Source organism: Pan troglodytes, chromosome X (genome assembly GCF_028858775.2).
Source record: "Pan troglodytes isolate AG18354 chromosome X, NHGRI_mPanTro3-v2.0_pri, whole genome shotgun sequence".
Lineage (NCBI taxonomy): Eukaryota > Metazoa > Chordata > Mammalia > Primates > Hominidae > Pan > Pan troglodytes.
This window is the reverse complement of record NC_072421.2, coordinates 51,188,528-51,260,616: the sequence shown is the minus strand read 5'-3', so window position 1 is coordinate 51,260,616 and position 72,089 is coordinate 51,188,528.

Genomic DNA, 72,089 nt, shown 5'->3' with positions numbered 1-72,089 from the left:
ATACACATGCCTTGGTGGTTTGCTGCACCCATCAACCCGTCACCTACATTAGGTATTTCTCCTAATGTTATCCCTCCCCTAGCCCCCCACCCCAACAGGCCCGGGTGTGTGATGTTCCCCTCCCTGTGTCCATGTGTTCTCATTGTTCAACTCCCACTTATGAGTGAGAACATGCGGTGTTTGGTTTTCTTTTCCTGTGTTAGTTTGCTAAGAATGATAGTTTCCAGCTTCATCCATGTCCCTGCAAAGGGCATGAACTCATCCTTTTTTATGGCTGCATAGTATTTCATGGTGTATATGTGCCACATTTTCTTAATCTTTAGCTTTCATTGTATGGTTAGGGCAGAAGCACAGAGAAAGGGAGAGCATGGCTATTAGATGCCTTGCTTTTTCCTCAAGACCACCTCTAGGCTCAGCTGTTTTGCATTCACTGGAACAAAAAAAAAACCAGTGACCCTTCCAAACCTTAGGGACCACACCCTATCCTGCCTCCACAACTCCAATTTTGGGGAAGGGACTTCTCTGATGTCACATGAAAGGTCTTGTACAGACCCAGGAGTGGCCTAAATTTCTTCCTTTTATCTCATCTTCTTCACCTAGTGAAGGTCACTCTGAAACCAGACCTTTCACTTTTGTGTGCCCATGTCCCTACAAGTGCTCAAAGGCTCTGGCATTTACAAATGGTAGTGTGAATATGGTGCAGAATAAACCTGGTTTTATACAAACCTTAAATTATGTAGGAGAGATCTGATAACAAAGATGTAAATATATCAAGTCAGGTGAGGATAAGGGCTATAAAGAAAAAAATATCAAGCAAGGAAAAGGGAATGGGAAGTGACCAGATGTGGAGGGGCAGGTACTATTTTGTAGTTGGGAAGATAAGTTAAGATCTCTATAAGCAAGCGAAGTTTCAGCTGAGAGCCAGATTACTAGAGGCAATGAGAAGATATCTAGATTATCATGGGCAAAGAGCACTACAGGCAGGGGAAACATAATAAAAAGTCCTTGAAGACTAATAAAGAAGAAAACGGAGAAGAATAAAATAAACACAATTAGAAATGATGAAGGGAATATTACTACTGACCCCACAGAAATTAAAATAGCCATCAGAAACTACTACAAACACCACTGTGCATACAAACTAGAAAACCTAGAAGAGATAGATAAATTCCTTTCAAGACTGAACAAGAAAGAAATGGATTCCCTGAACAGACAAATAATGAGCTCTGAAATTGAATCAGTAATAAATAGACTACCAAAAAATAAAGCCCAGGACATGATAGATTCACAGCCAAATTCTATCAGATACAGAAAGAAAAGCTGGTACCATTTCTACTGAAACGCTTCCAAAAATTGAGGGGGAGAGACTCCTCCTGAACTCATTCTATGAGGCCAGCGTCATCCTGAATATCAAAACCTGGCAAAGACACAACAACAACAACAAAAACTTCAGGCCATTATCCTGATTAACATCTATGAAAAAATCCTCAACAAATTACTTGCAAACAGAATGCAGCAGCACATCAAAAAACTCATCCACTACAATCAAGTAGGCTTCATCCCTGGGATGCAAGGTGGTCCAACATATGCGAATCAATACATGTGATTCATCACATAAACAAAACTAAAGCCAAAAACCACATGATTACTAAATAGGTGCAGAAAAGGCTCTTGATAAAATTCAACACCTCTTCATGTTAAAAACTCTCAATAGACTAGGTATTGAAGGAACATACCTCAAAATAATAAGAGCCATCTATGACAAACCCACAGGCAATATCATACTGAATGGGCAAATGCTGAAAGCATTCCCCTTGAAAACTGGCATAAGAGAAGGATGGACTCTCTCACCACTCCTATGCAGCATAGTATTGGAAGTCCTAGACAGAGCGATCAGGCAAGAGAAAGAAATAAAGGGCATCCAAAAAGGAAGAGAGGAAGTCAAATTATCCTTGTTTGCAGACTACATGACCCTATATCTAGAAAACATTATAGTCTCAGCCCAAAAGCTCCTTCAGCTGATAAGCTCCTTCAACTTCAGCAAAGTTTCAGGATACAAAATCAATGTACAAAAATCACTAGCATTACTATACACCAACAGCAACCAAGCTGAGAGCCAAATAAGGAAGGCCATCACATTCACAATTGTCATACAAAGAATAAAATAACTAGGAATATAGCTAACAAGGGAGGTGAAAGATCTCTGCAGTGAGAATTACAAAACACTTCTCAAATAAATCAGAGAAGACAAACAAATGGAAAAGCATCCCATGCTCATAGGTAGGAAGAATCAATATCATTAAAATGGCCTTACTGCCTAAAGCAATTTATAGATTAAATGCAATTCCTATCAAACTACCAATGACATTCTTCACAGAACTAGAAAAAAACTATTTTAAAATTCGTATAGAACCAAAACAAAGCCCGAATAGCCAAGGCAATCCTAAGCAAAAAGAACAAAGCTGTGGGCATCATGTTACCCAACGTCAAACTATACTACAGGGGGCCAGGCACTGTGGCTTATGCCTGTAATCCCAGCACTTTGGGAGGCTGAGGAGGGCGGATCACCTGAGGTCAGGAGTTCAAGAACAGCCTGGCCAACATGGTGAAACCCCATTTCTACTAAAAGTACAAAATTAGCCGGAAGCAGCAGTGCTTGCCTGTAATCCCAGCTACTGAGGAGGCTGAGACATGAGAATTGCTTGAACCTGGGAGTTGGAAGTTGCAGTGAACCAAGGTCATGCCACTGCACTCCAGCCTGGGTGACAGAGCCAGACTCCATCTCTAAAAAACAAAACAAAACAACAAACAAACTATACTACAGGGCTACAGTGACCAAAACAGGATGGTGCTGGTGGGGGAAAAAAAAAAAAAAAACAGGCACATAGACCAATGAAACAGAATAGAGAGCCCAGAAATAAGGCTGCACACCTACGTCCATCTGATCTTCAACAAAACTGACACAAACAAGCAATGGGGAAAAGTTTCACTATTCAATAAATAGTGCCGTGATAACTGGCTAGCCATATGTAGAAAATTGAAGCTGGACACCTTCCTTACACCACATTAAACAATCACTTCAAGATGGATTAAAGACTTAAATGTAAACCCCAAAACTATAAAAACCCTGGAAGGCAACCAGGGCAATACCATACCGGACATAAGAATGGGCAAAAGTTTCATGAGAAACCAAAAACAAATGCAACAATAGCAAAAATTGATAAGTGGGGTCTAATTAATCTTAAGAGATTTTGCACAGCAAAATAAACTATCAACAGAGTAAACAGACAACCTACAGAATGGTAGAAAAATTTTGCAAACTGCTTCTGACAAAGGTCTAATATCCAGTGCCTATAAGAAACTTAAATTTACAAGAGAAAGACAACCTCATTAAAAAGTGGGCAAAGGACATGAACAGACACTTCCAAAAGAAGACAAGCATATGGAAAAAAAGCTCAATATCACTGATCATTCGAGAAATGCAAATCAAAACCACAATGAGATACCATCTCACACCAGTCAGAATGGCTATTAATAAAAAAAAAACAGATGCTGCCATGGTTGTGGAGAAAAGGGAACACTTATACACTATCAGTGGGAGTGTAAATTTCAACCATCGTAGAAAGCAGTATGGCAATTCCTCAATGAGCTGAAAACAGAACTATCATTCGACCCAGCAATACCATTATTGGGTATATACCCAGAGGAATATATATCATTCTACCATAAAGACATGGTGTATGTTCATTGCAGCATTATTCACAATAGCAAAGATGTGGAATCAGCCTAAATGCCCATCAGTGACAGATAGGATAAAGAAAATGTGTTACATATACACTATGGAATACTATGCAGCCATAGAAAATAACAAGATCATGTCTTTTGCAGAAACATGAATGGAGCTAGAGGCCATTATTTTTAGCAAACTAACACAGGAACAGAAAACCAAATACACACGTTCTCACTTATAAGTGTGAGCTAAGTGATGAGAACTCATGAACGCAAAGAAGGGAACAACAGACACTGGAGTCTACTTGAGAGTGGAGGGTGGGAGGAGGGAGAGGAGCAGAAAAGATAACTATTCGGTTCTGAGCTTAGTACCTGGTTGATGAAATAATTCATATAACCAACCCCTTTGACATGAGTTTACCTATGTAATAAACTTGCACGTGTAACACCGAACCTAAAAGTTTTTTTAAAAGCCCTTGAGGTGGGAGTGTGCTCTGTCAGTGTTTTGTTGTCATCAAAGTGGGAAGAGGGTGAGAGGTAGAAGTTGAAGTTAAATATATGGCAGGGTACCCAAGTGGGCTTTGGGGGCCATATTGAAAAATCTAATTATCTGGAATCCAGAGCTTAGGGAGGGCAGGGGGATTTAGGGTTCAGACATATAATGGGACTTCACTGTGTTCTTCTTGCATCACTTACATGAATCTACTTCCTTCTGTTTGGACTCCCAGAGGGCATAAGTCTCTCTCACCTCTTCACTGGCTTTTTGTTTCGCTGGGCCAGAGAAGGGAAAGACAGCTATTGAGTTAGCAAAGCACTCAACTCTCCACTCCCTCTCAAAATGTAACAGGCACCTCCAGATTCCACAGATGAAGATGAAAAGTCATCAAAGCCCAGGCCTTTCTCTCTGAGCTAAGCCAGCCAGCTTAGTCCCTAAGCTCACATTGAAAAAACCTGTTACTATAACTCAGTTAAGCAGATCCTCAATCTTCATATCCAGATTTTCTGCTGTAAGGAAAAGAGAGATTGAGCCAGATCTCTAAAGCAGGTGGAGATGGAGTGAGTGCTGGCACGGGGTCTATCCTGCTTTCATTCAACATGCATTATTGAGCGTCTGCTGTGTCACAAAACATGTGCAGAACCCTTGTGGGCTTCTGTTATGGGTGACGGAATAAAAACAGTAAACAGAGAAACAGATTGCAATATTTGACATCATGTTGGGAGGTGGTAACTATGTGGTAAAAAAATAAATGAAACAACACAAGGCATAGGGAGACAGAAGTGGAAGATGTTTCTTTAAGTACAGAAAGAGTTTCCTAAGCCACAAATAAGGGAGATGAGCAAACTCTATGGCTTTCAAGGAGGGAGGGTGTTGGGACCTTTCCAGGCGGAGGGAACAGCTAACGCAAGCACCCCTGAGCTAGGGATGTGGGAAGTACATGTTTCAGGGAACAAGGAGGATATACAGTGAGCTAGAGGAGAGTAGCAATATGTAAGGTAGAGTGAAAGGAGATCCTACAGGGCCTTGTGAACCGAGAGAGGGTTTCTGAAATTTTCTGTGGGTGTTGTTAGAAACCAATGGAGATCTTTCTGTAGCCCCACCGTATTAAAATCCCCTAGTGGATCCTGGGGAAAACATGACCAATCTGTGACTACAGGATTGGCTTCATTAGACAAAAGGAAAAAAAATTCTGCCACCTGCATGTCAAATGGCAGTTTGCAAGCCCTCCAGTGAAGGAAAGCACACTGCCCTTTAGAGGACTTTTGCTCCAGTCTTCTCTCAGTTTTCTCACAGGTTTCCTAGTTTCAATTACTTGGACTGAGAAGCATTTCTCATGCTGCCTCTCTGACTCCATGATCATCGGCACAAAGCCGGGAAACACAAACTTGAGGAAAATTATCCCAACTATTCCTACACCCTGCTGCCAACTCCTCCAATGACCTCCTGTTGTCAAGCACCCAGGTATTTCTGTAAGCCAGGGTTCTGCCTGTGGAATACAGACCTTATGATTTGCTTCTAGGATGGGATATTTTTAAGTATGGAAACTCTCTACCAATAACTTGGAGAAAAAAAAATTTAAAGCATGGAAATATAAGGAAAATTCTACTTTCCATCTATAAAAATTACTGAGGCCTTAAAATGCTTATTTCTTTTTTTTTATTCTTAAACACATTTATTGAACATTCATATGTGTACATATTTGTTAGGTACATATCTAGGAGTAGAATTGCTGAGTATTGGTGTATGCATCTGTCTGCTTTAATAGATACTGCCAAATAGTTTTCTAAAGTGGTTATATCAATTTATACTCCTGCAAGTAGCCTATAAGAATACCAATTATTTCATATCCAGTAGTTTCCATTTGTTGTCACCAAAATTGTTATCGTTTCTCTCTCTCTTTTTTTTTTTTTTTTTTTTTTTGTTGAGATGGAGTCTTCCTCTGTTGCCCAGACTGGAGTGCAGTGTGATCTCAGCTCACTGCAACCTCCACCTCCTGGGTTCAAGTGATTCTCCTGCCTCAGCCACCGGAGTATCTGGTACTACAGGCATGTGCCACCATGTCCAGCTAATTTTTTGTATTTTTGGTAGAGACAGAGTTTCACCGTGTTAGGCAGGATGGTCTCGATCTCCTGACCTGGTGATCCACCCGCCTCGGCCTCCCAAAGTGCTGGGATTACAGGCATGAGCCACCATGCCTGGCTTTTTTCTCTTTTTTATTTTAGTCATTTTGGCATGTACAGTGATATCACATTGTGGTTATAATTTGCATTTTCCTTATGTCTCATAGAGCTGAGAATCTTTTCATATGACTTTGACCATCAGGATACCCTTCTTTTGCAAAGTGCCAGCAGAACATTTTATCTTATTTGATGACCTTTGAATTAGAAGTAAAACATACTTGCTGTAACAAGTGAAACTATACACTGATATGTAAGGAAAGGGCTAATAATCTTTCTTTTTCTAATATTACTCTCGTTTTCTAATATTACTTCCCCTGGGGTTTCAAAGGAATTCTTTTTTTTAATTTTATTATTATTATACTATAAGTTTTAGGGTACATGTGCACAACGTGCAGGTTTGTTACATATGTATACATGTGCCATGTTGGTGTGCTGCACCCATTAACTCGTCATTTAGCATTAGGTATATCTCCTAATGCTATCCCTCCCACTTCCCCCCACCCCACAACAGTCCCCAGTGTGTGATGTTCCCCTTCCTGTGTCCATGTGTTCTCATTGTTCAGTTCCCACCTATGAGTGAGAACATGTGGTGTTTGGTTTTTTGTCCTTGCGATAGTTTGCTGAGAATGATGGTTTCCAGCTTCATCCATGTCCCTACAAAGGACATGAACTCATCGTTTTTTATGGCTGCATAGTATTCCATGGTGTATATGTGCCACATTTTCTTAATCCAGTCTATCATTGTTGGACATTTGGGTTGGTTCCAGGTCTTTGCTATTGTGAATAGTGCCACAATAAACATACGTGTGCATGTGTCTTTATAGCAGCATGATTTCTAATCTTTTGGATATATACCCAGTAATGGGATGGCTGGGTCAAATGGTATTTCTAGTTCTAGGTCCCTGAGGAACCGCCACACTGTCTTCCACAGTGGTTGAACTAGTTTCCAGTCCCACCAACAGTGTAAAAGTGTTCCTGTTTCTCCACATCCTCTCCAGCACCTGTTGTTTCCTGACTTTTCAATGATTGCCATTCTAACTGGTGTGAGATGGTATCTCATTGTGGTTTTGATTTGCATTTCTCTGATGGCCAGTGATGATGAGCATTTTTTCATGTGTTTTTTGACTGCATAAATGTCTTCTTTTGAGAAGTGTCTGTCCATATCCTTTGCCCACTTTTTGATGGGGTTGTTTGTTTTTTTCTTGTAAATTTGTTTGAGTTCATTGTAGATTCTGGATATTAGCCCTTTGTCAGATGAGTAGGTTGCAAAAATTTTCTCCCATTCTGTAGGTTGCCTGTTCACTCTGATGGTAGTTTCTTTTGCTGTGCAGAAGCTCTGTAGTTGAATTAGATCCCATTTGTCAATTTTGACGTTTGTTGCCATTGCTTTTGGTGTTTTAGACATGAAGTCCTTGTCCGTGCCTATGTCCTGAATGGTATTGCCTAGGTTTTCTTCTAGGGTTCTTATGGTTTTAGGTCTAACGTTTAAGTCTTTAATCCATCTTGAATTAATTTTTGTATAAGGTGTAAGGAAGGGATCCAGTTTCAGCTTTCTACATATGGCTAGCCAGTTTTCCCAGCACCATTTATTAAATAGGGAATTGTCTCCCCATTTCTTGTTTTTCTCAGGTTTGTCAAAGATCAGATAGTTGTAGATATGCGGCGTTCTTTCTGAGGGCTCTGTTCTGTTCCATTGGTCTATATCTCTGTTTTGGTACCAGTACCAAAATGCTTATTTCTTAGGCAGGATCCACAGTTACCTCTAAGGGAGGAACTAGGCATCTTCATCCCTACATCTGCCAAAGGCCAAGCTCACAGAACCCACAAACAGCCTGAGTTACAAGCTTAGGCTTTGGAGTTTTGAAGTCACTAACTAGATTATATTACCTTTGAGCCAGGGAGGACTCTCTAAGGTGCTAATAATAACTTTGAACACTACTACCCCGAGGCGTTTTGTTTCCCTGAGATGGTTGGGGTGGTTCCTGTGGTTGCTGTCCTGTGGTCTCTCTACCTAATTTTTGCCCAGGCAGCAGGCCTAATCTTTTTGATGGTCTTATCTTTTCTGGACATTAATTTTCTTAAAAAATGCACTACTCTCTAAAACAAAATGCACTACTCTTTAATTCCATAGAGAAAATATCATAATCTAAAAATAAAAGAAAAAAGGTTTATCAAGAATGTCAGGCTTGATTAAGAGATACTTAAAGGACCCTTGCAACATAAGGAAACTGTTTGAAAAAAGTTCCACTTCTAAAAGCTATTGTGAGGACAAAAGAGGAATATAGGTATGGGCTGAATGCGAGATGATGAAATTGGAGAATTTTTGTTAGTTTTTCAGGTATGGTAGTGGTATGATGATTTTTTTTGAGAAAAATGTCTTTTTATTTAAGACATACATGCTAAAATATTTCAGAGGAAATCGAAAGAATGTCTATGGTTATTTGCTTTTAAATACTTAAAATAGATGTAGCAAATATGGTAAAGTTAACAAGACTGAAATCTAGGTAATAGATAGGGATTACGAGAAAATGGTGGTGGCAGGAACATAGTTGGCTAGTCTCTATTAATCTCTACATAAAAACAGGCAGAGCAACTACATAACAAAACCAAAAACCCATCAACAATGTTTATAACAAAACATCATGATGAATTATTCTCGCAGATCTTAAAATCCAAGTAGATGAAGACAAAGCACCAACAGCCACAGAAACACACAGGTATCTGTGTGAGTAAAAGGATAAATTAATGGCATATAATCTGATGGACCTAAGACAGGAGAACAACAAAATAACCAGCATGTTTCATGACTCATCTTGGTGAAAGTTCCATTGAGCACTTGTAAAAATGTTAATACTGCTGTTGTTGATCAGAGTCTTCTATAAATCTCAATTACTTGTCTTTCATTTTCTTGATAATAGCCATCCTTGCAGGTATGAGATGATATCTCATTGTGGTCTTGATTGCACTTCCTTGCTGATTAGTGATATAGAGCAATTTTTTTATACTTACTGGCCATTTGTATGTCTTCTTAGGAGAAATGTCCATTCAAGTACTTAACTCATTTTTCAAATTATGTAATTCATTTTTTGTTATTGAGTTATATGAATTTCATATATATTTTGGAGATTAACACCTTTTCAGATATATGGTTTGCAGATATTTTCTCCCATTCTATAGGTTGCTTTTTCAATCTGTTGATTGTTTATTTTGCTGTGCAGAAGCTTTTTAGTTTGATGTAATCCCACTTGTTTATTTTTGTTTTGTTTTGTTTTTACCAATACAGCCACTATAAAAAACAGTATGGATGCTTCTCAAAAATTAAAAATAGTGCTACCATGTGACCCAGCAATCCCATTTCTGAGTATATATAAAAAATTGAAATTAGGATCTCAAAGAGCTACTATTTACATATTCATTGAAGCACTATTCATTTATAATAGCTAAGATGTGGAAAGAACTTAAATGTCCAATGACAGAAGAATGGATAGAGAACATGTTTTATATATATATATACACACACTATTCAACCTTATGCAAAAAGGAAATTCTGCAATATGCAACAACATGGGCTAACCTTGAGGACTTATGCTAAGTGAAATAAGCCAGTTACAAACAGACTAGTACTGCAGGATTTCACTAACATGAAGTATATATACAAAGCTAGAGGGAGGAGGTAATGGGGAGTTGTTGACCAATAGGCATAGAGTTTCAGTTAAATAAAATGAATAAACTTTAGAGATCTGCTTTACATCATTGTGCCTATAGTCAACAATAATATATTGTACACTTAAAACTTGTTAAGGGTATAGATCTCATGATAAGTGTTATTACCACAATAAAATAAAATAAAAATATTATGACTTGCAAAAAACACTAAGGAATAAAAAGATAAAATGAAATGAATATTTTAGCTCCTTAAAAGTAGTTTGGCTAACTGTAGAGCTATTGGATAACAATCATTTTCTCTCTAAATTCTTTAGACATTGTTCCATGGTCTTCTGGCATTCAGTTTGACCAAGACATCTGCTGCCATCTGATTTTTTTTTCATTTTAGATATATTGTAACTTCTGCTTGCGTGCATTTAAAATTTTTCTTTATTCTTTATATGTTAAAAAAAAAAAACCCATATCAGGCCGGGCACGGTGGCATAATCCCACCACGCCTGTAATCCCAATAGTTTGGGAGGCTGAGGCAGGTGGACAGCTTGAGCCCAGGAGTTCAAGACCAGCATGGGCAACATAATGAAACCTCATCTCTACAAAATGTTTAAAACTTAGCCACGTGTGGTGCTGACACGTGCCTTGTAGTCCCAGCTACTTGAGAGGTTGAAGTGGGAGGATCACCTGAGCCCAGGAGGTTGAAGCTGCAATGAGCTGTGATCCTGCCACTGCACTCCAGCCTGGATGACAGAGTGATACTCTGTCTCAAAAGAAAAAATATCCATATCAGAATATTTGTATATTTAGAGATTTTTTCCATAATTGCTGAAAGCTTCCAATCTAAAGACAGTCCTCTGTCTGGTTCAGGGAAATTTTCCTTTAATTTTTTTTTTTTTTTTAGTTGCCTACCCTCTGTTCTGCTTTCCTTTTCAGAGTTAATGCTATGCATAATTGTTTCCCTCCAGTGTACTCTCTGTGTCCCTTGCTGTTTTTCTAATCTCATTTCTTTCATTTTTGTTTTCTGATTTCTAAGTGAATTCTGAAGCATTTCAGATGAAATTTTAAGATTAAGAGATTATCGGCTCTTCATTGCTTCCATTGCATTTTAAATTTTATAATTATGTTTTTATTTGAAATCAGTATTTCCTGCCTTCTTCATAGATGCAACAGCCTCTCAAAGCTTGTGTTAAAAACAAATAAGAGATTATTTTAAATTTCCGCCTGTTTCTTGAATTAACATCTTTCACAAAGAAATGTTTACTTTTATTCCCATTGGTTCCCATGTTGGTCCTGCCAAATTACCAATCATTTTCTCTTTTTGCGCATCCTTACAAAATATGGTTCAGTATGGGGAATTAAGATGGACTTTGATTTATTGGAGTCCCTATTCAAATATTTCAATACCAGATAATGAGAGAAGGAGTAAATATGGGTTTGCTGTGTTTTTACTCTTCCCAGCTGATTACTCACTGTAGAGGGGGCAGCCTAGAGATACTTAAAGCCTGCCCTCTCCTTTAATCATTAGGGTTCATGCTCCAGCTTTTCAAGCCAATGAGAAGCTGCACTGACTCCTGAGGTGGCAATTTCTTACCCTAATGTACATCCCAAAGCTGACAGTAGACTCGAGGTTTAGCTTCACCCATTCTCTCATGCCTTTCCTCAGTTCTACCCTGCAGCCTTCCACGCTGGTGTAGGTTCCTTACACTTGTTTTCCTAAGTGGATTGGTCTTTCCCCAGCTGGCTAGATCCCCCCTTAGGTCTCAGCTGCTCATTAACCTGAAGAAATTTGCTCTGGCCAGTGGGTAACACCCTGCACTTGTTTCCAGAGCTGAAGTGGATTTTTACATTTCTTTGATAATTTCAGGGGCTAGTTCAAAGGGAAAAGGAATTAACTATATTTGGCTTAAGGTGGAATGTTGCATCCAAACTTTGAAAGAATTCCTTTTGTACTTTCCAACTGATAACATAGCAAAGTAATTAATTTTTATTAGCTTATCTTTTATCTAGCCAATCTACTTATTTTAATAGTGTTTAAACTGCTTTTTCTAGGAATATAATCATATCATATGTAAATAATAATTATATGTCCATTTTTCTAGGGGTTATAACTCTTATTTCTGCTTCATGCTGCATTATAATGACCAGAACTTTCACACTATTACATTCCAATGACTTTCTTAACTCTCTTATTTTTCTGAAACTGCCCCCAGTACTTTATAATTAAGTACATTTTTTGGTTATTTGTTTCACAATTAAGTGTAACATCAGAAGCTTTGTTGAGAAGATTGTTTTCCCCTATTCATACATTTTATTATTTTAAGAAGAATCCTTTGCTAAAGAGTTTTATCAAACTATATCAGCATCTGTTAAGAAAATTATTTTTAATATACCCCATGGACAGCAATTACTGTAATTCTATCTCTGTGTCTCTTGGATAAATCTCAGTTGGTCATGAGGAATTATACTTTTCATATAATCAGTAGTTACATTAAGAATTTCATATCAATATTCTAAAAATATCAGTTAGACACTCTTAGTTAATTATTGTCTTAGTCAGTTTTCTGCTGATATAACAGAATACCACAGACTAGGTAGTTAAAAAAAAAAAAAAAAAAAGAACTCTGTTTGGCTCACAGTTCCGGAAGCTATGGCACCAGCATCTAGTGAGGCTCATCTTATGGCAGAAGACAAGTCTTTTCTTACATTGCTAATAAAGACATACCTGAGATTGAGTAATTTATAAAGGAAAGAGGTTTAATTGACTCACAGTTCCGCATGGCTGGGGAGGCCTCACAATCATGGCAGAAGCTGAATGAGGTGGAAAGTCACACCTTATAGGGTGGCAGGCAAGAGCAAGTGTTTGCAGGGGAACTCCCCTTTATAAAACCATCAGATCTCATGAGACTTACTATCATGAGAACAGCAGGGAAAAAAACTCATGCCCATGATTCAGTTACCTCCCACTGGGTCCCTCCCATGACATGTGGGGATTATTACAATTCCAGGTGAGATTTGAATGGGGACAGAGAGCCAAACTGTATCATTTCATCCCTGGCCCCTCCCAAATCTCATGTCCTCACATTTCAAAACCAATCATGCCTTCCCAATATTTCCCCAAAGTCTTAACTCATTTCATCATTAAAAGTCCACCGTCCAAAGTCTCATCTGAGACAAGGCAAGTCCCTTCCACCTATGAGCCTGTAAAATCAAAAGCAAGTTAGATACTTCTTAAATAAAATGGGGTACAGACTTTAGGTAAATTCACCTGTTCCAAATGGGAGAAATTGGCCAGAATGAAGTGGCTACAGGCCCCATGCAAGTCCGAAATCCAATAGGACAGTCATTCAACCTTAAAGTTACAAAAGGATCTCCTTTGATTCCATATCTCACACCCAGGTCATGCTGATGCAAGAGGTGGGCTGCCACAGCCTTGGGCAGCTCCACCCCTGTGGCATTGCAGGGTATAGCTTCCCTCTTGGCTGCTTTCACAGGCTGGTGTTGAGTGTCTGTGGCTTTTCCAGTTGCATGGTACAAGCTGTCAGTGAATCTACCATTCTGGGGTCTGGATGATGGCAACTCTCTTTTCACAGCTCCACTAGGCAGTGGCCCAGTAGGGACTCTGTGTGGGGGCTGTGACCCCACATTTCCCTTCCACACTGCCCTAGCAGAGGTTCTCCATGAGGGCCCTGCCCCTACAGCATGCTTCTGCCTGGACATTCAGGTGTTTTCATACATCCTCTGAAATGTAGGTGGAGGTTCCCAAACCTCAATTCTTGACTTCTGTGCACTCACAGTCCCACCACCATGTGTAAGCTGCCAAGGCTTGGGGCTTGCATTCTCTGAAGCATTGGCCCCTTTTAGCCATGGCTGGAACTGAAACAGCTGGGATGCAGGGCACCATGTTCAGAGGCTGCATAGTGCAGGGGAGCCCTAGGCCTGGCTCATGAAACCGTTTTTCCCTCCTAGACCTCAGGCCTGTGATGAGAGGGGCTGCCACAAAGGTCTCCGACATGCCCTGGAGGCATTTTCCCCATTGTCTTGGTGACTAGCATTTGGCTCCTTGTTACATATGCAAATTTCTGCAGGTGGTTTGAATTTCTCCCCAGAAAATGGGTTTTTCTTTTCCATTGCATTGTTAGGCTGCATATTTTCCAAATGCTCTGCTTCCTCTTGAATGCTTTGCTGCTTAGAAATTTCTTTCCCCAGATACCCTAAATCATCTCTCTCAAGTTCAAAGTTCCACAGATCTCTAGGGCAGGGGCAAAATGCCGCCAGTCTCGTTGCATAGCAAGAGTGACCTTTACTCCAGTTCCCAACAAGTTCCCCATCTCCACCTGAGACCACCTCAGCCTGGACCTTATTGTCCATATCACTACCAGCATTTTGGTCAAAGTCATTCAACAAGTCTCTAGGAAGTTCCAAACTTTCTCACATCTTCCTGTCTTCTGAGCCCTCCAAGTCTCTAGGAAGTTCCAAACTTTCCCACATTTTCCTATCTTCTGAGTCCTCCAAACTGTTCCAACCTCAGCCTATTACCCAGTTCCAAAGTCGCTTCCACATTTTTGGATATCTTTACAGCAGCATCCCACTTTCCAGTACCAATTTACTGTATCAGTCTGTTCTCACTCTGGTAATAAAGACATACCCAAAACTGGGTAATTTATAGAGGAAAGAGGTTTCATTGACTCACAGTTCCACATAGCTGGGGAGGCCTCACAATCATGGCAGAAGGTGAATGAGGAGCAAAGTCACATCTTACATGGTGGCAGGCAAGAGCAAGTGTTTGCAGGGGAACTTCCCTTTATAAAACCATAAGATCTCATGAGACTTATTCAATATCATGAGAATAGCATGGGAAAATCCTGCCTCCATGATTCAATTACCTCCCACCAGGTCTGTCCCATGACACATAGGGATTATTACAATTCTACAATTCCAGGTGAGATCTGGGTGGGAACATAGAGCCAAACCATATCATGTAGTATCTCCAATTGTACCTCCAATTGTAGTCATTTCTTTACCCTAAGATTTACTTTGTCTGATTTTGATAAAGCCACACTTAACTTTTTTGATTAATGTTTGCATGAGATATATTTTCTTCCTTCTCCTTTTAATCTACCTAATTCATTACACTTGAAATCAGTGTGTTGTAGACAACATAGAGGTGTATTTTTAAAAATCTACTCTACCAATCTTTATATTGTATTTGTTGTACTTGACCTTTTTTTTTTTTTTTTTTTTTTTGAGATGGAATCTCGCTCTGTCGCCCAGGCTGGAGTGCAGTGGCGCAATCTCAGCTCACTACAACCTCCGCCTCCTGGGTTCACGCCATTCTCCTGCCTCAGCCTCCCAAGTAGCTGGGACTACAGGCGCCTGCCACAATGCCTGGCTAATTTTTTATATTTTTAGTAGAGACGGGGTTTCACCGTGTTAGCCAGGATGGTCTCGATCTCCTGACCTCGTGATCTGCCCGCCTCGGCCTCCCAAAGTGCTGGGATTACAGGTGTGAGCCACCGTGCCCGGCCGCTGTACTTGACTATTTATGTTTAATATAGTTATTAATACGTTAAGGCTTAAGTGTTCCATGTTATTATTTTTTTCTATTTAATTCCTTTGTTTCTAATTTTTTGGTTCCTTTGTGCTGTCTTCCTCTAGACTACATGAACAGTTTATAGACCTCTATTTTTATTTATAATATTTGAGTATATTGATTTCTATTTTCTTACTATTTACCTTATGTATTGCCTATGCACTTGAGTTACATGTGCATCATATCACAGCCTACTAGTATTGATATTTTACCACTTCTGGTAAAGTATAGAAACCTTACATCTTTTATGTCACATTAACCTCCCCACTTTCCAAATACAATTGTGATAAGTATTTGCAGTACATACACTGAGCACCACATTAGATGATGTTATAATTTTTGCTTCAACCATAAAATATTATTAAAGAAATTAATTAGAGGAAGTATAGTCCATTATTTTTACTTCTGTTTTTACCAATTCCACCATCATCCTTTTATTTATATATATACATTTCAATTTGGAATGGCTGCTTTAGCTACTCTTAAAGGATAGTTCTTATAAGTAACTAGAGTCTGTTAGTTTGCCTTTGAGAATTTCTTTCTTTTCTAGTTATTCCTGAAGGATAGTCACTGGGTAGACTATTCTTTTCTTTCAATACTTAAAAATGTTATTCTCCTTCATTCTGGCTGCCATAATTTCATATAAGAAACCCATTGTCTTTTGAATTATTGTTCCTTTATAGGTAATGCCATTTATCTCTAGCTGTTTTTAATTATTTTGTCTTAGCTTTCAGAAGGTTAATTAAGATGCATCATGGTGTGACTTTCTCTGAGTTTAGCTTATTTGGGTTTCACTCAATTTCTTTTATTTATTTATTTATTATTATTATACTTTAAGTTTTAGGGTACATGTGTGCAACGTGCAGGTTAGTTACATATGTATACATGTGCCATGCTGGTGCGCTGCACCCACTAACTCGTCATCTAGCATTAGGTATATCTCCCAATGCTATCCCTCCCCCCTCCCCCCACCCCACAACAGTCCCCAGAGTGTGATGTTCCCCTTCCTGTGTCCATGTGTTCTCATTGTTCAATTCCCACCTATGAGTGAGAATACGTGGTGTTTGGTTTTTTGTTCTTGAGAGAGTTTACTGAGAATGATGATTTCCAATTTCATCCATGTCCCTACAAAGGACATGAACTCATCATTTTTTATGGCTGCATAGTATTCCATGGTGTATATGTGCCACATTTTCTTAATCCAGTCTATCATTGTTGGACATTTGGGTTGGTTCCAAGTCTTTGCTATTGTGAATAATGCCGCAATAAACATATGTGTGCGTGTGTCTTTATAGCAGCATGATTTATAGTCCTTTGGGTATATACCCAGTAATGGGATGGCTGGGTCAAATGGTATTTCTAGTTCTAGATCCCTGAGGAATCACCACACTGACTTCCACAAGGGTTGAACTAGTTTACAGTCCCACCAACAGTGTAAAAGTGTTCCTATTTCTCCACATCCTCTCCAGCACCTGTTGTTTCCTGACTTTTTAATGATTGCCATTCTAACTGGTGTGAGATGGTATCTCATTGTGGTTTTGATTTGCATTTCTCTGATGGCCAGTGATGGTGAGCATTTTTTCATGTGTTTTTTGGCTGCATAAATGTCTTCTTTTGAGAAGTGTCTGTTCATGTCCTTCGCCCGCTTTTTGATGGGGTTGTTTGTTTTTTTCTTGTAAATTTGTTTGAGTTCATTGTAGATTCTGGATATTAGCCCTTTGTCAGATGAGTAGGTTGCGAAAATTTTCTCCCATTTTGTAGGTTGCCTGTTCACTCTGATGGTAGTTTCTTTTGCTGTGCAGAAGCTCTTTAGTTGAATTAGATCCCATTTGTCAATTTTGGCTTTTGTTGCCATTGCTTTTGGTGTTTTAGACATGAAGTCCTTGCCCATGCCTATGTCCTGAATGGTAATGCCTAGGTTTTCTTCTAGGGTTTTTATGGTATTAGGTCTAACGTTTAAGTCTTTAATCCATCTTGACAAACCCACAGCCAATATCATACTGAATGGGCAAAAACTGGAAGCATTCCCTTTGAAAACTGGCACAAGACAGGGATGCCCTCTCTCACCACTCCTATTCAACATAGTGTTGGAAGTTCTGGCCAGGGCAATCAGGCAGGAGAAGGAAATAAAGGGTATTCAATTAGGAAAAGAGGAAGTCAAATTGTCCCTGTTTGCAGATGACATGGTTGTACATCTAGAAAACCCCATTGTCTCAGCCCAAAATCTCCTTAAGCTGATAAGCAACTTCAGCAAAGTGTCAAGATACAAAATCAATTGTACAAAAATCACAAGCATTCTTATACACCAACAACAGACAAACAGAGAGCCAAATCATGAGTGAACTCCCATTCACAATTGCTTCAAAGAGAACAAAATACCTAGGAATCCACCTTACAAGGGATGTGAAGGACCTCTTCAAGGAGAACTACAAACCACTGCTCAATGAAATAAAAGAGGATACAAACAAATGGAAGAACATTCCATGCCCATGAGTAGGAAGAATCAATATCGTGAAAATGGCCATACTGCCCAAGGAAATTTACAGATTTAATGCCATCCCCATCAAGCTACCAATGACTTTCTTCACAAAATTGGAAAAAACTACTTTCAAGTTCATATGGAACGAAAAAAGAGCCCGCATCGCCAAGTCCATCCTAAGCCAAAAGAACAAAGCTGGAGGCATCACACTACCTGACTTCAAACTATACTACAAGGCTACAGTAACCAAAACAGCATGGTACTGGTACCAAAACAGAGATATAGATCAATGGAACAGAACAGAGCCCTCAGAAAGAATGCCGCATATCTGCAACTATCTGATCTTTGACAAACCTGAGAAAAACAAGCAATGGGGAAAGGATTCCCTATTTAATAAATGGTGCTGGGAAAACTGGCTAGCCATATGTAGAAAGCTGAAACTGGATCCCTTCCTTACACCTTATACACTCAATTTCTTTAGTTTTCTTTTTTTAAAAACTTCTATTTTAGGTTTGGGGGTACATGTGCAAATTTGTTACATAGGTAAACTCATGTCTGGGGGTGTGTTGTACAGATTATTTCATCACCCAGGTACTAGGCTTAGTACCTAATAGTTACTTTTCTGCTCCTCTATCTCCTCCCACCCTCAAGTAGACCCCAGTGTCTGTTGTTCCCTTCTTTGTGATCATGAGTTCTCATCATTTAGCTCACACTTATAAGTGAGAATATGCAGCACTTGGTTTTCTGTTCCTGTGTTAGTTTGCTAAGAATAATAGCCTCCAACTCCATCCATGTTCCTGCAAAGGACCTGATCTCATTTTTTTATGGCTGTATAGTATTCCATGGTGTATATGTACCACATTTTCTTTATCTTATCTGTCACTGTTGGGCACTTATGTTGATTCCATGTCTTTGCTATTGTGAATAATGCTGCAGTGGACATACACTTGCATGTGTCTTTATGGTGGAATGATTTGTATTTCTCTGGGTATATACCTAGTAATGGGATTGCTGGGTCGAATGATAGTTCTGTTTTTAGCTCTTTGAGGAATTGCCATACTGCTTTCCATAATAGTTGAAATTTACACTCCCATCAACAGTGTATAAGTATCCCTTTTTCTCCACAACCTTGCTACCATTACTTTTTGACTCTTTTTTTTTTTGAGACAGAGTCTTGCTCTGTTGCCCAGTCTGGAGTGCAGTGGCGCAATCTCTGCTCACTGCAAGCTCTGCCCCCCTGATTCATGCCATTCTTCTGCCTCAGTCTCCCGAGTAGCTGGGACTACAGGTGCCTGCCACCACGCCTGGCTAATTTTTTTGTATTTTTAATAGAGATGGGGTTTCACAGTGTTCACCAGGATGGTCTCGATCTCCTGACCTTGTGATCTGCCCACCTCAGCCTCCCAAAGTGCTGGGATTATAGGCGTGAGTCACCACACCCGACCTACTTTTTGACTTTTTAATAATAGCCATTCTGACTGGTGTGAGATGGTATCTCACTGTGGTTTTGATTTGCATTTCTCTAATGATCAATGACATTGAGCTTTTTTTCATATGCTTGTTGGCTGCATGTATGTCTTCTTTTGAGAAATGTCTATTCATGTCCTTTGCCCATTTTTAATTTTTTTTTTGTTTTTCCCTTGTAAATTTCTTTAAGTTCCTTATAGATTCTGGATATTAGACCTTTGTCAGATGCATAGTTTGCAAAAATTTTCTTCCATTCTGTAGGTTGTCTGTTTACTCTGTTGATAATTTCTTTTGCTATGTAGTAGCTCTTAAGTTTAATTAGATCCCATTTGTCAATTAAAACCAATAACTATAAAAACCCTGCGAGACAACCTAGGCAACCATTCTGAACATAGGAATGGGCAAAGATTTCATGACAAAGATCCCAAGAGCATTTTTTCATATACGTATTGTCCATTTGTGTATATGCTTTTGAGAAATGTCTATTGAGATCTTTTACGCATTTTAAAACTTTTTTTTTTTTTTTTTTGCTACAGAGTTCTTTGAAATCCTTGTCTATTCTGGTTATAAATCCATGTAAGATGGAAAGCTTGAAAATATTTTCAATTCCATGATTTATCTCTTTGTTTCCTTTGCTGTGCAGAAGCTTTTTAGCTTGATAATATTCCATTTGTCTATTTTTACTTCAGTTGCCTGTGCTTTTGAGGTCTTACACAAAATATCATTGCCCAGACCAATGTTCTGAAGGATTTTTCCAAAGTTTTTTTTATTAGTTTCATATTTTCAGGTCTTAGATTTAAATATTTAATTTATTTTGAGTTGATTTTTTATGTAATAAGAGACAGGAGGCCTAGTTTCATTCTTCTGCCTATGGTCATCTAGTTTTCCTCACATCACTTATTGAAGAGACTGTCCTATCTCTCAATGTATGCACTTGGTGCCTTTGTTGAAAATGAGTTGGCTGTAAATGTGTGGATTTATTTCTGGATTCTCTATTCTGTTCCATTGGTCTGTGTCTCTGTTGTTGTTGTTGTTGTTGTTGTTGTTGTTGTTGTTGTTTTGTGTTTTTTGTTTGTTTTTTGCCAGTACCATGCTAATTTGGTTATTACAGCTTTGTAGTATATTATGAAGTCAGGTAGTGTGATGCCTCCAGCTTTGTTCTTTTTGTTCAGGATTGCTTTGGCTATTCGAGGTCTCTTGCAATTCCATGTGTATTTTAGTATCTTTTTCTATTTATGAAGAATGTCATTGGTATTTTTATAGTGATTGCACTGAGTATGTAAATTGCTTTTAGTACTATCGTCATTTTAATAACCTTAATTCTTCCAAGCCATGAGTATGGAATATCTTTCCAGTTTGTAGTGTGCTCTCCAATTTTTTCATCAGTGTTTTATACCTTTACTTGTATAAATCTTCCACTTCTTTGGTTAAATTGATAACTAGGTATTTTGTATTCTTTGTGGCTACTGTATGTGAGTTTCCTTTCTTAATTCTTTTTCAGATGTTTCCTGTTGGTGTATATAAATGCCATGGAGTGTGTGTGTTGATTTTGAGAATACAATTATTAACCAATTATTTCTGTATATTGACCTTGTATCTGATAACCTTTCTAAAGGCAATACTTAGAAAAATTCTATGGCAGCACAAACCTTGCAGGCCAGGAGGAGGGAATGGAATGATATTTTTAAAATATCTAAAGAAAAAAACTGCCAATGAAGAATACTTTACCTGGCAACACTGTCCTTCAGAAATGAAGAAGATATAAAGACTTTCCCAAACAAACAAAAGGTAAGGGAGCTCATCACCACTAGTCCTGCCTTAGAAGAAATGCTAAAGTAGTTCTTTACTGAAATGAATGGATGCTAATTAACAACATACAAACATGTAAATGCATAAAACTCACTTATATAGGTAAATATATAGTCAAAGTCAGAATTCTCTATTATTTTAATGATGATGAGTAAATCACTTTCAGTTCTAGTATAATAGTTAATAAACAAGCATTAAGTCCAGGCGCAGTGGCTCATATCTGTAATACCAGCACTTCGAGAGGCACAAGTGGATGGATCACTTGATGCCAGGAGTTCGAGACCAGCCTGGCCAACAAGGTGAAACCCCATCTTTACCAAAAATACAAAAATTAGCCAGGGGTGGTGGCACACGCCTGTATTCCCAGTTACTCAGGAGGCTGAGACATGAGAATTGTTTGAACCTGGGAGGCAGAAGTTGTAGTGAGCTGAGTTCCACCACTGTACTCCAGCCTGGGTGATAGAGTGAGACTCTGTCTCAAAAAAAAAAAAAAACACCCAAACATGAACGTTAAAAATAATAACTATGATAATTTGTTATTGGGTATATAATATAGAAAAGACATAAATTGTAACATCAATAACCTAAAATGTGATAAAGAAGAAGTAAAAATATAGAGATTTTGTATGTGATATAAATTAAGTTGTTAACCACTTAAAATGGGATGTTATAGCTGTAAGATATTTAATATAAACCTGATAGCAATCACATAAAAAAACCTGTAGTGGATACGAAAAAAGATAAAGAGAAAGGAATCAAACCATACTACCACAAAGTCATCAAATCACAAAGGAAGAAAGAAAGAAAGTAACAAAGGAACTACAAAACAGTCAGAAAACAATGAATAAAATGTCAATAGTAAGTTGTTTACGTCTAATAGCTATTTAAATGTCAATGGATTAAGTTATTCAATCAAAAGACACTGAATGATGAATGGATAAAAAACAGGATACAAAAATATACTATGTACAAGATACTCAATTTAGCTTTAGAGACACACATAGGCTGAAAGAGAAGGGATAGAAAAACATACTCCATGCAATTGGTACCTAAAAGAGATCAGAGGTGGGTATAATTATGCCAGAAAAAAATAGCCTTTTTATTCAAAAAGTGTCACAAGAGACAAGGTAGTTATATAATAATAAAGGGAAAATTCATCAAATGATATAAAAATTTAAAATACTTATGCACCTAACATTAGAGCATCTACATTTATAAAGCAAATATTGGCATAATTGAAATGAGAAGTAAATAGAAATATAATAATAGCAGGGGACTTTAATACTGCACTCTCCACAATGACTAGGCAGTTCAGACAAAAAATCAAGAAGGAAATAATGCTATAGATCGAATGAACCAGAGATATACACAAAACATTTCATCTAACAGCAGCAAAATATACATTTTTCTAAAGCAAACATGAAATGTTCTCAGGATACATCATACAACAGGCCACAAAGCAACTCATATTAAATTCAAGAAGATTAAAATCATATCAGGTATCTTTTCTGACCGCAATGCCATAAAACTATAAATCAATAACAGGAGGAATTTGGAAAAATCCCAAATACATGAAAATTAAACACCTTTGAACAGCCAGTGGGCCAAATAAGAATTCAAAGAGAAAATCAAACAATATCTTAAGACAATTGAAAATAGAAACACAACATACAAAAACTTATGGGATACATCAATAGCAATTCTAAGAGGAAAATCTGTAGCTATAAACCATTACAATAAGAAAAAAGATCTCCAGTGAACAAATTAATGTTATACCTCAAAGAACTATAAAAAAAGAATAAACTAACCTCAACATCTACAAAGTGAATAAAATAATGTCAATTCGAGCAAAAATAAATAGAGTAGGCACTAAAAAACAATAGACAAGATGAATGAAATTAAGAGTTGGTTTTTGGAAAATATTTTTATTTTGTAATGATTTCTGCTTTTCTTTTTTCCTTTTCTGAGACAGGGCCTCATCATGTTTCCCAAGCTGACCTTGAACTCCTGGCTTCAAGTTGTCCTCCTGCCTAGGCCTTCCAAAGTGCTAGGATTATGGGTGTGAGCCACCATGCCCAGCCAAAGATTTTTTAGAATGGCAAACCTTTAGTGATAAAAAAATAATTTAGTAAAGTTGCAAGATACAAAATCAACATATAAAAACTCTTACTCTTGTAAGAGTGATGTGATAAAAACATTAAGATAAAAATTCATACTACCCAAAGCAATATACGGATTCAAGAAGAATAAACTGGAGGCATGACACTGATTTCAAACTTTATTTCAAATTCATAACATTCAAAATGTATGGTCCTGGCATAAAAACAGACACATAGATAATTGGAACAGAACTGAGAGCCTGGAAATAAACCCACATATATGTGATCAACTAATATTTGACAAGCATGCCAAAAATACACATTGGAGAAAGGACAGTCTCTTCAATAAATGGTGTTGGGAAAACTGCATATCCACATGTAAAAGAATGAAATTGGTCTCCTATTACAAAAATTAACTTGAAATGAATTAAAGACCTTAACGTAGGACCTGAAACCATAAAACTTTTGAAAGATAACATAGTGGTAAAGCTCCTTGACATTGGTCTTGACAATGATTTTTTGAATATGACACCAAAAGCACAGGCAACAAAAGCAAAACTAAACTACATAGCGAAGAAACCAAGTAACAAAATGAAAAGTCTACAGAATGTGAGAAAATATTTGTCAATCACATGTATAATAAGTTAATTTCCAAAATACATAAGGAATACATACAACTCAATACCAAAAAGGAACAAATAATCCAAATAAAAATGGGCAAAGTACCTGATATGGTTTGGCTGTGTCCCCACCCAAATCTCATCTTGAGATTGTAAGTCTATTAAACTTCTTTCTTGTGTAAATTGCCCAGTCTCGGGTATGTCTTTATCAGCAGCATGAAAATGGACTAATACAGTAAATTGGTACCAGTAGAGTGGAGCACTGCTGAAAAAATGCCCCAAATGTGGAAGCAACTTTGGAATTGGGTAATAGGCAGAGGTTGGAACCGTTTGAAGGGCTCAGAAGAAGACAGGAAAATGTGGGAACGGTTGGAACTCCCTAGAGACTTGTAGAATGGCTTTGACCAAAATGCTTTTAATGATATGGACAATGAAATCCAAGCTGAGGTGGTCTCAGATGGAGATGAGGAACTTGTTGGGAATGGGAGCAAAGGTGACTCTTGTTATGTCTTAGCAAAGAGCCCTACAGATTAGTGGAACTTTGAACTTGAGAGAGATTAACTTGAGAGAGATGAACTTGAGAGAGGTGGAAGAAATTTCTAAGCAGCAAAGCATTCAAGAGGTGACTTGGGTGCTGTTGAAGGCATTCAGTTTTATAAAGGAAGCAGTGCATAAAAGTTTGAAAAATTTGTACCCAGACAATGTAATAGAAAAGAAAATCCCATTTTCTAGGGAGAAATTCAAGCCCTCTGCAGAAATTTGCATAAGTAATGAGCTGAATATTAATTCCCAAGACAATGGGGAAAATGTCTCCAAGACATGTCAGAGGTCTTCATGGCAGCCCCTCCCGTCACAGGCTTGGAGGCCTACGAGGAAAAAGTGGTTTAGTGGGCTGGGGCCAGGGTCCCCATGCTGTGTGCAGCCTGGGAACTTGGTGCCCTGCGTCCCAGCTGCTCCGGCCATGGATGAAAGGGGCCAACATAGAGCTTGGGCCATGGCTTCAGAGGGTGCAAGCCCAAAGCCTTGGCCGCTTCCATGTGGTGTTAAGCCTGCGAGTTAACAGAAGTCAAGAATTAGTATTTGGGAACCTCCACCTAGATTTCAGAAGATGTATGGAAACTCCTGGATGTCCAGGCAGAAGTTTGCTGCAGGGGCAGGGCCCTCATGGAGAACATCTGCTATGGCAGTGGGGAAGAGATATGTGGGGTTGGAGCCCCCACACAGAGTCCCTACTGGGGCACTGCCTAGTGGAGCTGTGAGAAGAGGGCCACCATTCTCCAGCCCCCAGAATGGTAGATCCACTGACAACTTGCAATGTGTACCTAGAAAAGCCGCAGACACTCAACACTAGCACATGAAAGCAGCTGGGAGGGAGGCTGTACCCTGCAGAGCCACAGGGGCAGAGCTGCCCAAGACCATGGGAACCCACATCTTCCATCAGCGTGACCTGGATGCAAGACATGAAGTCAAAGGAAATCATTCAGGAGCTTTAAGATTTGACTGCCCTGCTGGATTTTGGACTTGCATGGGGCCTGTAGTCCCTTTGTTTTGGCCAGTGTCTCATATTTGGAATGGCTGTATTTATCCAATGCCTGTACCCCCAATGTATCTAGGAAGTAACTAACTTGCTTTTGATTTTACAGGCTCATAGGCATAAGGGACTTGCCTTGTCTCAGATGAGACTTTGGGCTGTGGATTTTTGAGTTAATGCTGAAATAAATTAAGACTTTGGGGGACGGTTGGGAAGGCATGATTGGTTTTGAAATGTGAGGACATGAGATTTGGGAGGGGCCGGGGTGGAGTGATATGGTGTGGCTATGTCCCCACTCAATCCTCATCTTGAATTCCCATGTGTTGTGGGAGGGACCCAGTGGGAGGTAATTGAATCATTGGAGCAGCTCCTTCCTGTGTTGTTCTCATGATAGTCAATAAGTCTCATGAGAGCTGATGGTTTTTACAAAGGGGAGTTTCTTTGCACAAGCCCTCTTCTCTTACCTGCCACCATGTGAGACATGCCTTTCACCTTCTGCTGCAGTTGTGTGGCCTCCCCAGCCAAGTGGAACTGTAAGTCAATTAAACCTCTTTCTTTTGTATATTGCCCAGTCTTGGGGATGTCTTTATCAGCAGCATGAAAATGGACTAATAAAGTAGTCCATAATAATAATTTGGGAATAATCATTTTCCCAAAGAAGACATACAAACAGGGACATGGCTAATAGGTACATGAAAAATGCTCAACATCACTAATCATCAGGGAAATGCAAATCAAAACCACAATGAGATATCACCTCTCACTTCTTAAGATGATTATTGAAAAGACAATACATAACAAATGCTGGTGAGGATGTGGAAAAAAGTGAAACTTTGTGCAATATTGGTGGAAATGTAAATTGATACAGCTATTATGGAAAACAGTATGAAAGTTTCAAAAAAATTAAAAATAGAACTACCAGTTGACCCAGCAATCCTACTTCTGGATATATGAGGAAATGAAATCACTATCTTGAAGTGATTTCTGCACCCTTATGTTCATTGCAGCATTATTCACAGTAGCTAGGACATGAAAACATGTATATATAGTAGTCCCTTGGTATCCGTAAGGGATTGGTTCCAGGACCACCTATGGATACCCAAATCCATGGATGCTCAAGTCTCTCATATAAAACAGCATAATATTTGCATATAACCTATCCATATCTACCTATATATCAATAGTTTAAATCATCTCTAAATTATTTATAAAACCTGTAATACCTAATACAATGCAAATGCTGTGTAAATGGCTGTTATACTATATTGTTTAGGGAATGACAAGAAAAATAGTGTACACGTTAAGTACACATATAATTTTTTCATATATTTTAAATCCCTACTCGGTTGAATAAATGAAAGTGAAGCACATGGTTATGGGTGGCCAACAGTACACACACAAGAACACACACACGCACACTCACACACATACTGGAATATTATTCAGCCATTAAAATAAGGAAATCCTTTCACCTGAGAAGACATGAATGAACCTTGCAGGCATTATGCTGAGTGAAATGAGTCACACAGAGAAAGAGAAGTACAGTATGATCTCACATATATATGGAATCTAAAATAGTCAAACTCATGCAAACAGAGAGTAGAATGGTAGTTGCCAGGGGTTGGAGGGGTAGAGAAAATGGAGAGATATTGGTCAACAAGTACAAACTTTAGGTTATAAGATTAATAAGTTTTAGAGTTCTAATGTACAGAATGGTGACTATAGTTGATAACAATGTATTGTATACTTGAAATTTGCTGAAAGGGTATATCTTAAGTGTTCTCACTAGACACACACACATACACACACACAAAGGTGACTACGTGAGGTGGTGGATGTGTTAACTCGCTTGACTGTTGATATGGTTTGGATGTTTGTTCCCATCAAATCTCATGTTGAAATGTCACCCCCAGTGTTGGAGGTGGGGCCTGGTGGAAGGTGTTTTGATCATGGGTGCAGATTCCTCACAAATGGCATAGCACCATTCCCCTGGTGATGATTGAGTTCTTACTCTGGTGGTTCACATGAGATCTGATTGTTTAAAAGAGTGTGGCACTTACACCTCCCACTCCTGCTATTGCCATGTGACACATGTCCTTCTTCACCTTCCACCATGATTGGAAGCTTCTTGAAACCCTCACCAGAAGCAGATGCCAGCAACATGTTTTCTGTATCACCTGCAGAACCATGAGCCAAGAAAAACCACTTTTCTTGATAAATTGCCTAGTCTCAGGTATTTTTTAATAGCAACGCAAAAAGGACTAACACAGAAAATTGGTACTGTGTTATCAATAGGAGTGGGGTATGGCTATAAAGATACCTGAAAATGTGGAAGTGGCTTTGGAGTTGCATAACAGGCAGAGGCTGGAAGAGTTTGAAGGTCTCAGAAGAAGGCAAGAAGAAGAGGGAAAGTTTGGAACTTCTTAGAGACTTAAGTGGTTGTGACCAAAATGCTGATGGAAATATGGACAGTTAAGGCCAGGCTGATGAGCTCTCAGATGGAAAAGAGGAAGGTATTGGCAACTGGAGCAAAGGTCACCCTGTTATATCATAGCAAAGGACTTGGCTGCATTGTGTCCATGCTGTAGGAATTTGTGGAAGTTTGAACTTGATGATGAAGCATATCTGGTGGAAGAAATTTCTAAGTAGCAAAGAATTCAAAATGTGACCTGGCTGCTTTGAGCAGCCTATGCTCAGATGTGGGAACAAAGAAAGGACTTAAAGTTGGAACTCATATTTAAAAGGTAAGCAGAATGTAAAAGTTTGGAAAATTTGCAGTCTGGCCCAGTGGTAGAGAAAGAATCCATCAGGCTGTGGTGCAACCACTTGCTAAAGAGATTAGCATGACTAAAAGGGAGCCAAGTGCTAATATCCAAGATAATGGGAAAAAGGCCTCAAAGGCACTTCAGAAATCTTTGATGCAGCCCCTCCCATCACAAACCCAGAGGCCTAGGAGAAGGAATGGTTTCAGGAGCCAGGCACAGGGAACCGCTGAATTGCTTAGCCTCAGGACACTGTTTCCCACATCCCAGCCTCTCTGGCTTGACTTGTGGTTCAAAGGGCTGGAGGTACAGCTCAGGCTACTGCTCCAGATGGCATAAGCCATAAGCTTTGGTGGCTTCCATGTTGTGTTAAGTCTTCAGGTGCACAGAGTGCCAGAGTGAAGGAGGCTTGGCAGCTCCCACCTAGATTAGAGAGGATTATGAGGAAGCCTGGGTGCCCAGGCAGAAGCCTGCTGCAAGAGCGGGCCCCCTACAGAGGGTAGTGCCAAGGGGAAATGTGGGTTTGGAGCCCTCACACAGACTCCCCACCAGGGCACTGCCTAGTGGAGCTGTGGGAAGAGGGCTGCTACCCTCCAGACCCAAGAATGGTAGAACTATCAGCAGCTTGCAACCTCAGCATGGAAAAGCTGAAGACACTCATCTCCTACTAGTGAGAGCAGCCATGAGGGCTACACCCTTCAAAGCCACAGGAGCAGAGCTGCCCAAGGCCTCAGGAGTCTACTCCTTACACCAGTGTGCCTTAGTTATGGGACATGGAGTCAAGGGAGATTGTTTTGGAGCTGTAAGATTAAGTGACTGTCCTGCTGGGTTTCAGACTTATGTGATGCCTATTGCCTCTTTCTTTTGGCCAATTTCTCCCTTTTGAAATGGGAATGTATACCCAATGCCTATATTACTATTGTATCTTGCGAGTAAATAACTTGTTTTTTATCTCACAGGCTCATACGTGAAAGGAACTCATCTCCAGATGAGACTTTGGACGTGGAACTTGGGACTTGGGACTTTTGAAGTAATGCTGGAATGGGTTAAGTCTTTGAGGGACTATTATGAAGGCATGATTGTATTTTGCAATGTGAGAAAGACTTAAAATTTGGGGGTCTAGGAATGTAATAATATGGTTTGGTTGTTTGTCCCCTTCAAATCTCATGTTGAAATATCATCCCGTGTTGGAGGTGGGGCCTGGTGGAAGGTGTTTGGATCATGGGGATAGATCCCTCATGAAAGGTTTAGTGCCATCCCCTTGGTGATGAGTGAGTTCTCATTATTGCAGTTCGTGTGACATCTGGTTGTTTAAAAGAGTGTGGCGCCTCCCCCAGCCCCCTCTCCTGCTCTCACCCTGGGCCATGCCTACTCCTTCATTTTCTACCGTGATTGGAAGCTTCCTAAGGTCCTCACAAGCAGCAGATACTGCCACCACACTTCCTGTACAGCCTGCAGAACCATCAGCCCAAATAAACCATTTTCTTTATAAATTACCCAGTCTCAGGTATTCCTTTAGAGCAACACAAAACAGACTAACACAATTGTGATAATCATTTCACAATATATTCATATATCGAATCATCACATTACATACCTTAAATATATATAATTTTGTCAATTATACCTCAATACAGCTGAAAAAAGTCTAACAATTTGCAGATTCTTTTCTATTTTTTATGTACACAATCGTATCATTTGCAAATACTGATGTTAGTTTTGTCTTTTCAACACTTTCCCCTTGTATTTATTTTTAATGTATTATTTCTTTTCCTTGGATCTCCAATACAATGCTAAATATGAACAATGACAGAATCCTTGTGTTGTTCCTGACCTCAAGAGGAAATATTTAAATATTTATCCAAAAGTGTTATGTGTGTTGTATTGTTGTGTGTGTATTTTGCATTTTAACAAATATACTTTAAATTTTTTATATGCTAAAGGATTTTATTATTAAAGTGTATTTTGAGTCCATAAGGATCTGGGCCTATTCCACAGGGGTACGAATAATGGTGGTGATCCAAGAATCCTCGGAATTATTTCACTTACAGATTATATTGTTTGGTGTTTTGCAAATTTGAGATATTCATTACACAAAATTCCAGCAGTATAGAAAGTAAAAAAAAAAAAAAATGAAGGAATGCAGCGATTATTCCAAAGCCCCCTCTCACCTGGAAGTAACCAGTAATAACACCTTGTAATTTCCATTTTTATTTCCCAAATCTCTGTCTACATATATACCTACAGAGGAATGGAGCAGAAAAGAAGAGGGAGAGAAAAGTTATAATATTAGGAGCAAAGTATAAATGTTATTTTTGAAATATTATTCACGTTAAATGTTTGCAACATGCACATGGCAAAAAATCAAAATGTAAAAAGAATAGTGAGTGAATACAAGACTTCTTTTACTATCTTGTCCCCCAACTTATTCCTTCTTGTAGGCATCTATGGCTCATCCATTTTTACACATCCTTCTCTTGAAATTACCAGCATTTGCAAGGATTTGCAAACACAAATTCTCCATTTTTCTGCTTTTATTAGACAGAGATGATAACATACTTACACACAATTCTGCACGTTTTCCTTTCTCTTAGTAATATATCCATCTAGCCCTCTCATATTAATAACACCTTGTCAGCTGTAGAGTGATTTCTGAATTTTCTCTTGCCTTCCCATTTTCCCTGAAACAATAGACTCTCATTCAAAAATATTCTCTTTCAATTAACATCATAGTTTTGAGATTTAACTATGAAGATACTTGTAAATATGCTCAATTCTGTTTAATCGCTGAATAAGTTTTCATTTAAAATATCCATAGAATAATTTTTATCTGTATTTCTACTGATGAGATTTTTAGCTTGTCTTAGCCTATGTTACCACTAAAAACAGACCATGAAACAATGTGTTTGTAGGTAGTTTGTTTCAAAGTCAGTAATGAGGAAAAAGAATGAGGGTCTAGGGAGCATTAAAAAGGGCAGTATACAGAAGTAGCATCCCAACATCAATGAATATTTGAACATTTTATTTAATTTGCATGTTTTGCTCCACTCAATACTGCCTAATCTCCAATGTGCCTGTTCTATTGTGCATTACCTCCAACTGAAAGTATTCTCATTGCTCACCATGTTCAAGATGACACAGGTTGTCAAATTTTTAATAATTTTTAGTCACTTGGTATTAAATATGAAATCCCAGATGGAGAATATGAGGAGCCAGAATTAGAACCTCAAAATCCACACATTCTCCTTTAAAATCTACACATTGATGAGCAGCTGCATGCCACAATGTGGCTCCCCTACTCCTCTTTCATAGACCTCCATGTCTTCACCTGTGCTTTTTTCTCTATTGGAAGCATCTTTGCAGGTTTTAAAAACATTTTTAATAAACAAATAGTAACAGTATATATTACGTATTTGTGGGGTATAATTTGGTGTTTTGATATATGTTTACATTGTTGAATAATTAAGATAATTAACAAACCCATTACCTCAAGTATTATTTTTGTGGTAAAAACATTTAAAATATGATCTTTTAGCAATTTTATAATATGCAATGCATTATTATTTATTATAGTCACCATTCTGTGCTAGATTACTAGAGCTTATTCCTCCTTTCTAACTGAAATTTTGTACCCTTTGATCAACAACTCCCCTTTCCTTCTCTACCCTCTCCCCTAGCCTTTTTAACCACATTCTATTCTCTATTCCTATAAAATCGACTTGTTTAGATTCCACAGATGAGTGACATTATGTGGTGTTTGTTTTTCTGTGCCTGGCTTATTTTACTTAGAATAATGTTCTACAATTCCATTCATGTTGTCCTCTAGATTGACCCATTTGCCACAAATGACAGGATTTCATTCTGTTTTATGGCTAAATAGTATTCCACTGTGTTTGTGTGTGTGTATATATATATCTCCCATGTTTTCTTTATTCATTCAATAACAGACACCTAGATTGCTTCCATATCTTATCTATTGTGAATAATCCTGCAATGAACATGGGAGTGCACATATCTCTTTGACATGCTAATTTCATTTCCTTTGGATATATACCCAGAAATCAGATTGATGGATCACATGGTAGCTCTACTTTTAATTTTTTTGAGGAACCGTCGTACTGTTTTTCATAATGGCTGTACAAATTTACATTTCCACCAACAATGTTTAAGAGTTCCCTTTTCTCTGCATCTTCACCAGCATTTTTTTTTTGTCTTTTTAAAAGTGGCCATTTTAAAAATAGCCGTTCTAACTGGGCTGAGGTGATATTTCATTGTGGTTTTGATTTGCATTTCTCTGATGATTAGTGATGTTGAGCATTTTTTCAACATATTTTTGGCCATTTATATGTCTTTTTTGAGAAATGGTCTTTTGCCCTTTTTTAATTGGGTTTGTTCTTTTCATGCTATTGATTTGTATGAGATTCTTACCTGTTGTATGTATTAGCCCTTTATTAGATGTATGGTTTGCAAATATTTTCTCCCAACTCATGGGTTGTCTTTTTACTCTATTAATTGTTTTCTTTGCTGTGCAGAAGCTTTTTATTGATGCCATCCCATTTGTTTATTTTTGGTTTTGTTGCTTGTGCTTTTGGAGTCATATCTAAGAAATCTTTCCCAGACCAATGTTGTGCAGCTTTTCTTCTATGTTTTCTTACTAGTAATTGTTTTATAGTTTTCAGTACAGAAATCTTTAACTTTCCTGGTTAAATTTACTCCTAACTACTTTATTTTTTACTTTTTGATTCTATTGTGAATGAGATTGACTTCTTAGTTTTTTCCCATAGTTAATTGTTAGTGTAAAGAAATACTACTGAGTTTGTCTATTGATTTTGTATCCTGCCTGTTTTACTGAATTCCTGATCACTTCTAACAGTTTTTTGGTGGAGCCTTTAAAGTTTTCTCTACATAAGATTATGTCATCAGCAAACAGAGACAGTTTCACTTCTTCCTTTCTTATTTGGATGCCTTTTATTTCTTTTTCTTAATTGTTCTGGCTAGAACTGCCAGTACTATGTTAAGTAGAAATGGTGAGCGTGGGCACTTTTGTCCTCTTTCTGGTCTTACAGGGAAAACTTTCAACTTTTCACAATTAAATATGACATTAGCAGTGGGCTTTTTATATATATGACCTTTATTGTGTGAAGGTACGTTCCTTCTATGCATAATTTCTTGAGAGTATTTCTCATGAAAGGGTGTTGAATCTTGTTCAAATGCTTTATCTGCATCTATTGAGATGATTATATAGATTTTTTCCTTTATCTTGTTAATATGGTGTATCACAATTATTGATTTGCATATGTTGAACCATCCTTGCATCACAGATGTTAAGTCCCACTTGATAATGGTGAATGACAACTTAAAGCCTATTTTGTATCATATAAGCACATAACCACTCCTGCTCTCTTTTGCTTAAAATTTGCCTGAAATATCTTTTTTCATTCCTTCACTTTCAGTCTATGTGTATTCTCAAGGCTAAAGTGAGTCTCTTGTAGGCAGCATCTTGTTTTTTTTAAAAAATTATTCAGCTACTCTTTGTCTTTTCATTGGATAATTTAATCCACTTACATTTAAAGTAATTATTGATAGGTATCTTCAAGTTCACTAGTTCTTTCTTCTGCATGATTGAGTCTGCTGCTGAAACTATTGCATCTTTTCAGTCCTGTCATTGTATGCTTCAGCTCCAGGATTTCTGTTTTATTTTTTTTATGGCTTTTTATTTCTTTATGACACTTCTCATTTTGTTGATGAATTGTTTTCCTGATTCCATTTAGTTGTCTATCTGGGTTTTCACACATCTCATTGAGATTCTTTAGGGTAATTATTTTGAATTCTTTTTCAGATAATTTGCGTATATTTATTAATTTGGGGTTGATTATTGGAACTTCATAAGTTTCCTTTGGTGGTGTCAAGTTTGCCTTATTCTTTGTTACCATATAGCTTTGTGTTAGTATCTGCACATTTGAAGGCCTAAACCCCTCCTTCAGTCTTTACAGACTGGTTTTGGCAAGGTAAAATCTTCTGTTACGTCTCTGGGCTGATGGGATAGCCTCCAGGATTGCACTGAGAGGGGTAGAATCCAAGTCCCATGGCTAATGCTATGTTCACAGTAAACACCACAGTTGGTAGGTCTCTTACCAGGGGCTGTAGCAGGTGTGGGTTTTGTCTGGCCCCTGAGTGGACTGAACTGTGTCTAAGACTTTGATCTATGAAGCTGGTGCTGGGATAAATGTTGGCTTCAGGGTTGGCAAATGTTGGGCCTATTTCCAAATGTGCTGACTGGTGTGGCTTTCTCCAGGTCTCTGAGAGGTTTCTGTTGGATCACTGAATGGGTCACTGGACTAACCATACTGCCCCGGTCTGTGGCTAAGATGGGCTGAAACTGAGACCCAGATTGGATCAGGATCCACAGCCAAAACTGAGATCTATAGGCCTGTCTTCAGGGTCATGGATAGGTGTGTGTCCTGGTGATATCCTGGGTAAGCAAACTTGCTGTCAAGCTGCAGATGAGAAAGCCTGGACCCAATTTATTGGGCCATTTTAAGATCCACAAAATGGGACAAAGGTCAGACCATCTGCCTACAGAGGCACTGTTGGAGAAGCCTCCCCTCGGGTCCCCAGGTGGGCAGAACTGCTCTTAGTCCAGAGATGAGAAATGCTGGGACTGAGATCCAGGGTAATTTGAGGATCTGCTGTGAGACAGAAGTTGGCAATCCTGCCACAGAGAATCAGACAGGTATGTCTCCTGGGGGTACCATAGCTGGACAGAACTGCTTCTGAACTACAGCTGGGAGGGGCTGGAAAGAAGCTTCAGGGCTACTTCAGAATCTTCCATGGGACCAATATTGGCAAGCCTGACCCAGTGGCACTAGTGGATGAGACTCCCAGCAGATCCCTCTCCAGCTAGGATTGTTCACAAACCACAGCTGAAAGGAGCTATAGCTGAGATTCAGGGTTTTCAGGCTTTGCTGTGAGGTGAAGGCTTGCAAGCTTTTCATAGTGGCACAGATGGGCTAGTCTCCCAGCAGTTTTCAGCATGAGCGGGATAACTCTGAGGCTGTGGCAGAGAGGGGCTGGAGTCCCACAGGACCCCTTCAGAATCTGCTGTGGGACAGAGGCTGGCAAGCCCAAACTGGTGGCACCAATGGGAAAGTGTCCCGCTGGATCCTTGTTATAGCATACCAAGCTGGAACCACATCTGAGGAGGACTAGAATTAAGCTACAGGATAACTTTCAGGTCCACTGTCGAGACCAGTGTTTGGGGAAGATGGGTTTGTCTGCCAGGGCACTAGTGTGCATGATTTCTCCTGGACCCCTTGTTGGATGGTTTTGGTACCAGGCTCAAGGCCACATGGGGCTGTAACCAAGCTCCTTGGGAAACAAGATTGTTTTGGGGTCTGAAGTTGGGATCACAGTCATGGTGATCTTCCACCTGGGTGCAGGTCTGCACTTGCCAAATGACCTTCCTAGGTCTTGGACACCACTGAGGAGTTACACCTTCTACCTGAATCCCAAGGTTCCCACAAAGAGACTTTTGTCCATGGATGGGTGCAGAATTTGTGTTGTGAGAGGATACAAAGGGGTGACTACCTACTCTGCCATCTGCGTGACATCACTCCATCTGCACAGGTTTTATCTTTCCATTCTCAGATCCAGTATTTCCTTATCCAGTAATCTCTCCCTCACACAGCTATCCCACCTCCACTCACCCCACTGTCCACCAGGTTCTGGACCTCAGACCTTTCTTCTGCCACTTAAAATAATAAAACATTTGCATAACTAATAAAAATAAAATCATCTTTCACTAGAAAACAATAGAATGTTATGGAGAGTAAAAATGGGACAAATAAGTGAAGAGATAGTTCAAGTTAATAGGCTAAAATGTTATATATTTTAAAGATGCCTATTCTGAAATTTTTATAGTAAAAACAATCCCATAACAAATTCTGTATTCTTGGTGTGTGGAAATTGATAAACCACTTCTAAAATTTACATAAAATTTAATGTCCAAGCAAATGAAGCCTCATTTGAGAAAGGACAAGGTGTGAAGTCAGACTCATTTGTATGTGAAACACTTGGTTAATGATCATTGTAGCACTGCAGACCATGGGAAATTGTCTTTTTCATAATTATTCTTGGAAAAACTGGGCCTCTCTGTCCCATCATAAAAACACTCCTTCTGCATGGACCTAAATTTGAAAGAGAAAGCATACACTGTTTGAAATATAGGACTGTATATGCATATTTTATATGCATATTTATATATTATTCACATTTTGTATATGCATAATGTGTCTCAGTGATAAAGATGATGAGAAAATATGTGATACGTTGTGGTAATATTTTTGAAAGTGTAGATGAATTAGCAAATGCTTGAAAAATATAACAAACTTGGCTCAAGACAATATGAAAATCAAGAATAGACCTATAGTTGTTAAAAGAAACAAATGGGTCATTTAAAAAAGTTTCCCCAAAGAATTAAAACCAAAAATGAAATCCTCTAGGCTTATCAAATATTAAATAAGAAAATGATCCCAATCTTATACAAAGTCTTCTAAGGAATATATGAGAAAAAAAGAACATTTTCCTATTTATATCATGTAGTAAAATTTTGAAAGTGAATATGATGATGGACACAAAAATAAACGACAATAAGAGATCAATCACACTCATGGAAATAGATGGAAAATCCTCAAGAAAATATTAGCAAAGTAAATTCAACAATGTATGAACAAAGTAACATATCAAGACCAAGATGGTCTATCATTAAGAAATAAATTAGTGTCCTCCACCATATTAATCCAAAGCATGGAAATCATATCATTATTTCAGTACATGTAGTAAAAAAGTGTCCAATAAACTCAAACTGCATTCATAATAAAACTTTTCAGATATCTATGAAGAGAAAGAAAGTTTCTTAACTGAAGGACATCTTTAATAACTTTAATAAATGTCCACTAAATTTTGAAATATTGAAAGCTTTCTTTTTTGAGATTGAGAAATAGTTTCCCTTGATTCTATTGGAGATCTTAATTTACTCAGTAAGGCAAGAATAATAAAAGTGTAAGAATTACAAATGAAGAAGCAAATCTGTCATTATTGATAGGTGATTTGATTATGGACTAGAAAACCCAAAATAACTTATACATAAATTGTTAGACAAAAGTATCACTACTAGATGATATATGTATATGCATATACATACATCAACACACACATATAAGATTTACAAACCAATATATTGGCAAAAGAGTGACAGAGAATGAGTAAGTTAAAATATACTAATAATAATGCCATCAGAAATCAGCATGGGTCTAATCAAAAGATAGAAACTACATAGGTTAAACAGGATAAGTTTAATACAAATAATTCAACTATGATCAACTCTGAGATTTATGGAACCTTGATATGACACCATAGGGCTAGGGGAAAGTACGCAAGGAAGGAAACAGTTGGAAGGATCTCTCACGGCATAAGTTGTAGTTCAGTCCACTGGTTTGGTAGAGAAGTTGTCTGGTTAGCCAGGCTGGTGCTGGTTTACAGTCCCTGGACAAGCAGAAGGCAACCTTCCAGAGTGCAGGCAGGGAGGTGATGATCAGCAGCTGGGTGGCTTGGGTGTATGTGGGTGGGTAGATAGGGTGGGACCCCTCCAGGCAGCAGGTGCCCTGTACTGCACACGAGATGTGTGGAAGGTTTGCAGAGGGCTTGCAGCTCAGTGTGGACCCTTCAGGCCACAAGGGGGCCGTGTGCTAGGGCCTGCACAGGGAATCAGAGCTCTGGACCAGGAGAGAAGCCTTCACGTGCACAGGCCCAGGTGAGAGGTCTTGGAGTGTGGGAGTGTTGAGAGGAATTTGCGCTGTTGCTCCTGTGGGTAGGAAGCCTCCGGGGCCCTGGTTTCTGTATTAAGACGACTGTGGACAGATCATTGCCAGATGGAGGCTGCATGGTCACAGAGGGACCTTGAGTTCTGGGCCAGTGGTTGTGGCATAGCTCCAACTGATCGTCTTGCCCACACCACTCACTCACCCTGCCTCTGCTGGAAATGGAAGGAATGCCTCTTTTCCCTTCAGTGTTCCTCCACCATCCTCTACTGAAAAAGCTCACTTTCATCATGCTCACTTGAAAGGAGAAATGCTTAATGGAATTACGTTGTTTATCAAACAGCATATATGGAAGGATTCAGTCTAAGCAGAGAGGCAATAAATTGATAATGGATGAAAGTACATAGAATAAATCTTACACAGCAAAGACCTACATGGAAAAGAAACCTGTAACATTTTTTAAGAGATACTCCTGTTATAGTTTGAATTGTGCCCCTCCCAACCACCTTTCATACGTTGAAGTTGTAACACCTAGTACCTCAGAATATGGCCTTATTTGGAGATGGAGTCATTGAAGGTATAATTAGCAAGATGAGGTCATTAAGATGGATCCTACTCCAGTACGACCAGTGTCCTCATTAAAAGGTAAAATTTGGTCACAGAGACAGACACACATAGAGGAAAGGCCCCATGAAGAGACACGCGAAGAAAATAGCCAACTACAAGCCAAAGAGAGAGGTCTCAGACAGATCCTTCCCTCATAGCCCTTAGAAGGAACCAAGTCTGCTGGCACCTTGATTTTGGACTTCTAGCCTCCAGAACTGTGAGACAATATATTTGTGTTGTTTAAGCCAACCAACTGTGGTACTTTGTTACGGCAGCCATAGCAAATGAATGGATTCTGGTACTGAGAAGTGGGGTGCTGCTGTGACAAATACCTAGAAATATGCACATGACGTTGGGTTGCAAACTAATACAGATAGTAATAAATGATAACTTCAATTAATAGAGAAATGTACTTTGTTCACTGACTGTGAAACTTCATGTTGTAATAGTGTCAGTTCTCTCTGAATCATTTTAAAGATTCGATGTGACCACAAACAAAATCCCAAGCAATCGTTTTCGTGTGGCATTTGACAAGGTGATTCCAACTATGATACAGTGATGTGCAGGTCAAGAATTCCAAAGATTAAGAAAAAGGTAGGAGGAGTTTTACTAGTACAGGCAGTCCTCGCTTTGCACCTACTGGAGGACCATGAAATGACCATGCAAATGGAAACCATACCATGTGATCTCAATAACCATAGGAAAAGTTATGCTTGTTCTTTGATCTTTAAATATTTTTGTCAAAATGTTAAAACTCTCTTACTTTCGGTTATACACGTATAATAAAATTTAAAAAGTTATAAAGCTAAGTGTCATTTAAAACATCAGACAGAGAATTAAAGTCTCAAATATCTATGGAGATCCTTTAATATGAAGGTTTTTTGCTATGTTCATAGCATCACTTCAAAATACTCTGAAGCTGGAAACAATAGAAATATTCCTCATCGTTAGAACTAGTTAAGATATTTTGGAATGTTCATAGAATGAAATATATGCAGCAATAAAGTAAAGAAATTATAGCTACTAGCATCAAGATAAATGACCCTCATTAGAGTGAGCAAAAGTTGCAAATCAAAAGAAGTAAACAGTATAATTGCATGTTAAAAAGTTTAATAATAGGCAAAATGATAGTGTTTAGGGGTGCAAATGAAGACTGTAGAAAGTATCAATGAAAGCAAAGTAGAGAGTTTTACAAAAGTCAGGAAAGAGGTACATTTAGATTTGATTGAATGGGATGTGTTCAGGAAGGGACATACTAGCAGTTTGTAAATTACAGGAAGTATTCTGTTCTTTAGGTAGTGGTGTGTGCCCCATAGTTACTGTTTTAAGTGTGCATATAATTTATATGTTATGTTACTGATGCATATTTAATAATATGTTTAAAATAAAAATGAAGACAGACTTAGAAGGAGCAGCCAGTGTGAAGAGACCTCAGGAAGCACCTGGGAGGCTGTAATGTTCTATTTCTTGACACACACACCCTTGTGTATATATATTAACATATACATGTGTAATACACCCCTTTATATTTCATGATAAAAATCTCCTGATACCCATATGCTTGTTTCTTGTATGTTTTCTTCTACAAATCATGAGAGAGCCTGTGAAATGTTCGAAAAACAATGTAGGCTTTAGCACAACAAAATGAATTGGAAGAATTTTCAATATCCTTTCTTCAGTTTGGGCTTTTGTTGCTGTCCCTGTTCTGCTCAGCAAACTAAAACATGGTGTTGAGTCTGAAACTTCCAGATAAGGCTGGGAGAACCAGCAAAAGGAAAAACTAGAGCTAGAAAGATGGGGATAAAGTCAGAGAAATGAACACAGACATGGTACATGCCAGCAATGCATCACCTTTTGATCAAGGTCCCTTATGCAGACTAAGGGTGGCAAAGGCACCTTATAGAAAAGCCTGGACTGCTCATTACATTGCAGCCTGCACGGCAAGAAGTTCAACTGGTGATTGCCAGGGATTCCTTTCTGGAACTACTAGCTCATCACATCTTCCTGGAAGCATGACCTACATGACCTGGTGAGGTCGCTGCTGCTTCCCATGTAGTAAACCTGATTGCCCAGACACTCCCAAAGAAGGATCAGTGGGAGGAGTCTGTGTTCTCTTGTTTGTGGGACGAAGCAATCTCACCTAATCACTCGGTTCTCGGTTGGTGTGGTGGGCTCCATGGAAAATTTACTGTTTCAGGGAGTTTTGTTGAATGAGTCTTTGCCCATCTACCATCCTTGTGTGTCTTGAACGACTGCTGTTCTAGAGATTATTGTCATGTTTCGCCACTTTCATGAGGTGAGAGTGTTACCCCAAGCCTCAGCCTCACTGCCAACCCACCTCTCCTTCTTGCTAAGGTGGGAGCACACCCAAGGTTCCTGAAATGGTTAATATTAGTGTCACCTTGACTGGGTTGAGGGATGCCTCCGTGCCTGGTGATGCATTGTCTCTGGGTGTGCCTGTGAGGGTGTAGCCAGAGGCGATTGATGTGAATCAGTGGACTGGGAGGGGAAGAGCCCCCTTAATGTGGGTGGTTATCATCCAATCAGCTGCTGGTGCAGTTAGAACAAATCAAGCAGAAGAAGGGGACTTCCTATCTCTCAATCTCTCTCTCTCTCTCTCCCCACCACATTTAGGAATGGGATACCATTTTCTCCTCCTTTCCTTGGACAGCCATCTCCAGGATCCTTGGCCTTTGGACTCTGGGACTTGCACTAGCAGCCTCCCGGGAGATCTCAAGCCTTTAGCCTCAGACTGGGGACTGCATATTAGCTTCCCTGGGTTTGAAGTGTTTGGGCTTGGACTGAGCTATGCTGTTGGCTTTTCCTATTCCCCAGATTGGGACTTCATCTCTGTAATCGTGTGAGCCCATTCTCCCTAATAAACTCCCTGCTACATATATACATATATACCTTATTGGTCCTGTCTTTGTCCCTCTGGAGAACCCTGACTACTGCATTTCTCTAGGGTGCAGCTCACCCTCAGCTTTGGGATATGGCCCTCTGGAATCCTTCAAATTTTGAGACTGGGGCAGCTCCAGCTTCCCTTTTAAATATTGGAAGTAAATACTTATATGATTCTTTTAGCTCCACATATTTTATTGCTTCTTTCCAGAAGGACATGTGCTTGCTTGAGATGCGGTAGATGTGGCCTGGGTGATCTGGAGGTGTAGAGGTTGTGGGTGGATGAGCATAAGAACATACTTGTCCCTGTTACTCTGTGATCCTGTGCCCTAGGGCTGTACTTTTTCCTTCTGCTTAGCTTTTTGGGCAGTGCTGATTAGAATGCAGGATGAATTTACATAGTGGGCTGCTCTGACTGGAATGGTTTAATACAGAAATGAGTGGGGAGTGTGGATGTGGGGGTGGAAAGAGACATGAATCTAATTTTCCAGATGAATCTGCATCCTTTATGCAATAGAGCTCTGCTTGCGTCTGAATAGTTGTCTTGACAACGCCACAATGAGTGTAAATCGATTTAAGAAAAAGACTGCTATGACAGTGGGGTCAACTTAGGAGCAGAGAAGGAACACACACAGTGTTTTAATAGCTGGAGAGTGCAGAAACTAAGGGACTGTGGCTCCAGGAAACACACACTCAATTGCAACCTCATGCTTTCCACCCAGAGCCTCAGTGTCATGTGTGTTATTCCACTGACCTTCCCACTCACCTTCAGTGTCATATTTCACAATGAAAATGCCTTTCACCTGCTTGGCTGGTTCCACTCATTTCTCATCATTCCCAGATCCTCTGGGGAAAAGAAGCCAGGGATTTTGAAGAAGACTTCTATGTGAATTCATGTGGGTGAAGGATTACCCAGGTGCCGAGGCAAGAGACTGAAGGCACAAACTGTTTCAGTATAATAAAGAAAATAGTTAGAATAAGAATAGTTATAATACAAATTAGATATAGAGATGACCATGGACATTATCAATCATTAGTATAGACATTATTAATCCTTAGCTTTTAATATTATTCTTTGTCGTATTACTAATATAATCAAGGCATAACCGGTGGGTATAGGGTCAGGTGCTGAAGGGACATTGTGAGAAGTGACCAAGAAGGCAAGAGGTGAGCCCTCTGTCATGCCCGCATAAGGGCCTCTTGAGGGCTTCTTGGTCAAGCTGTAATGCCAGTGTCTAGGAAGGCACCAGTTACTTAGCAGACCGCGAAAGGGAGTCTCCCTTTCCTTGGAGGAGTCAGGGAATGCTCTGCTCCACAAGCTTCTTGTGGCAGGCTGGATATTATCCAGGCCTGCCCGCAGTCGTCTGGAGGCCTTAAACCCCTCCCTGTGGTGCTGTGCTTCAGTGGTTACACTCCTTGTCCACTTTCATGTTCCTCCCATACTCCTGGTTCCTCTTTGAAGTTCTTAGAAGATAGCGGTAGAAGAAATAGTGAAAGTCTTAAACTCTTTGATCTTTCTGATAAGTGCATAGAAGAAAACGCTGACGTATGCTGCCTTCCCTCTCTGCTTTGGCTACCTAAAAGGGAAGGGCCCCCTGTCCCATGATCATGTGACTTGCTTGACCTTATCAATCACTTGGACGACTCACCCTCCTTACCCTGCCCTCTTGTCTTGTATGCAATAAATATCAGCGTGCCCAGCCATTTGGGGCCACTACCGGTCTCCATGTCTTGGTGGTAGTGGTCCCCCAGGCCCAGCTGTTTTCTCTTTATCTCTTTTGTCTCGTTTCTTTATTTCTTATGATCTCTCATCTCCGCACATGGGGAGAACACCTGCTAAGCCCCATAGGGCTGGACCCTACAAATTCAAAATCCCAGTGGCCTCACATTCCCATGGAATACAGCTGAGGGTCAAAGTCAGGTGGAGAGGAGCCTCATGACCCCCTCATGGCCCTTTGCTCTTTCCTCTGGGGTGCAGCAAACAATATGTTTAGAACAGCAGAGGCTGCTGAGCCTAAGACTGAGAGGACGGCCAAAGGCTGGGAGACTGCTAAGCCTGTGTTCATGGCCAGAGACCAGGGAAGAGACAAAACTGAAAGATAGGATGCTAGGCCCTGACATTCATGCCATGGTCATTATCTGCCATAATATAAGCTCTTGCTGAAAAATATTCAGATGGCAAAATGGGTGTAGAATGATGTATATCTCCTCATATTCTTCTGACCCTACACACCCCTGCAAGAGCTGTGACTGCTATGCACACTCCAGCCTATGCTCCCTGTAGAGATAGATATTTAGATGAGGAAGTATAGACACACGAGAACATATTTTGCTTTTCATTTTCCTTGTATAAATTTATGTTCTACCCTACACGTAAGGACGGTCCTGTAGCAGGCTCCTTCCATATCAGGAACATTGACAGTATCTCTGCAAAGTCTCACCCAAACAGAGGCCTCTGCTCTGTGTGGCCCCTGCTCAGTGGTGGCCAGGCATAGCCCTGGCTGCTCTGCTCATCCCTGCACAGAACTGAACTTCAAGGGACACTCCCCCCTGTCAACCCTAGGGAGCTCCTGATAGAATATAGACTACCCTTTCCTTCACAAAGTATATTCAAGTCAGTCACTTCACTGGTCACTGAAAAGGATGTGGAGGACTCCTGCCATCCCTCACATGCCTGATTTACAACGATCTCTTATGGGAAAGGAGGAATCCCTTTGACCTGGAAGACTGGATTCTAGGAAACACTAACCTGTAGCCCAGAAAAACCTGCAGACCAGTAGGCTTGTTCTTCTCTCCCTCTAGCTGGGCCTGAGAGTGGCCAGGAGAGGAAGTTTACCAGCCTGTTAACCAGGCACATGATGCCTGGGAGCTAGTCCTCCTGACATCGCCCATGATGTCTGAACTACGGGGTTCAGAATGCTTCCAGGTTGGTGAATACACCTATGAGCCAGGAGGGTGGCACACCCCAACTCTATGGGGACAGAAGCTCCTTCACTCAGGATCCTTCCAGACCTCACCCTATGTATCCCTTCAAGGGCCGTTCATCTATATCCTTCATTATATAATAAGTTGGTAAATGTAACAAGTTTTTCCTGAGTTCTTTCCTGAGTTCTGTGAGTTCTTCTAGCAAATTATCAAAGCCAAGAGTCATAGGAACCCTGAATGAGAGCCAGTTAGAAGTACAGGTGAAAACCTGGGGCTTAAGATTGGCATCTGGGGTGGGAGGCAGTCTTGTGGGACTGCACCCTTAAAGTGCGGGATCTATGCTAACTCCAGTTAGTGATAGAATTGAACTGAATTGTAGGACATCCAGCCGGTGTCTGCAGATAATAGGAAAACTTGTTAATGTGGGAAAAATCCCCTCATTTGGTGACCAGAACTGTTCTGTGTTGAGTGTGTGTAGTATAAGGCTGGTTTTGACCATCTTTGACCAGGCTTGACCAGTCTGACCTGGCCATGACCAGCAGTGACCAGCCTTGACTGGCCGTTTCTGGCATGAGCCTGTTGCCTTCTGCCTGACTGAGTGCCAAGGACTCGGGGGCTGTGCAGCGCTGGGGTGTAGATGGAGGGGAGCAGAGTAGGAGAGAGAAAAGCCCTATGGGAATACTCGAGGAGCGGGTGTCCCCAGGAGATCTCACTGGTGGGTTTATACCAGAAGGGCCTTGGGAATCATTTTCTCTTGCAGATGGGGAAATAGGTCCTGGGAGTGTGTACGCAACTGTCAGAGCAGGTGACAGAGGAGAGGGGGTAGGAATGCCTGCCTGTCAGCCAAAAAGTCAGTCTCAAGGCACTGTTTTGTGCTTTGTTGTCCAGCTATGAAAGCCATCTCTCAAGACCTTGGGCTTGGTCCCCAAGAGTTAGTGTGGTAGCCAGGGCTCAGGAAGGCTACAACTTGGCACCGTGTCCTTTGAGGAACAAATCCTATGCACAGTGAAATAAATATAACAGATGAGTATTTTGGAGGCAAATTCACTTGATATGAATTTTACCACTTTTACCATTTTTTTTCTACTTTAAGTTCTGGGATATATGTGCAGAACGTGCAGGTTTGTTACATAGGTATACATGTGCCATGGTGGTTTGCTGCACCTATCAACCCATCTTCTAGGTTTTAAGCCCCACATGCATTAGGTATTTGTCCTAATGCTCTCCCTCCCCTTGCCCCCCACCCCTGGCAGGCTCCAGTGTGTGTTGTTTCCCTCCCTGTGTCCATGTGTTCTCATTGTTCAGCTTCCACTTATGAGTGAAAACATGCACTGTTTGATTTTCTGTTCCTGTGTTAGTTTGCTGAGAATGATGGCTTCTATTTTTAAGTATACAATTTGGTGAAATTTAACACCTTGACAGTGTTGTACAGCCACCTATCTAGTTCCAGAGCTTTTTTATCACCTCCAAAGGGAACTCAGTACCCATTAGGATGTCCCTTCCCATTTCCCCCTCTTCAGTCCCTGGAAGCTACTAATCTACTTCCTGAACTCTATGGATTTGCCCTTCTGGACATTCCATATAAATGGGGTTATACAGTATGTGCCTTTCGTGTCTTGTTCCTTTTACTTTAGATGTTTTCAAGGTTCATCCATGTTATAACATACATCAGTACTTCATTCCTGTGTTCCTTCTGATTGAATACACTTAATATTTACCATTTAAACCATCTTAATTATACAGTTCTATGGCATTAACCACATTTACAGTGGTTGTGTAACCATCACCACCATCCATCTCCAGAACTTTTTTCATCATCCCCAACAGGAACTCTGTATTCACTAAACACTACTTCCTATTCCTCTCTCCTCCAGTCCCTGGAAACTACCTCTCTACTTGAGGTTCCAGTGAATTGATTACTCCAGGTAGCTCAGATAAGTGGAAGAGTACAGCATTCGTCCTTCTGTGCCTAGGTTATTTCTCTTTGCATAATGACTCACGTTTCATCCATATTGCAGTATGTATCAGAATTCCTTTTGTTTTTAAGGCAGAATAATATTATATACCACATTTTGTTTATCTACTTGTCCATTGGTGGACACTCGTGTTGCCTCCAATTTTTGGCTATTGTGAATACTGCTGCTGTGCATATGGGTGCTTTTAGTTCTTTTGAGTCTATACCCATATATACCCATCCCTGCTTTTAGTTCTTTGGAGTGTATGCCCATATAACTGACAGGTTTGCATAATTCATCTCACTGAATCCTGGACAACCTGGGAAAGTTTTCTTCTATGCTGGTGTTAAAGACAAAGAATGTAATGCTAAGAGAGACCATGACCCAAGTCTGTGACCCAGGATCATAGGGTGACTGCAGGAGTTAGCTGGGTTCCAAACTAAAATATTGCTGAGTTTTTGTGTTTGTCCATTTTGTGTTGCTGTAAAAGAATACCTGGGGCTGGGTAATTTATCAAGGAAAAAGGTTCATTTAGCTCATGGTTTTGCAGATTACACAAAAAGCATGGCGCCAGCATCTCTGTCTGGTGAGGCCTACGGAAGCTTTTACTCATTGTGGAAGGCAAGGGGAGCCAGCGTGTCACATGAGGAGAAAGACAGCAAGAGAGTAGGGGACGATCTCAGACTCTTTTTAACAACTAGATCTCTTGTGAACTCATTACCACGCAGAGGGCACCAACCCATTCAGGAGGGATCTGCCCCCATGACCCAAACCCTCCTGCCAGGGGCCACCTCCAACATTGGGGATCACATTTCAACATGAGATTTGGTGGGGGCAAATAGCCAAACCATATTAGTTCTCATCATTTTCATAGTATATTATTAGGCCCTCTTGATTTCAAGTTCCAATGTGTGGTCAGCATTTCAATTGATATTTACATATATTTAGATATTAATTAGCATATTTAATACATAAAGTTTTATTTACCAAGTGTTCCATATTTTATCTTTTATGATATTCACAAAGTTTCATGTTGTACTGATATTCCTGTTTTCTGTAGTTCCACTCCTACCTGAGGAACAGCCATTTTAACAATGCTACTTTGGAGGTTTTCTCGGATGAGAAAAGAAAATATCTGGCCTGATATTGCAGGGGTGAAGGGAAGAGTCAGACTCTCAGTTAATCAGGGGTGAAGGGAAGAGTCAGACTCTCAGTTGATCTTGCCTAGATCTGGCCAATGTTTGTGGTAAAACATTTTTATTTCCTTCAATATGATATTATGAACTATGAGAACTTTCTTGCTGGACTAGTCTCTGATGAAGGTGAGACAGTTTGTTCCACAGTCTCCATGGCATCTGAACCCTAACCCATCATTTAATTTAGTTTAGGAAAACTCTAAGTGTGTGATTACCAAAAAGCATTGAGAAACCTAAGTAAACATATCATAAAACATTCTTGTGGGAAGTTCATTTATAAACCTTTATCTCATTTACATCTGTTTTATTCATTTAATTTTAACAATTATGTTTAGGCAATTTTAGGAGACATTAGAAAAACCTAGTCATCATCACAAGTTAAATTTTTTATTAACTGTTTTTTATATTACTGTACATTAGGCAAGTATCATAAAAGCAAGAACCTTGCCATTAAGTACATGTATATTTTTTTGTTAGCCCAGAAGACAGTTATTTTTATTAAACCAACAATAACAACATAGTTTTATTTACCAAAAGATTTATTCAAGTCACATAAATTTGAAAAAATATTTGGTCTTATTTAATTAATTTATGAGTACTCATTCAAGTTAATGTGGTACCATGTGTAAATAATATGCAAATATACATATGACCATATACATATATGTAGACACAACATATAACATTCACATGTACACATGTATGTACCTAATAGCCAAAGAGATCAAGGAGTTTAGTGCAAAAGAGAGTAGTAGAGCTTCAGACTTGAATCTGTCCACTTAAAACTCTTGGAGTTCCATGAGGAAAATCAAAGCTTCCTCCCCTAAAGAGAAACTCATGTTGCCTTTTCTGTTTTAATTAAAGGATCCCAGGCAGTTAGAATTGTTTTTAGGTCCTCTCCTGTGGCATTGAAAGTTGCAAGGGGAAGGAGGGACACACGGAATAGAAGGAGAAGCAGACAGAGGGAGCAAATATGGTTAGCAGAGGTTTAAAAAGACAGGAATTCAGTTGACTGAGAAGGTTTTACAGAGCGAATAGAAGCCTTAAACTATATATAATATATATATATATATATATATATATATATATGTACATACATAACCTAAATATCAGTTTGAATTAAGTCAGCTTTTGACTATAGAGCTCTTAAAAAAAAAACTTTTAAAATCTCTTGTTAAAAGATTTTAGCTGGGATAAACAGCTGACGTTTCTGTTTTTTTTTTTTTCTAGAGATACCTTCCCAAGTGAAAGCAATAAGCCTTAACCAAAGCTGTGACTTAACCAAGGATTCACAAGGCATCTCCAAACATGTAAGTGGGTACCCGCAAAATTAAAAGTCACACAAATATAAAACGAACAGGGACTGGTTTCCTGAGGAGAAATCAAACCCAAGCGAAGGCTGTGAAAGTGTGGAATTGGAACTACTGTGCAACAAGGTTGAGCAGCGTTCATTATTAATCCTGCAGGGAATCCAAAGCAGGCAGTTTGAGCTCACAAAGATTTTAAATTTGTTTAGGTTAGATTTTTGCTCTTAATTGTGTCAAGATAATTTCTAGGGCTGGCCATGACACTATTGCATGTCTTTCTTTGAATTTGATCTTCCCATCAATTGTTTAGAATGAGAGATCTCAAAAGTCTTTTTATTTATTTATTTATTTTATTATACTTTAAGTTCTAGGATATGTGTGCAGAACGTGCAGGTCCGTTACATAGGTATACATGTGCCATGGTGGTTTGCTGAACCCATCAACCCATCATCTTCAAAGCTATTTCTCGTAATGCTATCCCTCCCCTTGACCCCCACCCCCTGACTGGCCCTGTTTTGTGATGTTCCCCTCCCTGTGTCCATGTGTTCTTATTGTTCAACTCCCACTTATGAGTGAGAACATGCAGTGTTTGGTTTTCTGTTCCTGTGTTAGTTTGCTGAGAATGATGGTTTCCAGCTTCATCCATGTCCCTGCAAAGGGCATGAACTCATCCTTTTTTATGGCCGCATAGTATTCCATGGTGTATATGTGCCACATTTTCTTTATCCAGTCTATCATTGACGGGCATTTGGGTTGGTTCCAAGCCTTTGCTCTTGTAAATAGTGTTGCAATAAACATACATGTGCGTGGGTCTTTAAGGTAGAATGATTTATAATCCTTTGGGTATATACCCAGTAATGGGATTGCTGGGTCAAGAAAAAATTTCAGGAATCTAATTTAAAAGATTCACCTTCTGGTCATTGAATTTCCAATGCTGTACTCATTCCAATAGTGACTCAATCCAATAGCTTCTTCATGGAAAGCCCAGCATGTAATATTCCAGGTTTAAAAAAAGATGTTCCCTGGAGAGAAGCAAACCCAAAGACCCCCTCCCCAAAAAATTCTCCCTGGAATAGGTTTAATTTTATGAGTACTCATTCGAGTTAATGTGGTACCATGTGTAGGTAATATGCAAATATATGTATGACCATATACATATATGTAGACAACATATAATATTCACATGTACACATGTGTGTACTTAATAGCCAAAGAGATCAAGGAGATAGCAGAGGACTCTTGTTACCACAGATTGTCGAGGATGGTGTTTGCCTTTGGCAACCCAAAATTTGTAGGGGAGGGTGCCACTCACAGACCTTTTAATCTGTGACACTGCATAGGCCTGCCTGGGATTGGGCTTTCCCAGCACTAACTAGGCAACAAGGGTTAGGATGACAAAAGTCGTGTAGGAATGGAACTTTTTAAGACAAACTCTCCTGAGGGCTGAGAGCTTGACATATTCGAAGCAAAATGTCTTGGTTTTGCAGCCTTTTTGAGACTGGCCACCCAATGGGACTCGAAAATTATGCTGCCTGGATGGCACAGACCAAGAGAGTCCTTCCACTTGGTCACAAGTCAAGCTTTCAAGGACATCAAACAAGATGAGAGAGAACCTAAAATGATACTCCTCTTCATGACAGAAGGACACCCAAAGACAAAGGAAAAGACTATTTCTGGTAGAAAAGGGACCAAACACTATGAATATTCAAACCACAAAGTACCAAAAAGTATACCAGAGTCACTAGAACAAGACGAGTTAAACAAATCCTTTCCTCCCATTAATCAAGACTTTGGAGAAGAAAAAGAAACAAATAACAATATTTACCATCCACTTGACCAGATTCCACAGAAAGACAGAGACCTGGAGCCTGACTGGTAAGAAATCCTTACCCTTTTGACGGCTCATCAGGACCTGGATTCACTTGGCTGTGGGTCAGGAGAGCAGAGCCTGCTCACAGCCTCAAACTGTAGGAACCAAGGGAAAGTGTCCCCTTTGCCCTCGGAAGGTTCGCTAAAAAATCAACTCACAAATGACAGATTAATTGCAGCAAAGGCATAGAAACTTTACCGATGTGTACACAGGGAACATCACAGCATGATGACCCAACCACCCAATGACCTGAGGAAGCTTATATACCATCCTGAGATTACAGCAAAAACGTTGGCTTAGGGAATGGCCACAAGCAGGTGATAGTGGTAAAACAGGTTATAGTGGCAAGACAGGTTATGGGAGGGAGGGAAGAGGAGGCTGGCTAGCAAGGGTGGTCTTGTTAGGTAGAAGAACTCTCACAGGTAGGTAGCAGCCCTCAGAGTAAATAAATGGTAAATGTTGCTTTCCAGTCATTAAGGCATCAGAATCTTAGTTCCTATCTCCTAGGTCCAGACAAGGGAAGGCTTGGCTGAGTTCATGCAAATTTTCTACACATGCAAGTTTCCCCCACAAAAGACAGCTTTGCAGGGCTACTTCTTCTTGCTGGCTGTCTTTATATAATCTCCAATTATATCAAAGAAATATATTTTGGGGGCTGGGCGCGGTGGCTCACACCTGTAATCCCAGCACTTTGGGAGGCCGAGGCAGGTGAATCATGAGGTCAGGAGATCGAGACCATACTGGCTAACACAGTGAAACCCCATCTCTACTAAAAATACAAAAAATTAGCCAAGCGTGGTGGCATGTGCCTGTAGTCCCAGCTACTCAGGAGGCTGAGGCAGGATAATTGCTTGAACCTGGGAGGAGGAGGTTGCAGTGAGCTGAGATCGTGCCACTGCACTCCAGCCTGGGTGACAGAGCAAGACTCTGTCTCAAAAAAAAAAAGAAATATATTTTGGGGCAAAATTTTTTTCCTTCCTTATGATATTCTGAATTATGGGAACTTTCCTGCTGAACTAATGTTTTTCAGTGAAGGTCCATGGGGCCAAGAATTTGCCATCCATCAGGGGGCGACAGAGGCAGTCATTTGGTTCATTGAGATGCATTGCAATTTTAGTGTTGGATGTGTACTTGCCCTAAGTCCCATAACAAAGCTTTGATATAATAATCACACCTTTTTACTGCATTTCAATATCCATAAATATTAATAAGTCATCTGAACAATTATCTGTTTCCTGTACTAATTGTTAATTGTATAAACAAAGTTGTTTTAAATATTTATATAGATTGTCAGGATGCGGACTGTGACATTTTATCAGTTAACTGTATTGACTGATCATGTACACATCAGTGTCTAAACCTAAAATATCTTGCAACGGGTCTATATATATATACACGTAAACATACACACACACACTCACATATATACACAGACACGGGTAAGAATACAACAAGGTAATATACTCTCCATTCAATTCTTATGAAATTTTAATGATCAATTTTCTTTCAATTTGGCTTTCACTCAGCATTTCTCTACTAATTATCCCAAATATGGACTCGGTATTCAGCTACTATTTTCTTGCTTTATAAATTGAGGGTTATTCTCACAGATGATTTGCCAAGTAACTTTTTTTTTTGTCTTTTGAATAATGACATTATGAAATTTTCATAATATGAAATTTCATGATCCTTTAAGGATTTAGCTGCACAAAGTCTTAGAAAATGTGGTAAGAGTGGGCTTTGGGTGAATGGGTTGAAAGAATGTGTATGCAATCCCCCAGATACCCTAGAGTCTGCTGTGTCCCCAAGAGAGCAGACTAGATGGCAGGCAACTGGGGTGGACTGGAAGGGAGAGGGCAGCAGGCAGGAGCACTCAGTGTCAGGGGGCTATGGTCAGCACTGTGGTCCTTGTTCTAAGGCCAGTGGGAAACCATTGGCAAAGTTAAGTCAGGAGAGAGACATGACAAAATTTGTGTTTGTAAAGGAGTATTTAATCACTATCGGGTTGAAATCACCAGAGGTGGGTGGGTGGGTCTGTGCTGCTCCTGGTGGGCTACACTGAGGAGAAGCACAGCATCAGCCCGGGGTGTTCCTGTGGTGAATGATGGGTCTGCATCTGCTCAGGAGAAGACGGTGGGAAGCTCCAGCTTGGGGTCACCTCTGCTCTTTAGATCTGCCAAGGTTGTGAAATGAAGGGATGATCTGAAGAACAGTTTCAGAAAAAGAAAACTGGATCTGAATAGAAAGAGACATTTGTCTCAGTCCAGGCAGTGAGTGAAGTGGGTCTGAAGATTGGATTATGTAACTGAGATAGGCCCCAAGAAGATTTTCATCTTACTGGTGAAAGGGCCTTCAAGACAGTGGGAAAAATTCCCGCTAAATTGATTAAATCCATTCCAATGCTCCTTCCAGAAAAAAAGTAACCGGAAGGCTATTCTGTGATGCGTTCAGAAAGAAAACCTGTTTGTGACTATTTTGACTGATTTTTAAAAACTTGCCAACAGAACTGTGGTGTCAAAGATCTAACTGATGATACAGTAAATTTTTAAAATTCACTTTTCCTTTCAGGTCTCAATGAAGCCCTTAGTACTTTAGCTAAACAATATAATCCCTACTAAGCTTCAAGAGACCCCAGGAAATAGCTTCCCTGGCTGAATGCCTCTCAAAAACCATGCAAAAAGAAAAAGAGGCTAAAGCAGAAATGAGGAAAAGACTACTAAACTTGTGGCCTTACATATTCAACAACTCAAAGCCTCAAATCAGCAAGCCCCACAAAATAGACAGAAAGCAGTAGCCTTGTCTACTTTAAAGGGCATGATTTGCTTTTCCTGTAAGGGTCCTGAATATATAAAATGAGATTGGGAAAAATACAAACAATGGCTTCAGAAATACCCAAGTAAGGCAAGGAACCCCTCCTACTCGCGAGAAATTGTAAGAAGTTTTTGTTGGGTAAAACTGAGGACTCTCTGGGGGAAATGAGGGGGATTTTTTCCTTTCCTAACTAAGTAGGAGAAGGTGGTCTTAAAATCAACAGCAAATTGATCCAAGCTCTAGTCAACACTGGAGCTCTGCTCTTGGTGCTTACCCTCAACTCCTTTTCAAACCCCCCTCAGAGTAATCAAACAATTGAAATAGTGAGGGTCACTAACCAAACTATGACCGCCTTTAAGTCTGAGTCAGTTTCTTATCAATTAGGGCCCCTTGCCGGCCAACACAGTTTGCTGTTGTCCTCTCTGCCCCAATCCACCTGATAGTGAGAGATGTTCTCAAAGACACCAAGCCCACATTTCTTTCACCCAGAGGGGAGATATCGTCTTAGAAGTCTCCCCAGCCAAGGTTTCAGCCTCCAGTGTCACTCATATCTTCTCCTTGCTAGTTTCTAGCTATGCAGTTGTCACTGAACACCGAATTCTAAAACAACTGCCTGAAACCCTTTAGGTGAAAGTGGATGCAGTTGTTGGCCTGTTCCATTCAGCATCACTTATTTCTATACAGATAGACACTAACAGTCCTCTTCCAAATTTAAAACAATATCCCCTCAATTCTGAAACTTAGGCTGATATAGAATCTATAGTCAGTGGTTTCATTTTCCACGGACTCATAGTCCTCTACACCACTCCTTGTAACACATCCGTTCTGCCAGTCTGTAAGCCTAATATGAAGGGACGGAGATGCATCCAGGATCTTAGAGCTATCCACAACATTGTCTGTCCCTGATACCCTGTTGTACTTAATCCACAACCACTCTTACCCACGATTCTTCCTGACACTCACTGTTTCTCCACTATTGATCTCTGCGGCACCTTCTTCAGTCCTCCTGTCGGCCCCAAAAGTCAGTTTCTTTTTGCCTTTGCTTGGAAAGGCTAACAATTTACATGGATGGTGCTTTCCCAAGGATACACCAAAAGCCCTTCCCACCTTTCCCAGATTCTGCAGGCTGACCTAAAAGAAATAACCTTCCCAGATAATTTGACTCCATTACAATACATTGATGACTTGCTTTCATGCTCCCTCTCTCAAAAGGCTTGCCACACTGACACTCGCCTCTTACTTCACCAGCTAGCCCTTAAGGCACACAAGGCTCTAAGACAAATGACATTTTTGCTGGGACTCCATCAAGCTCCTTGGGCATCAAGAGTAAACACTGACTTCACCTGCTTTCAAGGCATATATTCTTTTCCCTTGCCCAATACTAAAAGGTAACTTAGGGGTTTCTGGGGACTTGTGGTCTGCCATAGAGCTTGGATCCCTAATTTCTCCTTGATGACACAACCTTGATATACTCTGCCTGAGGCTTCTTCTCAGAAGTTTTTTGTACCTTCCAAAAAACTTTTCTCCAGACTCTCAAGGTCTCAAAAGATGTCCACAGATGGCAAAAAAAAAAAAAAGAAAAAAAGAAAAAATGGGCAAAACAGGGTTATACCTACAAATCATAATCTCAGTTATGGAAGAGGCTTAACATTCATCCTGTCCTTCCAGAAAATTTACAAAGGGCCACTCATACCTTTAAACATAACCTCACCCATTGGAGCCTTTACAAAATAATCCAGTGGGGAAAACAGTACAATTGGGGTCTTCTCCCAGTGGTTGCTTCTCAAATCTATAAATGTTGCAAAATCTGTTCTTTGTATAATGCTGGGAAGCTCCCAAAGGCTGCCCCCAAAGAATTCCCCTTGCCAAATGGCCCTTTTGCAAGCTGGCAACTTGATTTTATCCAAGTACCCCTCCTCACTTGGGTGCAAGTATGTACTTGAGATGATAGGTATGTATTCCCATTGGGTAGAGGCCTTTGCTTACAAACAAATCATAGCCGTATTAGCCAAAATTCTTTTTGAAAGAATTATCCCCACTTGGGAAGTTCCTACTGAACTCCACAGTGATTGAGGAACATAGTTTACTAGCCAAGCATTAGAATGAGTTTGTGATGTCTGGCCTATTCTGTAACACTTCCATCCACCTACCGCCCACAGTCTTCTGGGCTTGTAGAATGAATCAATGGAATAATAAAGAGCCCATTGCCTGAGATTACAAACACTCTTAATCTGTCGTGGCCTAGGGCTTTCCGTCTAGCTCTACTGATCCTGCTGTCTACCCCCTCTGGAAAACACCACCTCTCCCATTTTGAGATTGTCGCAGGCCATCCCATGCATTTAACTGAGGGAATGTTTGACCCTACTCAGTTACAAGGAGACCTCCTGACCTACTGCCAAGGACTCATTCAGGCTCTAACAACTCGCCATAAACTGGTTGTGGAATCCTTCTATGGTCGTCCATCAAAAGATGAACTCTGATATCATGAACTCTAGCTAGGAGACTTCATTTACTAGAAAAGACGCCAGCTACAAAACTTCCTCAAGCCCCGCAGCAAAGGTCCATTCCTGGTACTCCTGACTCAACTATGTGTTGCTAAGTTACAGGTCATTGACTGCTGGATCCACATATCCCACCTACAAAAGGCACATGCAGACGTCTGGAATTCAGCCCCAATACCTGATACCAAATGCAAGATGCCTGGAGCCCCAACACCAGGATGAGAAGAAGCCCACGGCTACAGGAAACTGCTTCCCCTGAGACTCCAGACCAGGCCTATATCCAGATGAAAGCTTACACTCCCCACATAGTGCTCATTACACTCATTGCTTTAGAAGTTTTCAGAGTTGTTATTAGCTTATGAAAGCAGGACACATACCTTTGCTTTGCTTATTTAAATCTAATATACCCAGTCCTTTTGCATACCTCACAATTCTGTTAAAGATAGAAGTGTAGAATCTTATGTATAGCAGACATTTTATGTCACACGAAAGGAATTCCATGTATTCCTATATTTAGATATCTGTAGACCTTCCTTGCCCAACCCTATTCAGGGTCCCTAAAACTCTTTCCTCTAGAATACATGATCCCCACTCCAGAAGACATTGCCACTCGGCCTTTTGTCAGCCGGACATTTTACTACCCTTTTAGAAGGGCAATAATCCTATTGAATTAAGGCTCCACCCTTACAACCTCATTTAACCTTAATTACCTTCTTCCGGGCTCTACCTCCAAGTCACATTGGGGGTTAGGGCTTCAACATATAAATGCTGGGGATACACAATTCAGTCCATAGCGAACAGCGATGGAACACCATTTGTGTTCCCCTCACACATGCAGCTATTCACTACTTCTCACTACAGCATATTTGAGTGCCTACTTTAAACACAGAGTGAATTACCTGCCTCAGCCTGACTTATGTTTCCTGCTGGCCATAGCACTGGCACCAGTTGTACCACTGGCAATGGCCCTGACCCCTGCACACTCCATGGCATTAGTACCCCTATTCCCTGAAATCCTGGCTTGGACTTTGTCCTGATTTTCTCTCAGGACCTCTTTGCACACTGAACTGTAGGACCAGAAGTCAACGTGAATAATTTTGTCCACAAACCCCAAAATGTACACGGTTTTGGGTTCAGTGTGGTCATGAGGGCCCCACAGGAATTTGTAGCATATAGGATCCCTGTTGGGCATCTGCCTCAATTTCAGATATTGTTGCTGCAAAACATCTTCAACGAAAAGCTTTCTGGGACTTTCAGAAATGATGTGCTTCCCCTCAGCATCTTCAACTCTCTCAGCATATTCCAGATGTCCTCTTCAGGAGCAAAGTTGCCCTCCATGAAAACTAGGTCTAGAATAACAGTTTGGAGCAAGCCCCAGTCTTTACTCACTCAGTCCCTCAGCAGAGGAAAGTTCTACTTTGTTGATGAGGATGTCACATTGCTTCCTGGCATCTGTGTTCGCCTCATTCAACTCAAGGCCAAAGAGTACTCTAGGCTCTCAGAGGCTTTGCTGAGGACCTTAGGGAAGTGATCCATTTGCTGTTGGATGATATGCTTCAGCATTTCTGCCTTTTGTGTGGGTTCCTTCTTCTGGTTCTCGAGCAGCAGGAACACCTCCAACTCAGCCACATTACTGCTCAAGAGGTCCCTGGGCCTGAACTCAGAAAGGGGTGGGGCCCTTGCTTTTCCTCGTGGCTGCTTGCTCCCTCACCTGAGCTGTTCCCTGAGGGAAGTAAGGTGGCAGTGGAGGTGAAACGGGGATTCCAAGGACATGGAGGAGCATTGAGTGTCCCACCAGCAAGTTTCCCCTTAGCAGCCTGTGATCTGATAACAGGAGAGTGGGGAGAAGGCCTCCTCCTCAGCCTCAAGAGCCTGGTTCTCACCTCAGGCCTGGCAGTGTTTCTTGTGGGCTCTGCTTCAACTCTTCTGAGCCCCAAGCTCGACTCTGCTCAGGGGCCTTGATAAGAATGTGGGCAGGAGGGCAGGACATGGGGCCCCAGAGGAGGAGCAGGGAGGAAGGAGGAGGATGGAGTGAGGGACACCTGAGGGGCCTCAGCAAGCAATCTCTCCCATGGATTGAAGGAAGGCTGTCTCTGCCATTTGTGCTTTAGAATACTGACCCATGCTTTGGTCCTTCTGTTCACTCTATTCCCTGAGACCCTAGAGGATAGAGTGAACTAGCTCCTCAGTAGCAAGCAGTCATTCTCTGGGCTTCCCAGCCTTGAGAGAGGAGCATCAGATGGTGGCACATTCAGCCTGTATTCAGGGATCATCGCCTTGGCAGTTGGAAGGGCCTGTCTTGCTCAATCTGAGGCTGTCCCCGTCAAACCCCCACACTCTCCACCCTCAACAGAGAAAGCTCAAGTTTATCCTCCAACCACAAACTCCCAAATACCAGCAGTAGAATTAGGAGAGAATTTAAAACCATCTCTCCCTACTTCCTGTGGAGGGGTGGGAATATCCAGGAGGACTGGGGTGAATTTATCCTTCCGGGGTGCACCTCAGTCTCATGAGTCATGGCTACCTAAATCCCTCATGCTCCTGGACACTGAGACTGTACTTGGCAGGATCCATGAAACACCTGAGCTCTATTCCTGGGCGCTGAAAGTGCTCACAGTGAGAAATGCCCTGCATACATTGTTGGCCTATACCCTGAGACCCGAGACCCCAAGAAGGAGGTGGAGGGATGCCTCAGGCTCAATGAAGCCATTCCCAGGAGCTGCTAAGGCTCAGGGATTACAGCAGGGATGGGACTCTGTGGAGTCCACCATGTGATGGGGTGAGTGGTGCCCTCCATTCTCGCTCAGGGTCTTCACTTTGACTCCAGGCAGGGCCTGTACTCCCTGCCATCTGCCAACCTAAGGACTGTCCCCTCAGACTAAGGCTCTCACTTCCTATTATCTCTGAGAAGAGAGTGAGGGTGGGGGACTCCCAGAGTGAACAGCAGGGGCCAGACTGTGCTGGTTCTCTTCGAATCTGAGGTGGTGGTCTCCTCAATTCTCAATAAGGGTTCTTACCTCAACTTAAGGGAGGGCCTTAGCTCCATCCAATCTGCTGACCTAGGATCAACCCCTTCAAGTCAAGCCCTCAACTCTATGAGAGTCTAGAAGAAGAAGCGACAGGGTTCTTAGCTAAACAGCCCTGCCAGGGTCTCTGAGACTGAGGGCAGGTCTGGAGTTGTGCAGAGATCCCTTTGGTCAGGCATGGGAGGCCCCCTTAGTTCTTCTATTGTACCTTGTGGTAAAAGATTACATTGTCCAAGGAAATGCCTAGAGAAAAATCCTTGCCCAGAGAGAGGTCTGGCCGTGGCTCCTGGGAGGCAGTCTCTAAGCCCTTGGGATGTCTTGTCTGATCATCGTGTCCATGTTTATCTGGAAACCTTGGGCCGTACTGGATAGGCTATGCTGAAAATGACTTATGATGGCAGCCTTGGGTCACATGGTATTCGCTTGGCCTCCAGAGGTGCTAATGCTCGAAGTTAGTTGTGTGGGTGGTCAACCACGTCGACCTGACTCAGTCTCAATAAAAACAATGGGCACAAAGGCTCAGGTGAGCTTCTGGAGTTAGCAACACTCCATGTGTACTGTCATACCTAGAAGTTAGTGCTGTCTGGGACTCAACACAGAGAGGAACGCTGGAAGCTCTGTGCCTGGAACTCCCTGGGCTCTGCCCTGTGTGCCTCTTCTCCTGGCTGATTTTAATCTGTATCCTTTCACTGTAATAATCCATAACCATGAGTATGCCAGCTTTCTGTGAGTTCTGTGAGTCCTTCTAGCACATTATCAAACCTGAGGTGGGGCTTGGGGACACCCAAATTTGCAGTTGGTGTCAGATGTGAGGGTGGTCTTAGGGGCTGCTGAACTTTGCAGGTCTCCACCTTGACTCCTGGTAGGATCTGAGATTCCTTCCTCTGTTGACCTGATGCCTTTGCTGTCAGGCCCCACCACAGAGAAAACACCGAGGAGGAAGTGATCATGCCTGTCTTCCAGTAACCTCTACCCTGGGCCTCTGAGAGCAGATAGCACAGGTGAGGGTCTCTGCACCTTCTGGTTTGCTTGGTCTCCTCCATCCTCCCTCAGACTCCTCAGCTAGACTTCTAGGAGGACCTGGGTCTCCTCTTTCTGCTCACTTGAGGCCAACCCCTTAGATCCAGTCTGAGCCACACAGAGAGCCTCTTTAGGAGAAAGCCAGTGGAGGCCTCAGTGAGATAGCCCTACTGGGGGCCTTGCATGGCTGACCACAGAAGTCAGATTTTGTGGGACCCCCTCTGTTCTGGGGTGGGTTGTGCCTTTCATCTTCATCCAGGGTCTGTGCCTTGATACCTGGCAGGGAATGGGTGGCCTCCCTTCTGCTGAACTGAGTCCTCCACCACCACTTACCCAAGGCCTCACCATCCTGAGACACCTGCAGGGAAGCAAGGAAACAATTCATCTTGTTAGCCCTTCCCAGGCCTTCCAGAGCCGACAGCAGGGGTGGGACTCTGGCATCCTCTCTGCTCCAGAGCGACTGATCCCCTGAATACTCACTCGGGGTCCTCACCGTGATTCCTGGAATAGAATAGACTTTCTATTTTCTACTAATCTGAGGCCTGACCCCTCAGACCATGGCTCTCACCTCCAGGAGACCTCTGATGGGGAAGTTAAGGAATCTCATCCTGCCTGGGGTCTCCAGGGGATGACAGCAGGGGCCAGCCAGACTCCAGGGTACAACATGGGTCCTCATGCTGTGGTCAACCCCTTGGCTGCAATCAGGGCCTGGGATCCATTGCTGATCTGAGGCTTCTGCTCCGAAAACCAACACCCTTACCTCCCAGTCTCCTGAGGAGGAGTGAGGATGCACTGCCAGAGTCAGTTGGCCTCCCCTTCCTGGGATCTTCCAGGGCTGACAGCAGGGCTGGTGGTGACGGAGCTCTATAGAGCCTCATTTGTTCTGAAGGTAAGAAAGTTTTCTGCAGGAATGAGTTCTGCTGCTTCTTCAGAATGCAGTCAGACTTGTTCTGTCTCTTTTCCTTTCCCTTCCCCTATAGCATGTGTGTGTGTGTGTGACATTTTCATGTATACAGAGTTTGATTTCTGGACCTGCTATCCTTTTCCATTAATCAATTTATCAGTTCCTAATCCAGAACCATACTGCTTAACTGTTGCATTAACTTTGCTATCACTTAAACCAATTCCCTGTTCATTATCTGCTTTTCTTCAATCCAATCTTGGTTTTACAGCTGTTACATTGCTGTGTATTTATTCAGTTCACCTTTAAGTTCAATTATAATCCTAAACATTTTCTCATATCTCATGCAGGTTTTATTAGAATATGACATATTCATGTGTTCAGAATTTTCATGACCTTCATTAAAGTTTTTCATTTTCTTTTGTTTAACAATGGAACCATTTTTCCTAAGTTTATTTCTAGATATATTATTATTTATAATTACTGTTTAGAATGCACTCTTACTATATTCTAATTTGTGATAGGCTGCATGTAGAAAACTGTAAACTTTTGTATATTTATTTGATGTAATTCCCACTCAATAAACTCTTCTATTTTACTTTTGATATTTTTCCATTGATTCTCCTACATTTTACTCCTCTTGGTGGATGATGAAATTTTCTGAAAATGGTGATAAAATTCTGCTCTTCTATTCATTATTCGTATCTATTCTTTTTGTTTTTGTCTTAGATAATTTGATAGAATGTGCAGTAAAGTCTTGACTGAAGTGGTGATATCAGGCATCTAGGTTGTTTGCCTGATAATTATTAATGAGAAATTTCATTAAGATTGAATGTTGAATTTTCAAAATGACCTTTTTTTCATTGATCCAAGTGGCATTCCCTTCTCCACCCAAAGGCATGGGCCTGGTGTTTCTGCACATCTTCTCAACAAATGACATTTACAGCTCTGTTTGAGGATATTTGCAAAGTTGTTCCAGGTCAGGAGGCATATTTGCTTACATTCCAGTATAATAATGCTTGAGTTTCCTGCCCAACCCAGAGACATTGCAAGGAGATATAGCTAATGTCTCTCTCTCGGTCAGAGGGCAGATTTGTTTTCTAACTAGAATAATAATGATAATGGCTTCTTCCATGGCAACATTGGATCAGGTATGTTAGCTGTGCCCTTATAAGACTGGGAAATTCCTAAGCTCAGAATTCCTCAGCTGTGTCACAGACCACTAGGTAGGACTTGGGGAACCACAGTAACTGATGTAAACATGAAGCTCATGTGGCCTGCCATGTAATGCATAATAAAGTGTCCAAATCCATTTGGACTCAAGGCCTCCTTACTGGCCGTACCTATGGAAATGTGGTAACCCAGCCTAACAGCTTCTTGAGTACTTCACTCAAACATTTATAGATGTCAGAATTCTGGGGTGAAGAACAATTTTGTAGAGTCCGTCAGTGATAAACCACTTAAGAAAGGTGAAGAAAGAGGGCTGGGCACGGTGGCTCACGCCTGTAATCCCAGCACTGTGGGAGGCCAAGGTGGGCAGATCACGAGGTCAGGAGATCGAGACCATCCTGGCTAACACGGTGAAACCCCGTCTCTACTAAAAATACAAAAACTTAGCCAGGCATGGTGGCGGGTGCCTGTAGTCCCAGCTACTCGGGAGGCTGAGGCAGAAGAATGGCGTGAAGCCAGGAGGCGGAGGTTGCAGTGAGCCGAGATCGAGCCACTGCACTCCAGCCTGAGCGAGTCTCAAAAAAAAAAAAATAAAAGAGTGAAGAAAGAGAGTTATATGAAAATCAGAGCAAAATGAAATGAAATTTGAGGCAGGGTGAACACATTTAGCAATAAAAGCATTTTTTGTTGTTTTTCTTTCAACTTATTTTATATTTGGGGGTACTCATGGAGGTTTGTTACACAGCTATATTGTGTGCTGCTAAGGTTTTGGATATGATTGAACTTGTCACCCAGGTAGTGAGGATAGTTCCCAATGGGTAGTTTTTTCACCCTTGCCCCTCTCCCACCCTCCCCATTCTTATAGTCCCCAGTGTCTACTGTTTCCATTAATGTTCATGTGCACCCAATGTTAAGCTCCCACTTGTAAGTGAAAACATGTGATAATTGGTTTCCTGTTCCTGCACTGGTTTGTTCAGGGGAATGGCCTCCAGCTGCATCCATGTTCCTGCAAAGGACACGATCTCATTCTTTTTTATGGCTGTGTCTTATTCCATGGTGTATATGTAGCATATTTTCTTAATCCAGTCCACAATTGGTGGGCATTTAGGTTGATTTCATGTCTTTGCTGTTGTGAATAGCACTGCAATGAACATACGGGTGCATGTGTGCTTTTTTGTTTTTTTTGTTTTTTGGTAGAATGATTCATTTTCCTTTGGGTATATCCTCAGTAATGGAACTGTTGGGTCAAAAGATAGTTGTATTTGTATTTCTTTGAAAATGAAAGCAATTTTAGAAACTGCTGCAGGCAACTGGAAGGAATAAAACCAGTTCAACAGCCACTCGATATGCTGTGCAAAAGTAATGGTCATGTTGGGGATGTGGGGCAAAGAATGGAGGACTGCCTTCAGTGCAAGGAGCAATTCAGGTTATGGTATGACTCCTGGTTTGCATGTTTTCCATGTTTCAGGGCAAGGGACTTCCAGTGTATATATCCACCTCTGATGCCACACTCTAAGCCCTGTTCATAGCCTGGGAGACATAGCAGAATGTCTTCTCCACAAAAAGTACAAAAATTAGCCAGGTGTGGTGCTGCACGCCTGTAGTCCCAGGTACTTGGGAGGCTGAGAGGTGGGAGGATTGCTTGAGCCTGGGAGGTTGAGGCTGCAGTGAGTCATGATCATGCCACTGCATTCCAGGCGGGGGGACAGAGAGAGACCCTGTCTCAAAAAAAAATAAAAATAAAAATAAAAAATAAAAGCCCTGTTCATTTCCCAGGTAAAGGAAGATTTCCAGATACTGGAGGATAACAACCTTTCAGGGGACAGTTGTTCTCACTCTCTCCTCCCTGGAATTTGTTCATATTCACACCCTTCATCCATTTTCAGAGAACAGCTGACATCAGCAAGGAAAGTTTGTTTCTGCCTTCTCTCAGTTCATAGTCCTCATAGAGTGGGTCTTGACCCATGCCACACATTGCCCACTCCCAAAAGCAGGATTTGCAAAACAACTTGGGCAGTGGGATATGGGCAGAAGGGTGAAGAAGGGATGAGCAGGAGGAATAAAGTCAGCAAGTGCCTTGAGGACTGCATTCCTGTCATGTTGGTATCACCTGGCACTTTTACAAGCTTAGGATCAGCTAGTCTCCTGAACCCACTCAGGGATGCTGAGGTAGCTCTCCTACCACTCCCTCAGAAGGACAGAGCTTCCTCACTTCCACAGATGGCCCAAGACATCACAAGACAGTGAATAGCATTAAGCAGTGTGTGTGTTGTGAGGGATTAACGTCTTAGAGGTCAGCTGTAAGCCTGACCTAGTGGGAGGAACAGAGAACACAGGAGTGCCCCAGGCAGCCCAAGGTTAACCTCAAGGCAATCTCAGACTACCAGAATCCTTACAGCAAGTCATTCTGAACACTCAGGGCCCAACCTGCTTGTGCCATTCGCTCATGTGAAGGACAACAGGACAGATGGAAGTTCCTGTGTGGATGAAGAACAGGTGAGGTTGTAAGAGCAGTTCTCTAGGCAGGCTGGTGGGAGAGGAAGATGTGTTCAGAAAGAGGAACGTCTAATTAGAGACTTCTAGCCCACATCTTGTCTAGTGAACGAACTTTAAACATCTGTGGAAGATGGAAGAGGCACAAGGGGATTACCTGAACCCTGTGAGGGGAGCTCTGAAGGTCAGGTGCTTTGACATAAGACAATCGGATTGACTGAACAGTGTGGCTTGGAAAGATCAAATGTTCAAACGGCCTTGCCTGGAGCCACAGACACTTCGTTTCAGTAGAAATGATTAATATGGGGTTTATATGGCTTTTTTCCTTTAGTTTTTCTTTCAGCATTGTTTTAAAGCAATACAAATTTAATCATGGAAAGTTGACAAAACATAGAAAAGTCTTAGGCAATTTGTTTGACAAGGAGAGCAGCACATGTTGTTCAGTGTCATTGTTCAGTGTCACTGTGAGGTGGTTTATTTACCCACTCCACTGTTGTTGGACAATTGGGTTATTGCCAGCTTATGACCATTATGAATAATGCTGCTATGAATACCCCTTTACATGTCCTTTCCTGAACATACACCCTCATTGCTGTTGGGTATATAACTAGGAGTTGAACTACTGAGTCATAGGATATGCACTTGCTCAGTTTTTAATAGCTACAGGGGAAAGGTTTTCTCACGTGGTTGTACCAACTTCTACTTTGACTAGCTTTGTGAGAAAGTCCTGGCTGCTCTACATTTTCTATAATGCAAGGTGTTTCTCTTTGATGTCATTTTAGCCATTCTGGTGTTTGTGTAATGGTTTCACATTGTAGTTTTATTTCACAGTTCCATAATGATTAATGAATCAATGATTAGTATCTTTTCTTATGATGAATTGATGATAATGTCTTTCCATATCACTAATGATTAATGATTAGTGTGTTTATATGTTTACTGTCTATTTCATGATGTCAGAATTTAATGTTAAATTCAGAATGCCACTGGATTCTCCATCTTCAATATGAACCCTGGAATTGACACAAGACCATCATAGCCCCAGTAACTTGGCCACCCTGATATGCTCAGAGACAACTTATTGTCTAATGCTCTAGCCACATTAGTATTCAAGTTGCTACAGTTAAGGTAGTAAGATTGCCCAAATATCAAATCAGAAAGCTAATTAGAGAGTCATACTTCTACTCTTTTAATATTCACCCTTCTATAGCTGTGGGCCACCCAGTGTCCCCGTGCTGCCCCCTATCTGTACCCAAACAGCACTTGTTATCCCCTGTTTTCCCTCAACCTTATCCCCACCATACACACTGAAGTTTCATGTCCTACATATCCTATTATGTCTGCTCTATCATTGGTTGTCTGAAGACAAGTCCCCCTTCCTGGACCCCCACCTGGCCCCTTTTGCCCAAGGCCGAAAGTACCCACTTCCATTCCCTAAACTACTCCACTGCTTTCTGCCATCACTCTTTAAGTACCTTAAATGCTCTCACGCCATCTGCACGAGACAGCCCATGGGTGAACTTGGTCCATGGTCCTTTGAGTCCAGTACTCTTACATAAAACTAGTAAGCTGTTGTTTCCAGATATTTTATTGGCATAATTCTTTTATCCACCTGAATAATTTCTTTAAGAAAGGGTGGCAATCATTTTGGTCTGCATAATCCCCAGTCCATGAAGACTAGGATGGCAGAGGAGCTGTAATTGAGCAGGGGGCTGTGAGCCTAGGCTCTGGCCCACTCAGCACCTCTTCTTCCTTCTCAGCATAGTGAGCTTGGACACTCACCCCCACAATCCTAGGGCTTCCTTATAAACTCCTTGCAATGTCCTCTGTCAGCAGAGCCTTCCTCAGATGCAGGCCTCCCCATCGTGTTTCTACACAGGCATCTGTCTGCACAGACTGCAATTTTGTGCTTGGCTTTCAAGCACTGTCAACAACTTGTACCTTTCCCCCAAAACCCAATTATATCTCACAATCATTTTTCTTGTTTTGCAACTTATCTATCCTTAACCATTGCTTCCTATGTACACACAGGTACACACTCTGCACTAGTTCACTCATCTCTCCTGCTCTCAACAGGCAGGTTGCGGACCCCCTGGCATTCCCTGCATTTCCCCATTCTGCTCGGGATTGTTCACAGGCCCTGGCTTTCCACTCTTCCCAAAGCCATGTCTCCACCCTCCTTCCTGGCCCAGCTCCAGACTGTCCTCTGGGAAAGGGATCTTTGTTACTGCCCTTACCTGGAAGCTTCTCAGCATCTTACAACACAAGGGGTTCTTTGTCTCAATACATATGCTTTCCTAGCTTCGAAACCATTCTCAGGTTAGGATCTTCCTGGTAGGTGGATTTTATTCCTTTATGAGTCAGGCTATCCACATGAGTAGGGGGCTTGGTGCCTCTTACTTTCATGTTTTTGCCTCCCTGATATCATGTACAATCTCAAGTTGTTTTTAATATTGTGTACTTTGGATTGAACCCAGAGGGAGAAAGGGCAGAGGGACCTTAGCAGTTTTTTCACAAATCAGCATGAAGCCTGGTGATAGGACCCTCTAAATTTAAAGAGCTCAGTTATCATTCAGCATGCAAGCTGAAGTGGAAGGAATTAGTGTTCCTGCTTAAATGGCCAGAGAATAACGATGCATAACTGCTGTTCACAGCACTCTCTCTATTCCCACTGTGATGACCCTGTAAATGATGGGTGCATGCTGCATCCTCCAGTTACTCCCCAATCACTTATGCTGTGCACCAGGCACTGTGCAAGGACCTCAGGTACAAAGACGACTCAGGCCCCTTCCTAAGCAGCTGAAACACATGCACAACAGTTCTTTCCGTCTAGGCTGGATAAGGGCCAGTGGAGAGTAACAGGTGAAGTAGTTCACAAGGTGGCAGCAACGAGAAAGAAACCTGTGCATGAGACAGGACTAGAGAGGCCATCTGTTTTCTGCAGTTCTCATAAATGAGGATATACAAGCTGTGATGTCATGCAAAGGACAGGCTTGGTGCTCAGGAGCATCCACAAGCCCCCTGCACTCTAAATCACCTCATCTGGAATCTCTGGAGTCTATGATGAGAACTAAGGCAGTGATTTCCACGTCTCCAGGATGCTGAGGTTGGAGTGGTATTTCATGGAGAAGATTTTGTGTGATATCTTCCACTTGACTCTGAGTCGGCACTCAGAGGAGAGAGAGCACGTGTTTCTGGGCAGCGAGGGCTGGGACACGTGAGCGGCTGAGGTGAGGACTTTGTTCTAGGAGGGGCTTTCCAATGCTGTGAAGGACTGAAGGGTGGTCTCTGTTGGGCCAAGTGGCTGCTTTTTAGGTGATCCATGAAAGAGGATAACGGCAGTTTTTATGTACAACCCCATGAGGCCCTTTCTCTTAGCAAGGGTTTTTCCCTTCTTGAGCTGGTTGTCAGACTACAGCCTTTCATAGCAGTTTCTCCCTGTGACATTGTGTACTGATCCTTCCAAAAACCCGGGTGGCAAGGATGTGTTTTAAGTGTTTGAGGGTAATCCTCTCTCACTGGGACAATTTGAAATCCCCATCTTCTACTGTGCAATTTGTTATTCTGGGCTGGAATCAGACAGACTCTTCTCCACTACCCCATCTCCTCCTTCTAGATTGGAAAAGCTCAGTCACAGTTCACATATATACTCAGTTTTAGTAGATCCTGCACAACAGTTTTCATAAGTACTTTTACAAACTTTCCCTCCCACCAGCAATGTATGATTCTTCAGGTTGCTTCTCATTCTCCCCAACACATGTTATGTGCCAGCATTCTGGTGGTGTCAGGGGCTACTTCAACTTCTATTGCCCTGGGGATTAATGAGGTTGTGTGCCTCTTTATACCAATACCATGCACTCTCAATCATGATATCCCTGGAAAGTTTATGACATCTGGTAGTGTGTGTTCTCTAGCTTTGTTCATCTTCTTAAATATTGCTTTGCCTACACTTTATGCTTTGAATTTCTTTATCACTTTTAGAAGCTGTTGTCAAATTCCACAAAAATGTGTCAGTTTTGGATGAGATTATGTTACAATTGTAGACTAATATCAGGATAATTTGTATTTTAGCAATAATGACACTTGCAATCCATGAGTATACTATATGCTCCATTTGTTCAGAGTATTTGGTAGCCCCTTATGATTACGCTTACCTTAATTGATACAGAATATTCCTGCAATGCACAAGCTACAGCAATATCACTAACATGTAGGTAAATCAGAGTCTTTATTATATGTATTTTTCATTGTCTTGGGATTTGGTGTCTATTCCTGAAAGTGCTGGTTTTCACACTTGAACGTTCATCAGAACGCCAGTGCTACTGGCCAGGGGACCATGCTTGGGGAACCCTTGCCTTAAAGACAGGCAGAGGAAATAGGTACGTTAGTCCAGAACCTGTCCTAGGTGCTGAGGATGCAAGAGGGTGAAATCTTGGTCTCTTTACTCCAGAGCATCTCTGGCTGATGTGGGAAGCAGGACCACAGCAGATGACTATAATGTATCAAAGAATGTTCCTTGTGGTTTTTACCTGTTAACCCAAAAGCTCAGCAAAGGTTGGCTTTTTCTTAGGCAAAGAAAAACAAAAACAAAAATATTGTGTTGACTGGATGGGTGAGCCCCTGTTGAGTAAATTACAAGAGATTTTAAATGTGTAGCTGTGTCCATACTGGGGAGAGATGAATATTTGAGTGTGAATATATAGTGATAAATTGCTGTGAAATACGGCTTCGTCATCCATTTCTTTGACTGCTCCTTCATGGGACTTTAAATAATTCAAAACCACAGAAGTACGTCCATGGTTTTTCATGATTGTCGTATGTCTGTTGGCATGATAAAGAAACATCACGACTGTTTTAATACAAAATGCTCTTAGAAACTGGGTCTTCATTAAGATAGAGGTAAGTGGCTAAATATTGGACATATTATTTTAAGTGTGTGTTTCTGAGTGTGTATTTTGCAGAAATGACAACTTTCAGTTTGCGAGATAATTGGCATATGATGGAACTTGACATACTGTTTTAGGTTCCATGCTTTATTAAGTAATCCTTTCTATTATTACCCACAAAGAGCAAAAGTTCTCCTGACCCCTGTAACATTTCAGGATGAGAGTTGGAATGATTCGTCACTCACCACTAATTGTGCCATCTTAGGTGAAAGAGTGGGAGGGTGGAAGATGGAACAGTGCTGGATTCAGGATGGCTGCAGACCAGCAGAGGTACCTTATCTCCTGGTATTTACAAGCACCTGGGATCTCATTTCTCCTGGGAATTTCTCAGTTTCCAAGAGAGGATCCTCCAGGAGAGAGAAAAACTAAGCACCTGGGCAGAGCTACCAAAATGCCACAGTAAGGAAGCTGCTCAATTTAAGTGAGAATGAAACTGCAATTAGGTGTGACTTTTCACAGAACAACTGAGTGTTTGTATTTTGGGGTTAACATGTTTAAAACCAATGGAAAGTTTAAATAAGAAAAAATGGTGAAAATATAGTATTATATGGAAATAATTCTAACAAGATTTATTCCCTTGTAAGAGATTTACTTACTTGCTCTTGTTAATGTGTTATTTTTGTTGTTTGATATTATTATCATAGTAAAATTTCATGCACTTTGTGGGTATGGGCATCACAGAATGTAAAATTGGGCAGTTGGGCAAATGATGTTTTCTCCATTTGGTTGTGTGCATATAAGTTACAACAGTACTTTTTGAGGAATATTAACAGAATGGCTCTGGGTAATTTCTGGTGTTTCCTGTTTTTGCTTAAATTGGAAAAGAGGCTGACATACAGAAGATTTGATTGAGTATTCATTGGAATAGACTCAGAGCAAGGTGACACTGGACCATTGGGAGTTTTGCAACTATCTTTTTTTTTGATTAATATTTTTATTTAGAAAGAATGACATTTTTTACCCCATCCTCAGATTCAGGACTCAATCACGCAACATATATTTATTTAAGAATCAATTTTTTCAATGTTCTTTTCCAAGCTCTGTGGATGATACAAAGATGAAACAAGCAACTATCTTGTTGGTCATTTTTCTGTGGAGGGAATGGAATTTTTAGTTTGGATGTTACATCACTGTTGGTGATAATTTTTATTGTGTTGTTAATAATAATTACTGTTTTCTTTAGGCAACTATAGCACAGAATGGAAGAAAGCCCAGAGCGAATCACATGAGCGTAAGAACCAGGATTAGAAGTCTAGAAAACTACAGAGACTTTTAGTCAAGAATGCAGGAAAATATATTTTAGGAAGAGAAAGCTTGAAGACACAGAAGTAAACAAGTAGACAGGATCTCTACCCTCATGGAGCTTTCAGTTTAGCTGGCAAAGCAGGCATTAAGTTAGTCTCAGTAAGTAAAATTGGGATTCACATACACAATGAAAATACAGAAAGCTATGGGAGAATATCACAAGGTCTTGACCTACTGTAGGGGAGATCAGATCGGGGGTTGCGGTGGGGGGAGCTTGTTCGAGTCAGTGGTGATTAAGTTGAAATTGGAAGGGTGAACATGAATTAGCCAGGCAAGGAACAGTGGGAGAAGTTGGGAGGTGTCCCTCAGACTGAGAGAATAACTCTTTGGAAGGCTTTGAGTGAGGAAGGAGCTGGGACTATTGGAGTCAAAACAAATAGCAATGCTTCTAAGTGTGATTACAGCATAGTAAGCAGGAGGGAGACCAGTGCAAGATGACTCATAGGAGCATTGAAAATGTAATAGCCCATGCTAAGTGAGATTGAAATGCAAGAATTGTTGTGGTATATTGTGCTGGAAGGGATTAAATGAGTCAGGGATATGTACATGCTGCAGTTGATAAACTATGTGTGAACAGAAGCCCCTCCAGACGAGTACATTCATTCCATGCAAAAGACCAGAGGACACACCATTTACTGAAGCCATAAAGAATGCACTGCTAAAGGAGATACTAGAATCTCTAAGAAGTTCAACAGTGACTCTCCTCTTTTGTACTATATGTAGAAACTGAGTATAGGAGATGCTGCTGAAGATCTTGGCTTGTTGCAGGATTTGGGAATATAAGACTCTGAAACAATAGTGATGTGGCAGCTTTTAACCACCAGAAGCCAAGGGTTCACGTTGTCATAATGATACACAAGTTAACAAAGACAGCCAAGGAGGTTGGAGGTGTTGAGAGTCATGAAGATGATTA